Source organism: Falco biarmicus, chromosome 2 (genome assembly GCF_023638135.1).
Source record: "Falco biarmicus isolate bFalBia1 chromosome 2, bFalBia1.pri, whole genome shotgun sequence".
NCBI lineage: Eukaryota > Metazoa > Chordata > Aves > Falconiformes > Falconidae > Falco > Falco biarmicus.
Genome location: NC_079289.1, coordinates 93,355,928 through 93,420,468, shown reverse-complemented (window position 1 = coordinate 93,420,468; position 64,541 = coordinate 93,355,928). Strand labels below are relative to the sequence as shown.

At 40.4% G+C, this 64,541-nt stretch overlaps 1 protein-coding gene across 1 annotated transcript; it reads left to right on the top strand.

The window, feature by feature from the left end:
• The first annotated feature begins 34,842 nt into the window (after positions 1-34,842).
• BMX (BMX non-receptor tyrosine kinase) lies at positions 34,843-63,895 on the top strand. The gene is made up of 17 exons (XM_056329102.1): positions 34,843-34,980; positions 35,982-36,086; positions 38,356-38,437; positions 40,091-40,210; positions 43,695-43,756; positions 48,585-48,766; positions 51,829-51,888; positions 52,636-52,690; positions 54,476-54,555; positions 55,194-55,321; positions 55,737-55,811; positions 56,549-56,720; positions 57,642-57,858; positions 59,595-59,659; positions 60,592-60,710; positions 62,660-62,817; positions 63,821-63,895. The coding sequence occupies exons 1-17, from the start codon at positions 34,843-34,845 to the stop codon at positions 63,893-63,895; spliced, it is 1,893 nt and encodes a 630-aa protein (XP_056185077.1).
• Positions 63,896-64,541: the final 646 nt, after the last annotated feature.

Sequence of the window (64,541 nt, the reverse complement as noted above, 5' to 3'; positions counted from 1 at the left end):
TATCTGGACTCACTCATTAGCATCCAGGGGACTGTGGAGCAAGACAGAGACGGGCCATCTATAAAAGAACTTTGTGCAAAATCATGGTCTTATTCTCTATTTTATAATAAAATGCTATAGATGAAGTTGCATAGACCACAGCCACCCAAAAAGTAGGCAGATAAAGTGCTTTTCCTGAGTCAAAACAAATTATCTAGTAGATGGTGCAGGAGACAGCCCCTAAGTGTTCAACATACTGTAGCTGCACATGGGCACTGTGCCCTGATAAAAGGCTGAGACACAGAATTAAAAAAAAAAAAAAAGACTATAAAAGCAAAGATACAAGGCAAATGTAATGCAGCCAAATTCACATTACTTTGCAGCCTTGTCCACTGTTATTTCCTCACTTCTTTTACACCAAGGGATCTCTGACACAGAGCTCATGCTTTCTTTGTTATTTAGGGATTCAGGTTTGCACCAGTGACACTGGTTTTGAAGTGGTTTTTTGGGAGGTAAGCAGAAGTCTCAGTCACAGCAGAGAAAGTACCAACATTATCCAGCCACTGTCAAAACTGGAAATGTGCTGCCAGCTTGAACAAAAAGATCAAGAGGACTGAGCTGTTCCCACACCCAATGTGCCTTTCCCATAGATAAGGGGAAGTGTCACAGCTGTAAAACAATGAGAAGCTTGTGCTTAACCATCACACATAACAGAAGCCATGAAAAACTGACAAGTACCTGATTACAATGTTAGTAGTAGATACAGAAATTTTATTTCAATATGCATTCATCTTCTCTTTCTCTGGTAAGGGTTATTCTTAATAAAGATAATAAAACCGCAGAGCTGTATATCTCTGCAAAACAGATAAATGGGCAAAAAATTGAAACAGCTACATGTGACTGCCTTACATCATGCAGTAAGGGTGCCTGGAATGCACTTATGGCAGAGGTAATGCAATGTTCAATTTTAGGGAGTTATCAACTGGCGATGATTAGTTAATAAACATTAATTCAGTCCTTCCACTGAAACAACAGTCTAAATTACAATGGCCTTATCAGCTGCAATAAATGCGAAAGGCCATGTGCACTTCTATAAACTGAGTCAAAGCAATAATTATCCTCTGGCAAAGAAAGTCTCCCATGGTACTTTTACTGAAAATCTGGCTCCATTCTGTTGGTAACAAATAGTTGACTCTTATCTTGATTTGCTGAATTGTTTATAAGCTCCAGGACACATCTCTTTGGCCCCCAAAAATAGTGGCACAGCACTAAGAAGGCAGTGAGATTTTGTTTTGGAAGGACAAAACAGCATCAGAAGTTAGGCTTTAAATGAAAAATCAAGTAGCCTACACTCTCATGTTAAGTCTACAGGACATGGCAACACTGTCTGTATAAGGGAAGGAGCTGGAGAAGATTATGTTCTTCTCCTTGGTGACGAGGCTTTCTTTAAACTAATTTTTAGTGGCATCCAACAAATCCATGAAGGATGGGAGTTCCGAAGCTTCACCTGTTCATTTGTCCATCCTCATGATAAATATGTTTAATTATGTTCATAGCGGTGGCAAGAGCAGCTCCAGTTCTGTGTCTGGGGATGTGGAAGTGTGTGTGGAAACAGGTTTCCAGCCCTATCTCACACTCATCTGTGAAGGAGGCAGCAGCAGCACCAAGAGCCCCTCCAGGCCATGCACCATTCACCAGCACAGGAAAAGGCATTTGGGTAGCACCTTGAAGCGAGGTCTGTAATATATATATATAATATATATTTTTATATATATATATAAAAAATTAAAATAAAAACCCAAACCACCAACAGCTATACCTAATGTGGACAGTGACCTATAGAAAGCTATGTCTTGAGCATAAGAGAGCCTTCCTCTTCTAGCGTAGCACAGGATAAAACAGGCAACTAAAGAAAGCTCCTCCTCTCTAATAACATCAGGAAGCAGTTTCATTTGATCTAAAGCAGTTGTATAAAATGCATCTGCATCTAAGCTACTTCCTGAGGTCAACAGGCCTGATTCAGCTTGAGCTGAAGTGGAAATCTAAATTTTAAAAAAAATATCCTTGTCTTCTCCAGTGAGAGCCGAGAACTTTAAAATCAGGTGAAATAATTCCACTCTCCGCATTTCCAAAAAACCTGTCATACAGCATCAAGCCCAAAGTCCTCCTATTCAACATCATTCTGTAATCTTTGAAACTTCAGTTACAGCCTTTTCTTCCCCTTTCTGTAAACATATACTTGCTGCATCTGGCAAGTGGAACCATAAATCTCCCCTGACTCTACTTGCTATTCTGGCATATTTGCAGTAGTTCACACATACAGAGTGCATTTAGACAAATGACAGAAGGAAAACCCTTCTGCAAACATCTAAGTAGAAGCCTCGGCTATGAACAGTATTTCTACTGTATTACTGTGCGAGTTCCTGATGCTGCACATCTTGAACTCAGCTGCACCTTCTGTCTTTTGGCACTACGTTCATTGTTTCTTCATGACTGCTTTCTGTCTTGAAATACAAGATTAGTGGATTAAAAAACCACAGCAAATACCACCCTTGAATTATAGCAATCTGCCTTACAAAATCTCACTTGCAAAATTAATGTGAGCCAGCTAACATGAAAACAGTCATGGACTGAAAACTTCCATGAACATAAGCAAAGGGCAATGATAAATAACTAAGTACAGAGGTCACAGGAGACAGCTAATGGAAGATTTAGGGATCAGCGTAAATCTGGTTTTATTTAAAGCATGCATTTAGGAACAGGAAAAGTAAGGAGATACCACATAAATGTAGTTTTTAGATGTTACTAAACCAGGAGGAATGTCAACCACCAGTCAGAAGGGAGAAATCACGCAAAGAGACTTTGATCAAAAGCAGAGGGTGGGAGCCTGGTGAAACCATGCCTGGGAGAAATATACATCTGGGGGAAAGGAAGCCATCTGAAAAACTCATGCATACAAGAAGAAGGAGACACAGTAACAGTGGTGCTGAATGGCATAAACAGGTAATAGCAATAGCAAAGTGGAGAGACCTTCATATTACAGCAGGGCACCCAAGACAACCCAAGATGCAGTTTGGTGTTCTGTGAGAGGTCCCTCAGCACAGAGGACACACGCACGCACGCATACGCACACATGGTGTGCTCACTGGGACACCGCTGGGGCACCGAAGGGCTGGGAGAGGAAGGCAGGACAAGGAAATGATGGTTTCTCCAGGTTCTTTTCCCTCCACATCCATCAGCACCAACAGCGCTGTACACAATCTGTCTCTGGATGGGGCAGCAGCCACGAGGATTGATGGCCCCGCTGTAAGCATGTGGGTTCTACTGCCACAGACTGTCCTCACGCCTGGGCCTCAGGTTTCTAGTGCTGCCAATCAGAGCATTCGGGGGGAAAGAAGGTCTCTCAAAAAGCAGATTTGGGGAATGAAAGCAGGCTGTGCTGGGAGAAAGAGCATGGTCCTAAAACTGTTAAAGCTTTGTATAGGTAACATAGGAAGAAATACTAGTATTTTCTAGCAGGAGGTACACCATTTCAGTGTTAATTCTCATAGTATTTACTGCTTTTTCATGCTGCTCCAAGTTCTGAAATATAGTCACACAGCAATCTGTTGTAGTTGGGATTTTTTAAATACACTGTAACTTATATTAATATTTTTTTAATCTGCCTGAAGACATAGTTCGAAATTTCAGTTGATAATACTGTTATATATGTTTTTGAAACAGCTATAGCTACTGAAACTAACAGAATAAGATCACAAAAGAAAAGAAATTTTAAGTGTCTTGGGAAGGTGCCAAATAAAGCTATGCACCATTAAGGTTATCCAGTCAAGGACCTTTTTAATGGCAAAGGGGATAACACATAAGAGGGAAAGCAATAAACAAGAACACACAGAGATACAAACCTGGTAGACAAGGAACGACAGAGGCAATGCCAAAGACCTAAAGTCTTCAGTCACTAATTAATGGGCCATTAAGAAATGACAGGCCTAGGTTTGGAAAAGACCAAACTGGACTTTGTAACTGATAAGATGGAAGCAAGAGGAACATATGGATTTGGGATATTCCAAGGGGGTCAGTAGGACTATGCCTAACTTAAGGAATGTTTAGGGAAGGGGACTAGGGAGGAACAGAGTGACTAGGCAGAAAAGCATGTAAAAGGGGACAGTTGCATGCAATACATCGCTGGTCAGTATGCTTGTATGACTAAGCCCTGTGCCTGATCACCTCAGGCTGTCCTACCTGCTTATTAAATCCTTTCTTAACTGTCTCCCTGTGCAATCTTACCCTCTATCCTGGGTGAGCGCTGTAAGGACGAGGTGCCCGCAACCAGCATGGCAGGCAGGAGTGAATAGAGGGCCAGGTCCTGAATGCAGTCCAGGTGGAGGTCTCAGCTGCCAGCCCCCAAGCAGGAATGGTGCATGTCCAGAACACCAGAACATGGTGCTGGAAATTGGAAAGCAGCGGTTGTCTCCTTGGCCTGGAATGGAGACCCCTGGGTCTCAGGGCAGGGCTCTGACGGCTGGGCAGGAAGAATCCCCCAGCCTCAAATGTGCTGGAGCTGCAACTGCCTTTAATAACCCTTAACAGAAATCATGTGAAAATATTAGAATTACAGAATATCAGAAATTCCTTGACACATAAGGTATGCAAATAGAAGTGCTATATCCCATAATACTTGGGCTCATCAGCCTCCTGAGTCAAAACACTTTTTCATCTCTGACCTCCTGTTATAAGACACCAGTTGTGTGGACGCTGATGGGTCTATCATGGCCTTTCAAGACTTGGTCTTGTGGAAGATACAGGTCAAGAGCCATAATGGCTCGTGACTGAAATTTAAGGCCAGAGAACACCCCTAGAGCATTACTTAGCTCATGCTCCATGCTAGGATTTTAACTGCAACATGGCTGCACTTCAAGGTAAGCCTGGGACACTCAATTTATCCCTTGCTGTATCCAGCATCCCCGTTCTCTGCCCTGTGTAGGCGCTCTGGTGCTGAACCAACAGCTGAGAGGATAGATGGCAGTGAAAGCAAGATGAGCACACCCTGCAAGAAAAGACAACCCAGGAGTAGTGACGAGCTGTTGCAGATTGTTTCAACAACTTGCACAAAAACAGAAATTTAGGAACAAGCACCAGTAAGATCTTCACAGTAGGGGGAAGAGGGGATTACCCTACAGTGGCCGGGCTAGGAAAGAAGTCCTGGAGTAGATTCAGAAGAGAAGCCTGGCCAGGTAAACATAATTCAATACCTTGAGAAAAAGACAGATAGACAAGTAGAAAAGAACAGACAGGCAATAACTTTTGTTTTATATTTTCAGTAACCCAGGACAGATGAGGTCTAGTCTTAATCTGAAAAGTGAGCTGTGTAGGATGCTGTTAACTACCCCACACTCACAGAAGAAATGGAGGCAGAGACAGGTTGTGAGAGTCCACAGAAGTGGAGCCTGTTCAGTTTTGTGAACTCAGAGACTATGTTTCACAGGATTTTCAAAGCCATAAAAATGCATAAAGCCACCTGAAGAGTAAGCTCGTACCTGAGGCTTCTATCAGAAATCTTCAGTCTTAGAGATAAAATCAATTATTAAAGCCTTTTATGCTCCACGTTTAAATTGTTCTCATCACTATTTTCATTAGTGAGAAACTGCTTCATATAGCAGTTGGGGATCTGTGAAATAAATGAATGCATACAATCAATTATTTCTCAGGAATTTGTTACAAGTGGAGACAGAATAAAACAGAGGCCAAAGCAATTCAGACAGACGTGGGTTTTGCACTGCTCTAATCTTTGCATATGAGCTGAGCTCTGCTTTTTGGTTTGCTGTAACAGTGGTCTGGCAAAGAACAACATGCTAACAGGAACATCACACGCTGGGCATTACATACTGATATATAAATGCCCATGAAAGAAAAAGGACTCAGATCTTCTGCCTTGAACTGTTTCAGGGATCATTTTAAATAAAAGTATGTGAAAATGATACTATGCGTAGAGACACAGGAAAAAGGAATTATTAAATCAGTCAGTCCAGCATCTATTCAATTGGCCAGCATTTTTTGTACAAGTAGCAACAAGCATTAGGTACTTCAGAGAAAAAGTAAGAAATCCCACATCAGACAGATTAAGTGCCTTTCTTTTTTCAAACAGAGACTGTTTCAAATCTAGAAGGATGTGGTTTAATAACATTCAGATATTATTTTTTTTCAACCAACAACCACCACAACCCTGAGTGTTCTTATTAACCCTGTAATTCTGTCAAATGATTTATTAATCTTGTTATATTACCAGCATCAACAACCTCCTATGGCATGAGTTCCAAAGCCTGAAATACATTTTTGGTCAAAAAAGCATTAGCTTTCATCAGTCTTCCTTTTGCAAACTTCACATCTGCACCGAATGTCCCCTTCATGTCTCTTAACATCAGAAAAACAAGTGTTCCTGGATCTACTTAAGTGCCAGACTATTTTGAAAAACAAAATAGTTCTCACTATTAGTGCACTTCTAATAGTTCTGTATATTATTTGTTAATCCTTTCTATACAAAAATCTCCCAGAAAACATTTAATTTTTCACTAACCCCCTTCTGTTGAAATGGAATGGGACATTCACTACTAAACAACAACCAAAAGCTTTACCTGCATGATTCCCTTTACAAAAAATAATGTAACAATACAGTTAAAAATCATCATCAATTAATCTGTAATTTAAGCACAATGGTTTTTTTTCTGCCCCAAGCTACTGCCCTAAACAGAGATCATTCAGGGACATGCCCGGCAGCTGGGTTTTCTCTTTTGTCAGAAGAGAGGTTTTGGCAAGCAACCATTCGTTTGTCCAGCATTCTGGATGTAGCAATAGCCTCTCATCCTGTAATTTGTCCTTTCAGCTACCATTTGTCTAGTCTCACAGCTAACGAGGTGATCATTACATACTCACAACATCTTTGCTAGAAGACATTTAGCTACCTATATTTTTAAGTCTGGCTGTTGATTTTCTTCCTTTAAAGAGAGAAGAGGTCATGAAAAACCTTACTTTTTAAGCATGAAGCCAGCAACAACAAAACTTTTCTTGCAGAAAAGTACAGACGTGGATCGGAAGCACTTCTTGGGGGACTGTTAGTTCCTAAAATCCTGGTCCTTTCCAAATGTCTCTCTGTGTTTGAGTCTTCTGTGGTTAAAAGAATGCTAATTATCTACCAGTAACACAGATGATATCAAATACTTTCTCTAGCCAGCTTGCTTATTTCTAAAGGCATCATTTTTGCAAGAAATTCAATCACAGCATTTCATATGACTTGCGTATCTGCAGGCCTGAGACTTGTTATGCGCCCAGCTGAGGTTTTAAATTTAAGAGCCTTGTAACTCCAACCACCCTACTTAAACAATAAGGAAGAGGTACCTCGTAGTGTGAACAAGGCTGCACAGAATCTTGGAGGTGCCTATTTCTCTTTGTTGAGAAAGGCTATGATGAGTATGTGCATTGCTTAACAGAGGTAGTAAGGAACTAAAATTAGAATGAACCCAGGCCTATCTTTTATTTTATTACATTTTCAAAGAAACTCTCAAACCCTTTCACTTGAAAGTAATCTAGCATCCACTCCTATATTGCAACTCTTAAGACAGGCTTCTGCTGTTTTGGTGGCATAAACTTACCTCAAATTTATATTTGTTGTAACATCAGATTTGCAGCAGAGATGGGTCTATTTTCATTATCCCTACTACTTCTAAATATGCTGCGGGCAGGTAATTATTCTGTTTGGGATACAAGAAAAAAAAACTCAAACTTGGTGCAGTCTTGGTAAAACCTGGACATAATTTCCAAATGAAAGGTAAGTACCTTCATATCTAGCAATTTTTTTGTGCGTGGAGGAATTTCTGCAGAATAATGTGCATCTGTCCTGTAAGTACTTTTCTTAGGCAAATTCACTGAATGGTGTGAGCTCTGTGCTATGAAGTGATGCTCTATAATTTTGAGGTTTTGGTTTTAGTCATGGCACTTACATGTTGTTGATTTGGTACGAAACAACTGGACTTCAGGATAAAGGTGTGTGTTGGGATAGTGTCCAGTGGTGTTAGAAAGAGCTCTGCAGATCAAATATTAAAATACAGCAAGACTTTGTGAAAGATGACCCAGGAGACACCTCATTCATAGAATTAATGCCTCCAATGGGACTCCTAGCACTTCTTATAAGCTACTCCACAAAAATTCTTTCCACCATCCATAAGACTCTTGACATCCAGTGAAAAAAAGCTTGTGCATTTTCCCTTTTTTCCCCTCTGTTTCCCATGTTTCTTACTATGCTTCATCGACTGCTTGTAGGGGAAGAAATTTCCTGCCAAGCTATAGTTTGCAACAGAAAAATTGTATCCCCAGTATACTAGTTCATATCAGCCTATCAGAAACAAATTAGAACAGCCAAAAAAAGCTAAACGTTCCTGAAATGACTTATGCTTTTTCTCCTCTTAATTTGTCTGTCTGCAATTACAGATGGAACCCATTACCACCCACTTCCTCACTTAGGAAATTGTTCTTCTGTACACTTTGTACTGCTCCTCAGATGCTCTGGGTGCATTTATCCAGACAATTATGAGTGAAGTCTGTCCCCACTGCAGTAAGTCAAACGTAAGCCCACCATGGAGCAGACGTCTTATGGATCAAGTCATGGATACCAGAAACGAAACCCAGCGAAAGACAGATTACCTGAGCCTGAGCCTAGCACCAAGCAGCATAGCACAGCTCCACTGCTCCAGACCTGAACCAGCTCACAGGTCTTGCAGACAGAGAAGCCCACATTGGTCTGAAAACACTGTGTAGATGTGCCCCTCTATATCATTTGCTTGTAAGTGGAGACTTGCTGGGTAAGACAGTCATGGCACCCTGTTAATTACAGGTACACAGTTTATTTCTTTCAACACTGCATTATTGACATCCAGCCTAATGTTAGACTCCAAAAATCTACACGTCAGGCCTACATTTTTGTATAAAAGTTTTTGCTGCCTAACTTTCTGTAAAGGCAGCGAAGGAAGCGAAGCACCTGGACAGTTGGTTTATCTGGTCTGAAGAACATGTGTAAAATAGAGGATCTTCTTTTCCCATCAGTTACAGACAATCTCCAGATGTTCAGCTGATTTCTGTAGAGCCCTACATGCTTTGCAGGAAATGTACAAAACTGACAAGCTTTCTGACTGAAAAAAGTTATAGCCTGAATATATCATTTATGTGACTAATGCCTCTTATTTGTCCTCACTGAACTAGAGGCAGAACAGTAATGTACAGGCAGTTATTTAGGGCACCAAACGTTTCATCTTCATGAGTAGAAGGGGGAAAGCTAAAGGATTTATTAGAGGGTATGATTTGATGAGTACATTTCCTTGCACATGCTGTTTATTTTGAACAGATCCTGTCTTGAATCCTGTAGGCTCTCTGCTCTAAAGCTATTGCTTGAATAGGCACCCAGACTGACCTCTCCTTGGGTTGGGGACTGCCGAGTAGACGTGTACATCTGACAGAGACACTTGCACGCTCTTGACTTGCTACAGAGCTGGCTGTCAGGTTAAAAGGAGGGGATGAATGCAGAAATTCAGGCTTGAAGCTGAGAGCAAGGGAGTGGGCTAGCCAGTTCCCTGTGTGGGCACCTGGAAGCTGCCCTTCAAGTTTTGTTTTTCCTTCCCAGCTTTCTCTGGTGAAAACATCCTGCTGGATCACAGCAAAGATAAAAACTCTGTTTTCTTTCACAAGACAGATTCCTGTAGATTACAAAGACAGTCTTTCTTACCTAAACCTTGTATCTGGAGAAACTGACTCCCTCTTCCATCTGCTTCTAGAGCTGTGTGTAATCAAACACTAATAATATATTGCATTCTAATACCAAAATTATGAGTGAAAATAAGCAGCTTGACAGACAAAACCTCTCACCCTAAAGACAGGAAAGATTGAATTATTTGTTTTAATTTCTCAGAAACAGGAAGTAAAGCATGAAACAAAAACACTCTTCATTGTGCTTTCATTCCTTTGACACAAGGTACACTTTGCTACAAGAACATTACTAGGACAGGAAATTACATAAGCATGTGAACTTAAAAATCATCAATTTTTTGCCATTATTTAAAGTTTTCCATTTCATACTAAACTAGTATTCCACAGAAATTTTTCCAAGAGAAGTTCCTATTTGACCAGACATTTGGAAAAAAAAATATGGGGATTTTTTTTCCAGTTTTATCAAAAAACAAATAAGGTTGCTGTCTTTCTGATGTACATAATTTCCATTATTGTGAGCTACAATTGTGTATTAAGAAATAAAATCTCTCATAAGGCTCAGTGAAAGGGAATTTATATTTCTGAAATACATTGAATTTATCCATCTTAAATACACCACAGATCTTCTAATCTGGACCCTAATATGAATCTTTACATTGTCTATGAACAGCCTTTTTACTTTTTAAGGAAAGCAAAACCATGTAAAGAAACATGAAGTTTTATTTGACACCAGATGGTTGTGCTGCCATCCAGAGGGACATCCACAAGTGGGAGAAATGGGCTGACAGGAACCTCATGAAGTTCAACAAGGGGAAGTGCAAAGCCCTGCACCTGGGACAGGCAACCCCAGGCACCAGTATGTACTGGGAACCAAGCTGCTGAAAAGAAGCTTTCTACAAAAAGACTGGGGGTCTTAGTGGACAGCAAGCAGGCAACGAGCCAGCAATGTGCCCCCATGGCAACAAAAGCCAGAGTTATCCTGGGCTGCATTAAGAAAAGCATTGCCCGCAGGTTGAGGGAGGTGATCTTCCCCTCTACTCAGCACTGGTGAGACACATCCAGAGTGCCGGGTTCAATTCTGGGCTCACCAGTAAAAGAGAGACACAGACATGCTCAAATGAGTCCAACAAAAGTTGACAGAGATTATTAAGAGACTGGAGCACCCAACATAAGATAAGAGGCTGAGAGAGCTGGGATCATCTAGCTAGGAGAAGAGAAGGCTCAGGAGGGTTGTATCAACATGTGCAAATGCCTGATCAGAGCGTGTAAAAAAAGAGCCAAACTCTTTTTACTGGTATCCAGTGACAGGACAAGAAATGACGGGCACAAATTGAAATGCAAGAAATTTTGTTTAAACGTAAGAAAGAACCCTGTTTTACCCTAAAGGTGAAGCACACTGGGGCAGGTGTCCATCACTGGAGCTATTCAAAACTTGACTGGACATAACCCTAGCAGCCTGCTTTGTATGTCCCTGCTTCGAGCAGAGGCTTTGGTCTAAAACATCTCTTGTGGTGCCTTCCGACCTTAACCACTCTATCATTCTGTGTATCTGTAAGGGGCAGAGTACTGCTCCAATATTTATACCAAAATTATGAAGTCAAACACATCTGGATTTTGATTAGAGTGACAACTAGTCAGTTTTATCTTTACAAGCTGCAGGAACAGCTTGCTTATCAGAGAGAAAAAGATGCACGTATAAGATTGAAGGGATTAAGGACCATGTATCTTAAAGCAGATTAATTGTAATGCTTCTCTTTATGTAGCTACACCGGTTGACCAGAACATTCCTAACAGTCTGTACCGTCAGTTCTCACAGGTGAAAAAGGACTGAAAGGCTGTCATTCTGTACCCTTTTGCTTGGATTTTAGTGACAACGTAAAGGATAATTTAATGCAGAACCAGGCTTCTTTTTGCAGTCTTCTTACTACACTTCCCTGGTATTCTGCAACCAGTAGCATGCTGCTCCATGCCAGGAGAACACTACTGCACCAGGACAGGAAGAGCAGGCAAACATCCAGCTTTGCAGACCTGTTCTGATGCAGAGTCCCTATGGCACAGACGTTCTAGGATTGAAACTTCAGGGTGGAGAGTGAGTTTTCTAAGAACAAGAGCACCATAAAGCCTTTTTCACATCACCTACCTTGACTTGGTTGTTCTTACTACTTTTCCCCAAAACTGTTAGGCCCATCCCATAAAAAGCTATATTCACAGGACCCTTTTTCAGCAAGACTGGACCCCTCAACAGGATGAGTTGTTTCAAAGAAATCCTGCTATTTTTTTTTAAATACCTTTTTTTAAGGATCTGCAATCTGATGTTAACTAGCCCCTCTCAGACAAGTAGTCAGGGTGGATTCAAACTATTTGTGCAAGTCAGAGTTGTACAGACAAGCCCTGTGCAAAGAAACATTGATGCTATTCTTCCCCTAACAACATGTATACATAAGACTTTTTTTCATTCTGAGTGGAGAACCATGTCATAAATATGATTTATAGTGTATCATCTGAAGGAATGATTGTAGTAAAATGAGGCATTGCAAGAAATATTATCTTGCTAATTAGAAATTACAAGATGGAACATTTACTGCATAACTTCAACCCTCAAAATTTATTTACAAAATCCAGAGGATCTTTAGTCTTAAAGTATAAGGAAGCTGAAGGAAGTTTTGTTTAAACTTGTCTGCAGATGTATGATAAATAAAGCTCTATAGCACCAAATCACTTGCATAAACCTACCAGCTGCCCCAGTGCTCTGAAGAATTTACCTTTGCCCCCAGGATCTCTCCTGAAGTGATGGATGGGATTATGGCATTCTTGCAGGGGTTTGGAATTGCTTTGGTTTTGTTTCTTGATAGTAAGGCCTTACCATTTTCTCTGATTCGCTCAAATTGATTCACATTTTGAAGCCATGGGCTAGTTTTTCTGAGTAAGAGATCTCTGCATGAAGACCTGTCTGTCTCCTTCAGTAAAGCAGAAAAGGCTAACAGATGACAAACAGAAAACAGAAATTAGCCACTGAGTGTTAGAATACAGGCACATAGGAGGAGAGCAATGTCACAGAACATTTCACAACATAAGAAAGACCCACAGCAAAATACTAAAAGACAAAATACAGTGTGGTGACATAGATAGAAAACTCACAGTACTAAAGGCATCGTAAACATCCCAGACTCCTTCAACAGGAGGGACCATGTTGGAGGAAGCACAGATGGGAAAAATAAATACTAGAATAGCATTTTATGGGACATTTTATGGGACAAACTGATACGGCTGAGGCTTTCACCTGATTAGAAGGTAAGTTAGGGAAACAAACCCTTCATATCTATTATCTATTGATTTTTCTGTATTGAAATGGTGCATGGAAAAATACCACTAAGATGTTAATCAGCGTTAGCATATCAAGAAAGCATGACACTTCACTGCTGGTGGAGATTTAAGCAGCTAAAATCTAAAGATACTCAGTAAAGCATGGCATGTTGAGAATTCATCTGGAATGTAACCATTTTACCTTTGTGAGGGCAGAGTACAACACTTTGGCTGACTTCAACAGCTGGTTGCAACATACTGGAGAGATGTGGTAACAAACACATGCGATACTTTTATGCTGCGAAGTTTTCAGCAATTCACGTAAGAAAGCATATGGAGCCTCTTAAATATCCTTTCTGTCAAGATTCCCTCACCTGTAAATATCTTGGCTTCAGTTTAGTCACGTGCCCACAGAAATTTTCATAAACCATAAAACCTCTAATGGTTAAATTACCTTGAAGAACAAGGGATACAGATTAACTCAACAAGTGCTACATTCAAAATAATCACAGACCCAAATATTTTACACTAAAAATAGAAATACACACTCTAATAGAACAGTCAGTGGTATAGCAGAAATAGTTTATTCCACTGCAGCAAAGACCTTAAGTCAACATTTGTGGTTTCCATACCTGTTGTGAAAAATTATACTTTTTGGTTTTGTTCTCTCCGTCCCACTCCTTTCTTCATTTCTTCTTTTTTTATTAAGTCTTTCCACTTTTTCTTCCTTCTTCATTCTTACACCTTTGAACTTTCCTGGTTTATTTTTCTTCTTTCTTTATTTGTTTTGTTTTGTTTGTAGGACAGGAGATAGAGCAGAAGAAATAAACCTGCAGGCCTTAAACCTGCACACCACAGGTTTTTGTCACAATGGTACAATGTGACAAAACCCCACATTTTGCTTAGAGTGTCCTCAATAAGGGAAGTGGGACAGCACAAGCCATGATCAATTTTTCCTGCAACCACATGTTGAGGAAAGCACTGACAAGACATCTGTAGAGGAGTGTGCAGGTCTGGCTGTTCCTACACGCACATGATGCTCACTCTGAGGTTTTCAAAGAACTGCAAATTAAATCTGGGTGAACCAGCTGCTGAACTCCCTGGTTAGCTGGACTGTAACAGCTGAGGCAAGAAGGAATACCTTCCACTGGCCAAGCATCTCTGGGCCTCAGTGGGTTTCAGCTGCCAGCTGGGTGTGGGTTCACACAGTTCTCCACCTGCTTTTGTTCAGCTCAGATGAGCCCCAACATCTGAAACTAAAACATTGTCCTATGTCCTCTCTGGCTTAGCTTCACAAAAAGAAGTTATAGATGGAGCAAAACTTAGGTCAAACCAGTCACAGGTCTGGGACAATAGAGCCAAGATTTTAGAAAGGCCAGGAGTATAATTACATGGGAGAGGAGAGGATCAGAAGTCAAATATAAAGCAGCACATGTGGGCACCTAGAATAAACAGCCAATTAAACCAAATATGATCTCCCATGGAGGGACTGACGCAGGCAGCAATTATCAAAAAGCCTTTGTCCCCCGACTCCAAGTAAAGCTTCGGCACAGCTCATCCTAAACCACAAGTCAGGCCTCCAGAAATCACGCTGCTCTAATAAATATATATGTGTTTTTAGACTTTGCCTGCTGTGTCCATTTATTTTTCCAGGAAGCCTGCTAACTTCAGTATGTAAGTAAACAGTTCATCTTCAGCGCTCACTATAAAAGGGAAGCGGCAAATAACAGTTCCCTGCTCTCCATATGAGGGAAGCTCCATCTATCATATCCAAATCCCCCCACCGGGCAGAAGGGTATTTTAGGTGACCTCTCCTGTCACCTCCAGTCTCCCCTGCAATATTTCATGGGCTTTCTCATGCCCCCTCCCAGGCCATCTCCTTTGTCTGCTCAGTCTGTCTATGCGCTTCAGTACCCCATCTCTCTCCCACTGCATCCCAGTCCATCCAGGCCCTTCACATCTGCAGAACACAGATTCTCTTTTTGGCAGTTTGTTGTGGTTTTTGGATTTGGTTTTGTATTTGTTTATTATTATTATTATTATTATTAAATAAATTGCAAGTGTTTTTATGTAAGTAAATTAAGAAAATGGCAGCCAGTCTGCTCCACTCTGACTCCACTGAAAGTGGTGGTAATCTGCAGTTGTTTTAAATGAGGAAATAAAATCTCAGGAGATGGAAGACAGCAATAAGGAAATTGCATGTAAATTAGGGACATGTCACAGTATCGTGAGACTAGATTCACAGACACATTTCACAGAGAAGAACAGTGTTATGCTCACTTATGCCATGAGTGAATTTTGTCCAGAAGACTTTTTACATATTCATGAAGGTGACGAAAAGCTTTTGCAAAAAATTAAAGAACAGTTTTTGCAGGGTGTTTGCACAAATTACCACAACCTAAACAAAACCATCTGTATTATTTTGCAGCCATGGATTTCTTTACATGCTACAGTGAGGCAGTATTTTATACAGTTATGACTTTGTTTCAGCATTTGCATAAAAAGGTGCTGAAAATTAAATTTTAAGGACAGCTAATCCATCTCCAGAATTATACACACATTAATATTCTCTACTCAAATCATGTATGTGGTTATAATAAAACCCTCTCCCCTTTTCATCAAGGAGCTTCAACCTTAATTATTTCTAACATTTATCCTGGATACATAACAAGTTATTTCAATGTATAACTCAATTACAGGGGTACTGCTAACATTTTTAGCTCTCTAAAGTTAGACTTTTGTGGTTTATGGTGTTTGTAGTATATCAGGCATCGAGTGAAATGCAGTCTTTGCACGATTTATTATTTTACATACAATCTGGTAATTTTCATCTAATCCTTCTTCTGTTTTCAGTACATCCCCAGTCCTATCCCTTGAACTTCTGGAATTATATAGTAAGATCTACAATGATTTTTCAATATGAACTGTAATCTGTAGTATTACATCTTTATTCAGTGTCACCCTAGTAATCCAATAGCAGCGTTTCTCCACTGATTTTCCACCTTTTTGTAACTTTGGATCCCTTGTCTTGTCCACTCTATAAAAAAAATTATTTGCCCTTAAATTTACTGAGACATTTAGTTAATATATGCTTCTTGTGATGTTTGAGTGGTTTAATCATCAGTCGTGAACTAAAAACTGCATTTTATTGCTTACCTCAAGACACAAGAGGAGCTATTCTTTTAAAAAGAATAGTTAATTTACTACTACCACACTTAGTTTTATGCCCCTGAAACTTTGCAGTGAGAAAAAGTCAGCAGTGTTATACCACTAAAAAACTGATGTTGTATCAGATGTTTCACCCTTTCAATCTGTTATATTATGAAAAAGTCCAGAAAAGTGAAAGCTGCTTTAGACTTTGTTACAGCACCTTTACACAGCTTTTTTCTTTAAAAGACCTAGCTTGATTTTTTTCTAAACCTAACTATCAGCCTAGAGATAATTGTGCATAAATTCAAAAGAAAGAACTTCCAGGTGTCTGAGCTATGGGAACAGGTACTACAGTTACCCTTGGACCACCTCTTTAAGGCAAGTTTCAGGAAGCTGCCACTGGCAGAGAAGCTGCTCATTCAGGTGTGAATGCTATCAGAAGCCCAGAAAAGCAAAGTCTCATGCCTCTGTACAGGTGACTTTGGATATGTTGCAAATGAAATACTGCTGAAATAAAACAGTGGAGAAGACAATCAACAGTAAGAAGCAAACATTGCCTCTGCTTTGCAGAGCCTTCAGAACTTTTTCCAAGGAGGAAGACATGCACTCACTGCTCCTCCACAATTACTAACTTCACAGCAGGGTTACTGCTGGCTGTGCTCAGGCAGTTTAAAATGCAATGCACAGCTAGAACAATTTACAGATGCATTAATCACCACTTACTCTTGTTAGCAAAGGATGTGGGAAACATCTTCCAACTTTAAGGCAAGTGCCATATAAAGGTCATCACATAGAGGCAGTTCTTCACCCAGAAGTGCTTAGTTTTAATTATAGCATTTACTGCAATGAATGAGAGTTTAATCTCCAAAGGGAGACTACCATTCATGAAATAGTTGAAGAAAGTTTTACACACAAATCCTGTTTCATAATAGCCAAATGAGACACACACATAGGATAACAGTGTCCCAGCAACAAAAAGTCCTCTGCCCACAACAACATTTGTAGATTTAATCAGATCATAATTTTCTGTCTAGGAGATTCTGCCAGATTAAAAAAGGTGGAGAAAGGGGAATAAAAACCACTTTAATAGTAACTAAAGAATGAAGAGTGCTTTTGCCAGTGGAACATATTTGTCTGGGGCAGTGTCAAGAAAAAAAAAGAAACCCTGAGTCTTTTAACATAATTTGAAACCAGATTCTCCTCAGAGGAATGGAAAGAGGGGGAAAAAAAGTTGCCCTGAGGCTAGGGATGAAGGCATACTGCAATATTTCTAACTAAAGGTTGCCACCTCAGTGTCTGTCCTCTTACAGGCACATATTGTTGCACTGAAACAACACAAGATTCAGGGTAAAAATGAAGTGAGACTACTTTTTTTAGATTTATTTTTATGTAGGAGAACCCAATTGATGTGTCCTTTGGCAGTATTTCCTTTTAGAAAGCATGTCAGGGAGGTGGAGGCAAAGAGCAGGAGCCAGCAGGATCAGAGAGAGCTCTGATGGGTAACAACAGGGAGGCCCTACCATCACGATGGGGTTTTGAGCAGGGGAAAGAGGTGAACGTGAAGCTCAATGGAAAAAGTTGTACTGACATAAATGCTTTCAGGGAAATATTTTAACAAAATTGCTGATTCAAAATAATCAAAATCTTCGCTGAGAAGAGTGAGTTGAGTCAGCAATTGAACCAGGGCAATGAAGTTGGCTGGCACCTGGCAGAGATGGTTTTCTATCGGCCCAGCATCTCAGTTCCCTGCTTCCTCACCCCATCAGTCCATATGGTCCTTTTAACAAACAGGCAAAAGGCAGGCAAGCAGGCAGCCGCTAGCTAGACAGTTGCATTTTAGTTCCCTCTGAAAGTGTTTTCTTTCTCTGTAAATGTTTGGTGGGTGTAATTGCATTAACTGCTTTCCTTAGAGGCACTTGTCCCTTCTCAATTCCTTATTCCTAACCCTGCATCACAATTCCCAGTTGTCATCATGAAAATGTACTTTTTTCTTAGCACATAGCAATAAGTTTATGGCAAAGACCACAAACAGTTATGATAGTACAACTGAGAGGGTTGCAGGACTAAGAAAGAGCAGCCAGGAGATGAGAAAAGGCAAGGACTTCTTGTCTCCAAAGAAAACACACTGCAGAGCACCCTCCTGAGAGCTCGGCCGGCTTCAGCCAGGCTCCTGGCTCTCCAGAGCTACTCCCCAGGCCTTGGCCCAGCACATCTGCTCCCTCTGAGCATCAACTGCATTTGCCATAGTAATGTGAATTTCACAATACTAGCTGTTTTCTGGTAGCCCTTCTGCTCTGGAATCAATAAAAAAAATCACTGACATTAAAAAAAAAAAAACCAAACCAAAAAAAGCATTTGTGGTTTAAAAGACGAGTTTGATAATGTTGATCCCAATGATTCAACACATCTAAGAAAAAATAAAATTAGTAATATGTTGATGGTTTGATTTCATGACTTTGTGGACTGACTTATGAGCATAAGGATCAACACCTGCAACACTCCCATCTGCTTTTGACTATGTAGGACACAGTGTTGTTTTCTCTGTTTGTTCATGGTTTCTCCCTTAAAAAATCAACTTCCCCATATCTATATAATAAGAATGCAACTCCAAACAGAGGTGTTTTTCTCTCTATATGCACACGCCTACAATAAAGAAAAATATTACAAAATTAAGAGGGAGGCCATTGGCTTTATCCACTCCCAGATGAAATAAACAGATCAATCACATCAATGAAGTTTGAGAATACTTGCTCTTCTTTGCCATGCTCTGCCACCAGCACTATGGCAGAAGCAGTTTCATGACGAGTGGTGAACTAACTGCCATAAGAGCTTGCTTTCGCCAGCTGCACGCTCCCTGTTGCCTTGGTTGTGCCAGCTTTTATGTTGCTCATCATAGTTCTTCATGAGCCAGCGTAACTTATGCAATGCACAGAAACAGCCTGGCAAAAAATGAAGACACTTCTGCTGTTCTAATAAGTCAAATCGGTTCAGTGGAAGGTGAGCTGCTAACCAGCAGCCTTTGCCAAAGAGAAAGCAGTCTGAGTCACCTTGCATAGATCATTTTCTCCTTTACCTCAGCTTCCTTTTTGTAAATGAGGCTCATGCTGAAAAAGGCACACTGTTAGAAACAATGTTTTTCTTCTGAGTGTTTGTGAACTTGGTAGAGTTGTTTTGGCCAGACTTGTTTCTGTTTTCCCAAGTTTTGAGTTTCCTATAGTCAACCAGGAGCCAGTTACTGGGTAACTGGAGGTTAAACAGAAAGAGGTAAGCACTCTCTTCCTATCGGTGTGCTCACTGTCCACAACTAGCAATGAGCTACTCCAGTATGCAAGGCTTTAGCTTACCCACCTGCTCTGAAGGCGTACCAGCCTCTGCACAACTGGCTGCAGTTCTTCCAGCACAGAGCTACTTCTCTCCTGTGTAAATTTGCAAAAGGTTTAGGCACAGCATTGCTTAAGGAGACGAGAGGCTGAGAACTAGCTCAGCATTCCTGGTCAGGTGAAATTCAACACCTTGATTGAGATTTTAAATGCAAATAAATTTTACTTACAGGTCTCAGACAGATGATGCTTCCAGAACCAGCACTTTTATAAAGACAAATTTAAACCAAAATTCCTGTCTTCGGAGATGGGGTAGGTCCGGGAGAAGAATGGGAATCCAGCTTCTGGCCTTGCACTCAGCACCTTTCTTAAAGTCCCCTGGCTTAAATTGGAAGCCTGACACACTAAGAAAATCCCCATTTGAAACCATAATTTCCTAAAGAACATGAAACCTTTCAGATTCTAGGAAGTATTCTAAAAGTCCTTAGTAGCTACAATCAGGGCTGTTTCCTCCCTCCATCTATGCTATGCATGTTCTCAGGAGGCATATGCATCAGGAAGCGTTTAGGTCAGTCAATAATAAAGGCTTCTCTCTCCATAGATTCTGGTTTTCATCTCCTCAATGAAAAATTTTCTTTTAAGTGAAATCTGTAAACTTCAGGTACAGAAGTATCAGACAGCTAATATTTTTGTCCTGTAAGAACTGCAATGTGAACACTCATCGGTAAGTTTTTCTTATGATGAGAAGCGATCGCAAAATAGTTAAAAATAAACCTGAGCAACCCTTTCTAGGTTTTTTCTTGCTATTATCTCTGAATCTTGAGATTTAACATTCAGCATTACTGCAGCCCTTCACATAAACCCAACATGTCTGAATAGCAAAGGTTCTCTCAGATATGAGGAACGCATGGCTTTATAGACTAGCAATTGGCCCCTTGCTCACAGTTTCACTACTCTGAGTCATCAAGGCTCAGAATTGATTCAGAAAAGGTTTAAAGGTCATTATTATCTTAAGAACTAACTACATGTATTTCACCAGTTTGGCTGGAACATCTGCAAAACAGAATATGCCAGACAAATGCGAACATTTTGGTTTGAGAAAGCCATTACGCAATTTAGTCTCAACTCACAAACACAATTCAGTTTCAAACAAGCCAGCTACTGGGGATGTTGCACTTTCTTTCAAACTTCATCAACAACAATGTGCAGCACCATGTAGTGTTCATTTGCATGACATTCAGCACATTTTCTTGTCTCAACTTTATGTGGGTTTTTACCTAATGAACCTTATTTAGAGTTTGAGCTTAACTGCAGAATTGATTCCTAAATTTGCTGCACAGGTCATGAAAGTTGAAATATATTATACAAACACATGACTCATGAAGACTCATGAAACCATCGACACCAACAAATAAACAAGAAGGCAGAATTAAATCTATTCTTTAAAAACATTTATAATCCTCTGTGAAATATTTGGCAGCCTTTTAGAGAAAGGACATTGACATAGTCCAAAGAGAGTCAACAAGAATGATAAAATTTGATTGTTAACATGCACAGAAAGTCTGGAAAAACATGAATACCACAAAGTGAAATCTAAGCTTTTAAAATCTTCAAATGGTGTTTCATAAAGGAATAAAGCAAAACCAGCAGCAGCACTCTGGGAACAAGACAGTGTCTTTTGCAGAGCAATAACAGAGCAATAATGGAGTTCCTTGCTTGTGGTTTTAGGAGTAAGAGCTCTGTTTGCCTACCTCTTTGGTCATACACTGCTTAACACTAAGGAACCCCGAGACCAACTCTGAGCTCTTTGGTTATTTTTACTTGGAAGTCAGCATTCCCTCGTTTATACAGATGACATCAGTATCCCAACCTCACTAAACTCAGATCTAAAGGTTCAATTCAGCAAACAGGGAGAACATCCAAGCCCCTTCAATTACTTTGTCATTTCACATGTTTTAAAGTTCAAGAAACCACAGGTAAGTGAAAGGAGAGATCAAGTGTTTTTCTTCCTCCAGAAAGTGCTGCTATTGTGTACGTGCACTGCCATCCTTACACAAAGGTGAAAGGATGGACACACATACCACAGGAAGAGTGTATGTATCCACAGTGAGTGTGTTTCCTGTGTACTGCTTTACATTTCTGAGGATATATCCTATTTTCCCTCCTTCCCCTTTTCTGTCCTCACTCTGAACCTTATTCAATGGCATTATTTTTACATTAAAGGGAATTTAGATTGAAAATAACCATATGTTACTCTGCACGACCCTTTGCTATGGCTGGATTCTGGTGTCAGAGCTCTGACATTATCAGGCTGACAACAAACAATCCTCCCAAAATTCCAACGCTCCCAGGGCAAAGAGGTCCCTACTTCAGTACATGGCTGGAAGTGACCTGACAGACACTACGCGCCTGATGAAGCTAGATTGAAATGTTCTGTCCTTCTCCATTTGGCCTTCATTTCTGGCCACTAGACAACCTCTGCTGCTGTAAATTTCCACCAACTCATTTAACTGACTCAATTTTGAAGCCCCACCTTATCTGATAAATTCAGTAAGTGCTAAACATTAAGAGGAACAGGAGCAGTAAGGTTTTTTTCAAAGTGAAAGCTTGAGCAAAACATAAGGAAGGCATTAAGACGACTGAGGGCACCCTTACCCTGTGCAGTGAAGTATGGCACAGAGATCCTCAAACTATTACGCAATAAATGAGCTCCAGAACAAGGAGCAATTTAATTACATCAGAACCATAGTGTTTGTGGGTTAATTAGCCTTGCTGAGAAGCACCACATTAATGCAGTTACAGTGTTTCCAAGACTCAAGATCCCTGGTTTTGTGGCTAAATCAAAACAAACATTCACTTCTGTTAATGCAAAACTTCAAAAAATAGTGATTTTGGCAAAAATAACTTTTAAAAAAACCCAACTAATTATTTTAAGCTAGCAATTCTGGGTATTTTTTATAACATACAAGACTAAACTCATAAGGACAGAGACACAGCCCCAAAATCCCTCTAATGTCCTTCATAGCACAGCCCTGGCACCTTTACAGAAGAGTGCAGTTCATTCTTTTTGTCTGCCTCACTGTGAGTCAAAGTTCAAACTAAAGCTTTGCCTCCTACTCTAACCAAAGGTGAAGATGCATTACATTCATCCTTTTCCACTAGTTCCAGTACTCAGACAACTACTGGCCACAGAGAAAGAGACTGACACTGTGATGGTGATTAACAAATTCTTTGGAGAGGTTTTGGTTTCAGCTCATAATCCAGTACATATTTCAGAGGAGCAGTTTCAAAGACCAGAAGAAACCACCCTAAATCCCCTGCAGCCTACAGCAAAACAAGCTCAACAGGAAACAAAGGACCACATTTCAAATTCCTCTCCCAAACCCAGCAAAGAAATGACTTAAGGGAAGGTGCTCTTTTTCCTCCCACTCTTCAAAATGAATACTCTGATCACTGTATTACAAGGGTGGGCTTCCAGGCCTAGCCCTAAATCCTTTGAATATTGTTTCTGAATTTATTTTAGACAAGTTTCATCAAATTCACCCCACTACCACCATTAGTCAAATGCTGCTTCTAACAGCTGTTTTTCCCCTTCAAACATGTGTACAAAGACATTGCTACTTCATCACACTAAACACCTTCAAACCGCTCAGTCTGGACCTGCACCTTTGTCCTGTAGTTAGGAGCAATGGCGTTTCAATACTGTAAAGTCCAGTACTAAGAAGATAATCAAGCTTTCACTCCAAGCACTCAGCTAAAATTTCTAAACTGACAGTAATCACAAAGCCTTCAGGTGCAAGTAGTCATCAGCTTATAAAACCCATTTATATTACATGTCTGCTCATTTCCGTGAGCTCCTCCCTGAGATTAAGGTAATGCATACATACAAGCTGGCAAGAGACAAAGAAAACCTTCCAGCTGCAACATTCACTTGTGCCAGATGTACCTGAACAGGGTACATTGTAATTACTCACATTTTCATCCCTATTTGTTTACCAAGGCAAATATTACTTAACCCAAAGTCTTTTGCATCAACAGAAATAGTTTACCCTGTTACATTCGTTTTGATATATTCATGGCTTGTATCAAAGTATGGTAACACCAACAGCACAATAAATGAACAATAAAATTAGATAGAGCCTAATCACCTCTAACAACCATTTCTGTTCACATGAGGACAAACACAGAGTGCAGCCTGCTCCCTGCCTCTGTGTTTCCCAAGGACTCCCCAGACACTCACCAGGAATGAGATACGGGCTAAACTGGTAAGCAGCAAGGTCTCAAATGCCTTCTCTCATTAGAGTCCCATGTCCTGGTCTTGTTGATGACTGGCGGTGCACCCTTCTGAGGACCAGCCTGTAATGTCTCGGCTGTGTTGGAGGGCCCATGTCTTTCAGTCGCTCAACAGGCTCACATGCGTACACGAGGTCATGAGGCTGCCTACCTGTAAGGCACATATAAGGTGTTCCTTAACATGTCAAACGGCTTTCCTGTCAGAAAGGAAAAGCTGGGAAATATCATCATTAATCTAGGGGGCAAACCCTGTGCCAGGAAGGTCTATCAGAATAGTGTAGTGTCACCTGGCTTGGGCACACAGACATATAACACACCTTAATACAAAACTGACCACAAAAGAAACTCTTTTTTTTTAAACGATGCTGCATATTCCTCTCTGAAGTAGAAGTGGTCCTTAGTAAGCCCTTTTTTTCTGGATCAGCGTGGGTTTTTTAGCATTTATTCCCGTACGAAGCACACCTTCCCGCGGCTGGCAGGTTTGTACTGCTGTTGAACCGTGCCATCTGCTGGCTGGCCTCAGAGGGACAGGCTGGTGAGAGCCCCGCTCCGCGCGGAGCTCCCGGGGTCAGAAGGGACCTCCGGAGAGCCTTCTGCCCAAATTCCTGTGGGAAAAGATGGCCCTGCATATGGCAGGCTGAGTCTCGAGTATTTCCAGCAAAGGAAGTTCCACCATGGCTCCAGGCAACTTATTCCAATATTAACTCTTCTCACAATTAAGTATTTTTTCCTTATATCCAGACAGAATTGCCTGAGGCAACTTGTCTGTTTGCTCTTGCCCTGCTATTGTGTATCTTTGTGAAGAGGGCCTCCATCTTCTCTAGATATACCTTTTAATACTTGATATTTAATATTTTATTACTTTAATATTTGAATGTAACTGATTTCCCCCAAACTTTCCTCTCGTCTCCTCTCCTCTCGTTTCCTCTTGTCTCGTCTCCTCTCCTCTCCTGTCCTCCCCTCCTCCCTTCCCTTCCCTTCCCTTCCCTTCCCTTCCCTTCCCTTCCCTTCCCTTCCCTTCCCTTCCCTTCCCTTCCCTTCCCTTCCCTTCCCTTCCCTTCCCTTCCCTTCCCTTCCCTTCCCTTCCCTTCCCTTCCCTTCCCTTCCCTTCCCTTCCCTTCTCCTCTTCTCTTCATTGTTTGTCAAATTCTTCACCACACTAACCATCCTGATGGCCACTGCCAATTTTTCAGTGCCTCTATTATAAATGTAGAAACCGCTACGGGGCAGAGTATACCAGGTGTGGCCTATAAGTGCTCCATAGCACAGGAAAATCTCACACCTTCATTTCCTCGCTATGTTCTTGCTGATGCAGTCCAGCATGCTGTAGACTGTCTTTGCTTCCAGAGCCCGCTGCTGGGTCACGTTCATTGCTGCCTACCAGAAACCTCGGGGCCTTGGCCATGGAGCTGTCACCCACAGCCAGCTCCCAGGCTGTAGGACTGCCTGGGCTTAGTCCAACCCACATACAGCTCTCTACAGGTCTCGATGGCCCTGAGGTCTGATGAAGTCTGTGTGCAGTGGCTCTCCTTTCCTGTGTACCTACCTCTCCTCCTGGCTTGGTATACTCCACAAGCTCCATGAAAGCACATTCAGTCTCATCACCTGGACTGTCACATGCGTATACACCACATGAATACTATCAGACCCGGCATCAACCCCTACGAACTCCACATGTGACCAGGTCACTTAGTTCAACTTTGAGCCATTAACCATTACACTTTTAGCTTTGTTTAGCCGGTTTCCTATGAAATTTGTGGCCTATCTGCCCAGTCAATATCTTACCAGTTTGTCAACAAGGTTGTCAAGGTAGGCTATGTCAAACATCTTCTGAACTATCAAGGTTTGACACCCACAGTTCTCCCTGCAGCCACTAAGCACATTGTTCCATCTCAGGAGGTAATGAGGTTCATTATGCACTGTTTACTCTTGGTAAATCTGACTTGGCTTGTCCCAGCCACCTTCTTGCCTTTCACATGTAAGCAAACAGCTTGTAGGAGGACATTACATACCATTCCCAAACCTCTCTGCAGTTTCCTGGTTCTTTCTTTTCACAGATGGGAATAATATTTGTCCTCTTCCTGTTGTACAGGATCTTTCTCTGGTTTCCATGAGCTTTCAAAAATGGTAGAGTGACTTTGCAATGACATCAGCAAGCCCTTAGCACCCTCAAATACATCCCGACAGGTCCCACAATCCTTTTTTATATGTTTATCTCCAATTTGTACAGACAGTCCCCAGTTAATCTGATATTACTATTGGTGGTGTGCCTTTTCAGCCTTGCTCTTTGGGACAGAGCCAGTGCTGGTGGCTACACACATACATAGGTTCATCATGAATGCCTTGTTTAAAACCTGGGTAGAATAATGCCAAAGCACCTTGTGGTTTGCTTAAATCTTCAGCTACTGAAATCAGACATGTATGTGAAAATAATCAGTTCTCATTGATAATAAAACTAGCTTCCAAGTTCGTATAAAAAGATTTGAAGTGATCTGAAGGTGATCAAAAAAAGCCTTTTAAAATTATTTTTGTTTTTACTCTCATGGTCATTTGATACCTGGCTGATACTTTTATTGCTTGGCAATAATATGAAGATATTATTTCATTCCTGATACATATATTTACAAATGCATATAATTTATATTGTTAGCTTTACTTGTCTAGGTAAGTGATCACTGATTAAGAAATACTGCAAAACCTGCAGCAATTTAAGGACACATTATCAGGATAACAGACTGTGCATTTTACATATATAAAGTCCATAATGCTTTCAGACCAAGCTCAGGTCACAAATATAAGATGACTAGACTACTTCCTTTAAGGAACATGGCCCCACTTAATGCCTGCAAGGCAGGTCTGGCCCTCAGCTGCAGCTTTGTGCCACCAAGTGGAGGGCTGATGGGACTTTTGAACAAGAAAGTAGGTTTTCACCTATTCCTGCAAGATACACGGAGTAATGTTAGCAACAATCAAAAGCAGACACAGAATAGTTCAGTTTGAAAGAGACCTTCAGGGGGTCATTGAATTCAACCTCCTACTCAAGGCACAGGTCCAGCTATGGGCAACTGCATCACAATGTGAGCAAGTAGGTATGCAATTTGTCACCCTATGGAATAATATCCCATTTCAAATAAAAGTCAACTGGTACATTACTGTCCTGGTTTCAACTGGGATAAAGTTAATTTTCTTCTTTAGTAGCTGGTGCGATGCTGTGTTTTGGATTTGGTGTGAGAACAATGTTGATAGGACACTGATGGTTTTAGTTGTTGCTGGGTTTGCTTTGCTTTGCTTGCGTGCATGGCTTTTGCTTTACCTATTAAATTGTTCTTATCTCAACCCCTGAGTTTTACATTCCTTTCGGATTTTCCTCCCCATCCCTCTGGGTGAGGGGGAGTGAGCGAGCAGCTGCATGGTACTTGGTTGCTGGCTGGGGTTAAACCACAACAATTAGAAACAAATTACTAATCCTAAACCAGAGTAAATGAAATACATGTTTAAAGATGCTTCAGTAATAATATTTTAAGGGACTTGAGGCTAGATCCCGCTAAATATCCCCTTTGTAAACAATTAATTATTGTGGCATGCCCCAAAAAAGTAGCTTTGATTTTATATCCTGCATACAAAAAATTTTGACCTTCAGTAAATTTTAATTGCACAGAAAAAACCTGAGGGAACAGGAGAGCTTCTGGGAGGGAAAGATATGTCTCCTGTATGTAGCAAAACTAGACTGCCACTTAACACACAAAACACTAACTACAATATTGCGAAGATTTCACATGTCTTGTAATGTGAGGAAAAATACACAATATCACATAGATAATTTTCACTGAAAAGTGAGGGATGAAATGCAGGATAATTTTAACTACCATTTTAAATTAATTTTAAAATTAGAAGACAGAAAAGCTTTAGACAATTAGGACTATTTTCCATATGTACTTGATTTGTCTCCTTCACTGGATTTCATTACACCTAGATCAGAAAACAGTTCCATCCCTTAGCCTAAACGTGACTTGCTAAAGTGAATACCAGGAGGAAGCATCATAAATATCTGTATTTAAATAACATGATTTAATGGAAATGTATTCAACTTTTTTATGTTTAAATTTTTATATTAAAATTAATTACTTGCCTCATTTCCGATAGCTTTTTATTCACTGATTGTGTTGAAGACACCTTAATCATAAATTTTAAATACCAAGGTAGTGCTTTACAACTGGTTTAATCAACTAAAATCTATTTCAACTATGGTGGACTGGAAAAAGGTCAGTTTATCAAAACTTTCAAACTTAAAAATTTTATGGTTCACTAGCAAGGCTAATATAATTTGTAAGTAACTAGAGATGAGTGTTTCTGCACGTCTACACACACACTGAAAGTTTTATAATTAGTAGCTTTCACCCTCTACATATACTTTATTTGGAAGAAGAAAGAAAATTTGTATTATTATAAATCCTGGATTGTTTCGGAGCTCTGAATGAATAGCTCACTGAGCTGAAATAGTTCACCTGAAATGAAGGAAAAAGCTCTCTCTGAACCTGTGGGAGAGAACACCTGTAAAAGGTGCAGGATTTCTAAGAAATGAAGTGGTGTTTGGCCATCTTTTGTACAGGGAATGCCAGCAAAGCCTGCTGTGGTGTCCTCACACCAATAGGCATGCCCCTGGGACAGGGGTGGAGGGAGATGATGGCATCTTTCTTCAAAGATGGTCCATGTAGCAGAATGGGAGTAATCTAGTTCTGCAACAGCTTATCCTGACTGTCATGTGCCCACCACCCTGAGGCTGACACCTCTCTTGCCTACCTAGACCCCATTTTCTGCCCTGCACGTTGCCCAGACCATGACCCTACTACTTTCCCCACCAACCACCCACACCCTTACCCGTGGCCATACAACACTTCCTCTTCCCTGCCCCACCTCAAGCCTCTGCCTGCTGCCCCACTAGCTGTCCCTGCTTTGCCTTCTAACCGGTGACCATATCAGCTGCCCAGGTCCACGCCTGCTGTCCCCAGCCAGCTGCTGGGCCACCCTCCCCTGTCTGACACCTTGCTTGCACACCCACCAAGCCCCTGCCTGCCACCACACCAGACGCCCCAGACCATACCTTCTACCCCAGTAACTACTTTCTGCCCCAACAGCCTCACAGAACCCTGCCAGCTACCTCACCCACTGCCCAGGACCATGTTACCTTCCCCACCAGATTTCCAAGTCTTTGCTTAGGGCTGCACAAGGCCCTGCCTTTGCCCCCACAGAGCCTGTGCCTGCTGCAGGCAGATACTCCTGTAGCTACCTGTTCTTCTGTCCCATTTCCCCAACTCTACCCCGCTCCCTGCTGTCCTGCCTTCTCCACCAGACCCATCACTATCCTTGATCTCTTCCAGCCCACCCACCCCACCCCACCATCCTGTCCTGGTCCCCCTACATCAACCCTCACCACTCCCAGCCTACGCCTCTGGGTCATGTTATTGAGAATATGGAGCCAAGCCATAGTGGCAAGCACTTCCCAACAAGTTTGCTTACTTCATCTGGGCAGAGGACGTGTTTCTGCTTGGTTGGGTGTCAGGCGCTCCTCCTTGCCATCATTTCTGAGGTGGGAGACATGCTTCCACCATGTTTCCCCAGCCACCATAGCTTAGTCAGGTTCTTCTCCAAGCTTGTTCTGTCACAACTGCTGTCCCTTTCCCTCTCAGTTTTCCAGGTGCTCACTCTTCTGAAGATAAAGGTTACCAAGAGGGAAGGAGCCAGGTATTCTGGCTTGCATGCTGCATTACAGCCTACCATTAGAAAATGCTTATCAGTGACCACCACATCCAAACCACTTTGCCAGAGAAGTAAACAGGAGCAGCAGTTAATGCTAGAGGAAGTACCTCTAGCCTCCAGGAGGTCCTTTGCTTGTGCCTTGCTGAGTATTGTTCTGATAAACTGTCTCACAACAGTCCTCTTTCTGAAAGACAGGGTGGTTACTTTAAAGATCTGTCAGGGTAACGAGCCTTTAATATTTGTCTCTGCGTTACGGAAAGCAAAAAAAATGCAAATATTCTCAGTACAAGCACAACTGTTCGGGACATAAGACACAAATTTCAAGCGTGGAAAAATAATCAAAGATCCCCAGATCCTTCATGTCTCTTCAAATCATATGGAACAAATGTTTACAGTAAGCTAATTCCATATGGCTTTTTATTTACTTCCAGGGAGAAATTAGATTTCACAGTTGAAGGAATTGAGGTCTGTTCAGCAAAGAGGGAGGATACCATATCTTGCAATTCTCTAGGTAGGCAGAAATCTGTGCACAGCACAGGCCACTCTCTGTACTTTCTGCACTGAAGGATCATTCCTTCAGCACAACTGAGTGGTTAGTGCAAGCACATTCTGACTCGGCACAAAAGAGTCTGCTCACAGAGGAAGGGCAGCCTGGCCAGTGAAAAGGCAGTGCAACTGCAACTGTAACCTCGGGTTTTGCTTTTGGTTTTTTTTTAAAAAAAAAAAAAAAAAAAAAAGTTGAACATTTCACTTGGCATAATTTCAACTGTTCTCATTTCTTTTCCATGAACGGGGAAAAAAGAACACTGTGCAGTGGATCTGGACAGGATGTAGTTTTGCTGTCAAGGCTTTTTTTAGGATTTGAAATTGGTTTCTATCTCAAATAGTAATGAGAAGTCAAAATCTGGAAAACATTTTTTTAAACTTGAGTCAGAGCACTCCAGTAATGAAGTGGCTGCAGTGGAGGCAGCTGCTCCCTCAAAGGCTGAATACACAGTATTCTGTTTCAGAGAAACCAAGGGATGCAATAATTTTATAGGCTTTTTTGAGTCTTATAAGCATTTCTCAGCCTATACCTTTAACCTTTATACCTTCTGTTACATCCTTAGAATTAGGCTATGTGTTTGCTTGGTTCTTGCACAGGTCCACAGACAACAAGGCAGAACGCATGTTACTAGATCACAAGGTGATCCAGTATGTCATTTACTATGCAAGGACATAACCAGAGACATCAAGTTCCTAAATTTAACAGAATATTGCTTTTAGCTAAATACTTCAGAAAGAAGAGTATGTGTTTTTTCCCATATCCAGAAAACAAAGGTGTAACAATTATAATTTTGTAATCTTGTAGAAGTTTACTATTTATTTCATAATTTGTGTTTTGTATTTTTAATATCTCTTTCTGTATTTTTAGTACTGTTTATTAACAAGTAGGTGTTGCAAGGTACAGTTTATAGAATAAAATGTTTTATTGTTTAATTGAAATTACATATTGTGATAAACCCTTTTGTCTCTACTAATTTCTTGGTGTGCTTTCATGGCACAACTTTGTTAAACCCAGAGGCTGTTTTGTTAGCATTTCTACAAGGAGTAATGGTGGTACTTCACCTTTTTTCCAAGCCACAGTAAGTGCAGACTGTAGTCATTCTGTGTGGCTTCAGCTGATATTCTCTGGGCTCTCAGTGGCCGCAGCATTAGAGCAGTTGTGGATTAGAAACCTAGTCTCACTTGAGCAATGTTATCAGTCCTGGCAGTTCAGGTAATTGCTCAGAGTCATTCAAGCAGCAGTGAGTTAAGAAATTTTGTAAAGGTCACACAGTGATGACCCCAGAAAGATGACCTGAAAATAATGCTTTAAAATAAAGTAGCTGAAATTCCGTCTCACCCATCTTTTTTTCTGGCCTTCAGTACCTCCATGAGCTCCATGAACTTCAGTGGGTTGTAGCAGAAGATTGGATGTTTCCTCGTTTAAGGAAACAAAGCCACATGCTGTTACAAAAAGCAGGAGTTCTTACTTCTCCATTGTGGGAATGACAAGCTTTTTACATTTTCTATCAAACCTAATATTTTAGTTCCAAGGACAGCTTCTCTAAGCTATGTTGAACTAACTCCTAACTTCATGCTAGTTACTCCTACAGTCAGTCAGGGCAAGTGCCTACCCTATAATGCCTGAAAAGTTTCCTAATGTGGGGTGGACACTCATCCTTTCCCCTACATCAGAGCAGACATCTCAATAGAAAGATTTCAGTCCCGACTCCTACTTCATCTACCCCAAGCTCATATCTCCTTCATATGTCGTGTGTCACAGCAAGATTACCTTTAAGCTCACTCACCAGTGGCACTAACACTGGTCTGTCCAAAAGTGAGTTGGTGGAAAGTGTAAGTAGGCATCCTGTCCACGGGAAGGGTGGCCAGATGCCTATGGTGGAGTAATGGCTAGTAAAAACCCCCTTTTCCTCTTCAGACTATTTCTACTAGGTATGTGTTACTTTCTGGGTTCAGGTAGGATTCAGTGGATAGATGAAGTGGGTGTGATGAGTGTCATGCAAATTTTCTTTATCCGCAGTGAACAGGAACATAACAAAGTGGGCTGCTTAGCACAACACTTCCCTTTGGAGTTCCAGAACATACAAGGCAAAGGACGTGATCTATTTTCTTCACGTTTGGGTAAGATAACCTGAAACCACTCTAAACTTGTAGAAATATGATGGATCTCATCCTTTGAATTTTGTGTCTTTTGATCATGGGTTGGTTTACATGGCAGTGGGCCTGCTGGCAACAGAGGATACATCTGTCTCAAAGGGGGAAAAGGATCTTCGCACAGGAGTTAGCAGGGCTCATTGAAAGAGCTTCAAACTAGATTTGAAGGGGGAAAGGGATAAAACCAGGCTTGCTAGACGCAAGCCTGGGGTCAGCACAATGCTTGAGGAATGGTGTGCTAGCAAGGTGCTTTGGTCTGCCGTCTCAGTGGAGGTAGGGGATGGAGGTCCATGCAAGAGCAAAGACGCAAGGGTTGTCGATGTCTTAGAAGCCATGGAAGTGCCTGAGAATGGTCACATAGCAATTAGGGCTTCTCCCCCCAAAAAGGTGGCAGGATGAGTACCTCAACTTAAGTGCATCTACACCAATGCAGGCAGCGTGGGCAGAAACAGGAGCTGGAAGCCATTCTGCAGCAGGAAAACTGTGATACGGTTGCCAACATGGAAACATGGTGGGATGACTCGCTCAGCTGGGGTGCTGCAGTGGATGGCTGTGAACTCTTCTGAAGGGGTAGGAGAGGAAGCAGAGGCGGTGGGGTAGCTCTGTGAGGGAGTGTTTTAATTGTCTAGAGCTCAATGTGGTGATGGTAAGGTTGAGTGTTTATGGGTAAGAATCGGGGGAAGGCCAACAAGGCAGCTGTCCTGGTGGGAGTCTGTTATAGACCACCCAGCCAGGATGAAGAGGCAGGTGAAATATTCTATTAGAAGCTGGGAGAAGTCTCACAATTGCTAGCCCTTGTTCCTGTTGTGGACTTCAACTTACCAGATGTCTGCTAGAAATACAGTACAGCAGAGAAGTGACAGTCCAGGAGGTTCCTGGAGTATGTGGAAGTGACCTTCCTGGCAGAGCTGGTGAGGGATCCAACTGGGGAAGGTGCCCTGCTGGACCTGTTGTTTGTGCAAGGACTTGTGGGTGATGTGATGGTTGGAGGTCATCTTGCCCATAGCAATCACAAAACGATGCAGTTTTCAGTTCTCAGGGAAGTGAGGAGGGGGGTCGGCAGCACTGCTGCTACGTTGGCGTTCCCAAGGGCCGACTTCGGTCTGTGTAGGGCCTGGCTGACAGAGTCCCCGGGGAGGCAGTCCCCGGGGGCAAGGAGGCCAGGAAGGCTGGACATTCTGCAAGAAGGAAATCTTAAAGATGCAGGAGCAGGCCATCCCATGAGCTGAAAGGTGAACTGGCGGGAATGAAAACTGGCCTGGATGAAGAGAGCTTTGGCTGAAACTCAGAAAGAAAAGCAGAGTTTATGGCCTTTGGAAGAAGGGTCAGGCCACTTGGGAGGACTTCAAGGCTGTTGTGAGGCTATGCAGGGAGAAAATCAGAAAGGCCAAAGCCCCACATTAAGCCAGAACTTAATGTGGCTAGTGCCTTAAAAGACAATTAAAAAAGTTTCTATAAATACATTAGCAACAAAAGGAGGGCTAAGGAGAACCTCCGTCCTTTACTGGATGCAGGAAGAAAAAGCAATAAAGGGTGAGGAAAAGGCTGAGGTACTCAGTGCCTTCTTTGCCTTAGCCTTTAACAGTAAGACCAGTTGTTCTCTGGGCACCCAGCTCCCAGAGCTGGAAGACAGGGATGGGGAGCAGAATGAAGCCCCCATAATCCATGGGGAAATGGTCAGCGACCTGCTGCACCACTTAGACAGGCACAAGTCTATGGGGCTGGATGGTATCCACCCAAGGGTGCTGAGGGAGCTGGCAGAAGTGCTCAGTGCTCACCGAGCCACTTTCAATCATTTAGCAGCAGTCCTGGCTAACTGGGGGGTTTCCACTGACTGGAGGTTAGTAGATATGGTATGTAGGGACACGGTTTAGTGGTGGCCTCGGCATTATTAGGTAAATGATTGGACTCAGTCTTAAAGCTCTTTTCCAACCTAACTGCTACTGTGATTCTGTGATTGTGTGATTGCTGTCATTTACTGCTGTATGATTATCAAAGCTAAGAAAAAATAAATAGATAAATATATATGTACATATATGCCATACAAGAACATTTTTTACTTTTAGATTTTTTCTCCCTGTCATTGTTCCATAAAAGTGCGTTTGTTTCTGTTGGAAGAAAGAAATGGGAAATTTACAGTTCAGGGAACACACCTGTCAGCACTGGGTATGTTTTTCTGGTCTGTAAATAGAAGGGTTTTCTCTTTTGTTGTTGGTCTTTTCCCTGCTGTAATGAGTTCCATGTTATGCTGCAGATGTAATGCATTTGTGCATAGAGCAGACTGCTCTTTGCCAGAAAGGGTGCATGACTTTAAAAGGAGAGATCCTCAGATGATAAAGGATAACAGAGACACCTTGTTTAGAACTATGCTATATCCGTAGCTTAATTTTTGTATACTATGATTGTTTTTACTGAGTGAATAAGCTAAACTACCTCATTTGTTTAAGCAATATTAAACACATGCTTTTTTAATGTTTATTACTGTAAAATTGTATGAAACAGAGGAGAATGACTCAATATATTCATTATTACAATTCTATATTTATTAATAGTAGTAATAAAAATAATTATGATGTTCTTTTAGGGAAATATAATGGAGAAGAAAACAGTTCTAGAAGAACTTCTTTTAAAGAAGTCACAACAGAAGAAAAAGATATCACCAATTAATTACAAGAAAAGGTTGTTTGTTCTGACGAAAGCAAACCTTTCTTATTATGAATATAACAAAGGGGTAAGAAGTATTTTTTTTAAGTAAACTGTTTTAAGATTTTCCAGTGTCACCTTATTCCTCTAGTTGTCTTCTCTTTAACTTCACCAGACATTATGTGTTAGAACAACAGGTGTACTTCGTTTTGAGTAGAATTATAGGATATCATATCCTAGTTTCAGTTCATGAAAACACTTAGCTGCAGGCATAGGACTGTCTCTGTTCAGAACAAGTCTTACAGTTGTGCTTACCATTGAGCATCTGTTTGTGTCCTTCCAAGGAGAACTTAAGCAAGTAATTAACATCGGCATATGTTTACACATTGTCTTGAACAGCAATGTTTTCCTTGTCCAGGCTTACCTTTGAACTGATGTAAATAACTGGCTTCAGAAGTTACTTCTATAAGGCATAATTGGTTCAGAATCTCATCCCTCAGCTGCCCAAAGCAGATGGTTAAACTATCTTTGTTTCATAAGGAGTGACTGTGTAGCACAAAAGGATGGCTTTCCACTCAGATCTCCCATCAGGAATGCAAATATATGTCCAAGACAACTTATTTTTAAGTTTTTGCTCCAATCTGTAGATTTGGACTCCTGCTGTGAGTTACATCCCATTAAAAAACTGCAGGGAAGCTCAGAGAGAACAAGCTGCATTACCTTAGCAAAATTATGAATGCCACAGTTTGGCTTCTGGTTTGCACTTAAGGTGTTTTCCTCTTAATTCCTCCTCCATTTTTTCCTTCTAGTCTTCTCTTCTTCCCTGTACTCCTGCAGTTGCAGCAGATGCTTTCTCAGATGTAGGGCTGTGTCCTGTAATTAATGTAACTGATTTATAAAGGAATTTGATTGATATGTTAGATGCAGGTAGGGTACCAAGGAGGTTTTTAACCACTTTTCTTTTAAAGTTCAACAGACCTGAAGCTATGGCTTATACAGCTTAAACCATGAAACTGTACAAAACAGTAAAACTATAATATTTATTGTGTTAAGATTAGTTTACCATCTGCTATGTTTGTTCTCTCTTAGAAAAAAGGAAGCAAAAGGGGATCCATTGAGATTGAGAAAATCCGATGTGTTGAGACAGTGAATCTTGAGGAAACAACACCTCCTGCAAGACAATATCCTTTTCAGGTTAGCCATGGACTGTGTTTCATTTACATATCAAAATGGTTGGACTTGATGATCTTGAAGGTCTCTTCCAAACAAAATGATACTGTGATTCTATGAAATATGACAGTCATCCTAAAGTTACACTTACTAATCCTGTCCTGAGTGGTGATACCTAATACTGTTGAGTGCTGCTGATAATTACAACAAATAGAAAATCAGTCTCTATCATTGAAGGTGTGACTTGCTGAAATATTTTTTAATTGACTGTGATATCTTTTAGATCAAGTTTTGTTTCTTTTATGTTCAAAGGTCTATCAGACATTTGCTTTAATATTATCTGGAAGATACAGATCACTACACTGATTATCACTTGTTTTAAGGCACAATTAAGCACTTAAAAATTCTTATTTTAATTCTCACTGCCTCTTTCAACTTAGTTTTTTTTGGCCTACAATACTAAGTGCAAGATTTGACTCCTGACTGCCCGATTACCATTCAAATATGCCATAGTCAGAAAATCCAAGGCTACATACACCTTTTATCAGAAGATGAAGCTGCACAAAGCTCTACACACGTTTAAGAATTAAATGTGATGAGAAAGCCATAACTTCAAATTTGCTGCCTTTCATCCGTTTCAGTTGCCCAGCTTGGGTTCCTTCTAGACCCCCCATCAATCTCGATTCTATGGGCAATGGGACACGCAGATGTGAGAAGTGGCCGCAGGTTCCCTTCAGGAGTGCCACTGCCAAACAGTGCAACTGCAAGCAGCAGGCTGCTAGAGTGAATAGCAGGGTCACTGAATAGTGCGTTAATTCGTGACCCTGTAATAATTGCCATGCCCAAGGGCAACCTCATGAGAGAAACTTCATATTTCACTGCCTGGTTGATCCTAGGTGTCATTCCAGTCTTCCTTTCCCTTCTCCCTCTCCCAGTTTTATGGCACTGAATGACACATTTATGTTAAATTAGTGTATTTATGTCAGGAGTGCATAATTCAATTAAGTGGGGGGAAAAGTGTATGCTATAGTTTATACAGGGTGGGTGAGTCTGTTCTGGGAAGGAGGATCTCTAAAGATTACTTTAGGATCATGATAGCTAAACATAAATTCCCAGTGTGATACTGTGGCCAAAGGAGCTAATGGCATCCTTGGCCATGGAAGCAGGCAATATTGAGTGAAAGCACTCAATGTATTTTGACACTACTGTGATCACCAGGAGAATATTGTGTCTAGTTCTGGTGACTATAATTGAAGAAAGATGTTGTAAACTGAAGAGAGGTCAGAGGAGAGACTTGACAATGACTAATAGATCGGATGAATAACATATTAAAGATAAAAGCTCACAGGGCTCCACCATTTAACTAAAGGAGACAGGAAACAAATTGATCAGTTGTATATACTTACCAGTGGGAGTACACATTTAATAACAACAGTTCTTCAGTCTAACAAACAAAAGCAACAAAGTGGCATTTGAAATTCAGTGCAGATGACTAAAAAGCAATGTACACGAGGGAAATGAAACTCTGACCTAACACAGACACACGCACAGACAGACAGTACTAAACATGATCCAAAAAGCAAAGCAGATGTTAGCAATTATTAGGTAGGCATCAAACAAAGCTAGCAGAAGGTAGGCTGAAAACAAGCAAAAGAAGCTGACCGTTGACATTGTGTAGCTGAGATGTAGGATTACTAACTGCAGGATGTTGTAGATACTAGTTATTTGCTTAAAAAGGCAATTGAGTGAATTCTCAGAAGAAAAACACCTCTCAAAGGCCATTAATTATAAATGCATTGGATCAGGATTCTGATTACTGTGCAGCTGCCCTAAGCATGTACTTTGCCTCAGCATTTGTTACTGGACACTGTCAGAGACAGGTTCCTGGCTTCGGTGAGCCTTTGGTCTGGCCTTGTGTAACACAAGCCAGAAGCTGGAAGATGAATGTGGAAAAACTGAAGTGCAAAGAAAGAGTTTGCATGTGGGCTGTAAGGTCTTCTGTACATAGAAGATGGCAATATCCAGAAATATTCGGTACTGTTTTTTGTTTCTGCAACTGTGCTTTCGGGCATGAACCACTTTGGTTAAGGCAGTACATATTTATATTTATATGAAATATGAAGTATTTATATGAAATGGCAATAATATGTGACCTCTGAGAAACATTACTAAGTTGCTGGAGTTTGATGTGGGTCCACAAAGCCTATTTTTTGGGTTCCCATCCCCTTTTCCTCTCCCCTCCTGCTTTCAGGCGGTACAGTCTCACCATGCTGGCTTTCCCAACCTGTTCCAGGTTGTGTACAAGGGTGGACTTCTCTATGTCTATGCCGCTAATGAAGAGAGCCGGGAGCGGTGGCTTGCAGCTTTGCATAAAGGTAACAGTATTCTTTTGTGTAGCAAAATATTCAAATAACATGAGGAGAGATAGGAAAATGCTCCTGCCTCATCATGTTGTGCCCTTCTTTGTAATTTATTTTTAGTCTCTCTCACACTTCAGCACTGACTGGTTAAAATGCATGGTACTTTCAAGAAGGGATTAGAAATTTTAAAGGTTGAAGGTTTCAGTGAGAAATAAAGCAAAATAAAGTGCTTTTTAAATTACTTTTAATGGGCATTTTTTAATCTTCATCATATGTTCAGCCTTTGCTGATGCAGATTAATAGAGCACAACCATTCCTGATGTGTCTAGTATAGTGCTTACCTGCATAAATGCCATTTTGATAACCAATACTATTAGTGTTTTTTCCTTTGTATTTTCCTCTTTTTTTTTTTCAAGGAAATTTCTATTGTTTTCAATGAAGCAAAATCACAGTAATGCAAACGTAAGTTATAAGCAGAAAACTGTGTCCCTGCGTAACTCCAGTGAAGGCAAAAGCCTCACATCGAATAGGGCATCTCTCAGGCATGCCAGCCATTGTAGGAACAGAACAGGCTGTCTGAACAAAAATAGGCTGTGAACAAATATTCTCCTCAATTTTACTAGTAAGGCTGTGTATGAGCTACCTCTCTGTGACTCACTTTGCACACACAGAAGTGAGGATATGTCAATTAATTTAGCAAAGTTACGAAGCATGTGGACCAGAAGCATTCAACAAACTACACCAAGCCTTCTAGAAACCAAGTTTTATAGTAATATTTTTGGTGAAAAGTAAGGTTGTGTAAGTGATATATTTTGTAATGCTCATGAGACAAATAGCACAAATATTCAAATGCCTACAAGCCTTTTAAAAAGTGTATGAAAAGCACTTGTCATAAAGGGGTGTCCTGATCCTTTTGCAGAACTCTTGCATGTTCAGAAATCTTGGGTTTACACTGGCTCACTGCAGCACAACTGAAAACCTGTCCTGACACAACCAGTTTTTAAAGTCTTACTCTATGGCTTCAACATTTCTTCTAGATACCTTCTGAATCCAAAACTGCTATTACAGCTTACAGAACTAATGAATCACTAGCACAGTGATACTACTGGTGCTATTATTCTAAAGTAATGCAGTCCTTCAGATATGAAATAAATATTTCTGTGATGCTGTTCCCTTTTGATGTGCTTAAATAAGAACTGTATTTTAACAGATAAAAGTTAGTTTGATTTGCCATATAGTGTGTTAAGTATCAGTGAATATAATTTTCTTACAGTAGATAGTTCTAGGAAAATACTCGGCATATTTTGATATATGAAAATGTTTTCCTTTAATTACTTTTATTATTGATAGTGAAATCTTTATGAGATCCATGATTTTGAATCATAGCTGTTGGATCCTGTTTTGGCTTTGGGTGTTTCACTGGATTGTATTGTATCTCCTTCTTTACGCTCAGTTTCTTTCTCAGAGAGACAGGTAGCTGGGGGTTATGGATTTCAGGTTTGAGTTTGCATAGAGGAACATGGTATAGAGATAAGAATGGTATGTCTACAGCTAGTAGTTGGTAAGCACTCTGGGGTCCCATGGTTGGGTGAAGCAGACTATTGATCATAAGGAACTTTCCCATTTTGCAGCCAGTCATGTTCTCTTTGGTTTCTTTGTGCTTTCCAGAAATTAAAGACAATTCTGATTTACTAAACAAGTACCACAAAGGATTCTTCATCAATGGGAAGTTTCTCTGTTGCAACCAGACATGTAAAGCAGCCCCTGGATGTACAATTTGGGAGAAATGTAATGTGTTCTATTATTTGTTTGATTACTCATTGATGTTTTTAACAATACTGTCAAATCACATGGACATTTAAGGCAGTGTAATGATTATAAAAGCTATCTACTTAACCTTTTCGTGTATATGCTAAGCTCCTTTCATCATCGTAGCAGCTATACATTGTAGCTTATTGTATACCGGGGGGAAATAATACACTAAATTATATCTGCTGTTTGGTCAGAAAATTAGTCATATTTTTACTCAAAAAATAAACTAGATGGGATTATTTTTGTCCCTATTCTTCAGATTCTACCTATATTGTAGTATTATGCTGTAAGGCTCTTCTAGTAATGAGGTCTTGTAAGCTGGATGGTTAGGAGGAATAGAAGCTCAGCGCGAGATGTGTACAGATGAGTGTAAAACAATACAGTTTCATAAATAAATAGAAGTAAAACTCTTATATAAATATATAATATTTATATGATGTTTTATAAACAGTGTGATTTAATTTGCAGCACTTTTTTATTTTAATATGCTTTTCTAAACTATTTTTTGTAGAACTTAGTTGCAATTATTTAGGAGTTTTAGGGGTTTTATGTAAAGTTTAGGTTTTATATGTAAAGACTGAAAGAGGAAAATCTGTAAATTTGTGACCTTCACAGACTTCACATTTTCAGAAGTGAAATATCTCATGTTTGTGTACGTGCTTAACAAAAGGCCACTTTTGGGAGAGGATACTGAAGTTTATGAGTATTTGGGCTTCAGCCTTTTAAAGCTTGTTTATTTGGCATTGTAGAACACTGGTAGATCCACTGATTTCAGTCATGATTTAATCTTGGTTGTAAGCATTTTCAGTCACAATAAATTAAAAGTTAAATCCAAAAATGTAGGTGGAAACAGTTAGGAACCTCATTTAGTTCTGTGAGACTGTCTGTAACAGTCATTTGCTTTTGAAAATTGAAATTAATGATACAGGTTTATCTGCAATTACTACAGGCTTCATCATTATGGAACACTAAATAATGTGAAGAGTTGTGAGCTGATTTGTAATGGTAGTTTGAATAGCTTCATCTAGCTTCAAACCCACCTGTTATAAAAGTAAGTAAGGCCATGAAAGCCCTGATCAGTGGCAAGGGCAAGGAAATACTTCATTACCAGTCACGTATGGCTTAACCAAGAGAAGAATTAAAAAGAGAATTTTTGTATACTGAATGCTTTGTATATGTCTCAGATAATAATGCATGCAGGATAATGTGCTGTATCTACTCTAAATTTCTTCCTAAATAAGTTCCTGAGGCTGCTAACAGAGATTGCGGAGTACACCTTGTGTATGTAAGGATGGTTCCAGACAGTGTAAGTGTTGTAACCACTGGGTAATTGAAAGCAATATATCTTAATCACGGCATCATAGACCAGAAATGTCAGTGAAACAATTTCAAAAATAAAGCATACATGTGTTTCCCTCTGTATGCAGTCAAATTGATCACAAAATGATGCAGTTTTCAGTTCTCAGGGAAGTGAGGAGGGGGGTCGGCAGCACTGCTGCTACGTTGGCGTTCCCAAGGGCTGACTTCGGTCTGTGTAGGGCCTGGCTGACAGAGTCCCCGGGGAGGCAGTCCCCGGGGGCAAGGAGGCCAGGAAGGCTGGACATTCTGCAAGAAGGAAATCTTAAAGATGCAGGAGCAGGCCATCCCATGAGCTGAAAGGTGAACCGAGGGAGCTGGCAGAAGTGCTCAGTGCTCACCGAGCCACTTCCCACCATTTATCAGCAGTCCTGGCTAACCGGGGAGGTTCCACTGACTGGAGGTTAGAAAAGGGGCGCCCATCTACAAGAAGGTCCAGAAGGAGGTTACTACAGGAACTACAGGCCTGTCAGCCTGGCCTCAGTGATAGGGAAGGTTATGGACCAGATCATCCTGAGTGCCATGACACGGCATGTACCGGACAGGCAGGTGATCAGGCCCACTCAGCATGGGTTTGTGAAAGGCAGGTCCTGCCTGACTGTCCTGATCTCCTTCTATGACAAGGTGACGCACTTAGCGGATGGATAAGAGAAAGGCTGTGGATGTTGTCTGCTAAGACTTTAGTAAAACCTTTGACACCATTTCCCACAGCATTCTACTGGAGAAAGTGGCTGCACATAGCTTGGATGGGTGTACTCTTCACTGGGTAAAAAACTGGGTGGACGGCTGGGCCCAAAGCGTGATGGCGAATGGAGTTAAATCAAGATGGCGGCCGGTCACAAGTGGTGTTCCCCAGGGCTCAGTATTGGGGCTGGTTGTGTTTAATGTCTTTATCAATGATTTGGATGAGGGAATCAAGTGCACCCTCAGTAAGTTTGCAGACAGCACCAAATTGGGTGGAAGTGTTGATTTGTTTGAGGGTAGGAAGGCTCTGCAGAGGGATCTGCACAGGCTGGACTGATGGACGGAGACCAGTTGTGTGAGGTTCAACATGGCTCAATGCCGAGTCCTGCACCTGGGTCGCAACAACCCCAAGCAACACTACAGCCTTGGGTAAGAGTGGCTGGAAAGCTGCCTGATGAAAAAGGACCTGGAGGTGCTGGTCAACAGCCAGCTGAATACAGGCTGGCAGTGTGCCCGGGTGGCCAAGAAGGCCAACAGCATCTTGGCTTGTATCAGAGATAGTGTGGCCAGCAGGACTAGGGAAGTGATCGTCTCCCTGTACTTGGAACTGGTGAGGCTGCACTTCGAATACTGTTTTGAGTTTTGGGCCCCTCACTGCAAGAAAGACATTGAGGTGCTGGAGTGTGTCCAAAGAAAGGCAATGGAGCTGGTGAAGGGTCTAGAGTACAAGTCTTCTGAGGAGCAGCTGAATGAGCTGGGGTTGTTTAGCCTGGAGAAAAGGAGGCTCAGGGAAGACCTTTTCACTCTCTACAGCTACCTGAAAGGAGGTAGACAGCTGGGGGTAGGTCTCTTCCAAGTCACAGGCAACAGGATGAGAGGAAACAGCCTTAAGTTGCACCAGAGGAGGTTTATATTGGATATGAGGAAACATTTCTTCATCAAAAGGTTGTTAAGCATTGGAACAGGCTGCCCAGGGAAGTAGTGGAGCCACTATCCCTGGAGATATTTAAAAGATGTGTAGATGTGGCACTTAGGGACATGGTTTAGTGGTGGACTTGGCAGTGCCAGGTTAACAGTTGGACTTGATCTTAAGGGTCTTTTCCAACAAACTAATCTATGATTCTAAATAAGCTAACAGAACTAGGAAAACCACAGTGCTAAATACAACCACAAATTTCCCTGAATTCATATTTTGACATAGATGAAAACATGGTTGATGGGTTTTTTTTTAAATATTGGGAGGGTGTTTGAAGTAAAAGATTAGAAAATACAGAGCTAAAGCACATCAATACCTCAGAGAAGTGAAATATCAGCTGCCATGATGCTGTTGCTACTAGTGCATAGATCTGCAAGTGAGAAAGCCTCAAGAGATACATTCTAATTAAATTCATGTTTTTTCCTTTAATTCTCCCTCTTGTAGATGTCACTCTGTGTTGTACAACTGAGTCTGTGAAACCACTGCCTCCAGGTCCTGAAAAGCTGGTATGTAAAAACATTTGAGTAACTATTTATATACTATCTGTAGTATCTAGTAGAACATAGACACTGTAAAAAAGGGAAAGACCCTTTCCCTACAGAAAAAGGCCCTAGGGCAGTAGGGAGCGCTGTGGGATGGGGTGGAGAATTGCAAACAGCCACTCACTAGAAGCTGGTATAGACCTCTAATTTGCAGTGCGGCTTCAGCATCCTTGTATCCACCAGCGTGTCAGAAGGACAGATTCATCTCCCTCCTCCATGTGGCAAACCAGGAAAGCCTCAGCCAGGTTCAGTTCACTTTAAGATGCTGGTGGCAGTACTGGCTACAGCCCTTGCAGGGATGTCTTTTACTTTATATACTTATTTCCAGTGGGATCAGGAATTGCCATCAAAATTAGCTCTCTAGTGTGTAGGAGGTCCCAATGCTAGAGATGCCAAAATCTCCCCTCCATCAGCCTCACTAGTGAAAATGGTGCTCATAGTACTTGGAGAAAATATTGTAACTAAAGATGTGAACAAATATACCTGCTCTGCATAAGTGAAAAATGGTGGGTGAACTGCACTTATCTCAAGCAAACCCCAAATTGCTCTTTTCTGCAGTTGGGTCAGGAGTACAGATGCATGTTTAGGAATGTCTGTTTAGCCCAACTTTACAGAGGCAGCCTCTATATTAATGAACTGGGAAGTACATCTGATCTCTTAATGTGCTCCTTCCTGTATCTTCACTTTATATCAGACAGAAGAAACCCAGGAAGGTGGTGTCCCACCAGCACCCACTGGACACTGTCCATCTGAGAAAGGCAAGCTTTCACAGTCCCAAAGAGACAAACAGGACACCAGGATACCAAAAAGTACTACTTGTTCTTGAGTCAGCCTGAGTCCTCTAGAAACACAGTTGCTTTTGAAGGTCAACTGTTGGCAGGGTTAAGAATAAGAGTAAACTAGAAGATTTGCTTCTCTGCTTACCTTCTCATCTATCTCCTGTACAAACACAAAGGCAATAGTGGTACCTTTGACTTTAGTTTTACTGCCCAGCTTAATTATTGACATTTGTAGGTGGGAAGGAGGTAACAATTACATAAGAATAGAAGAGACCAACGTGGATTAAGTTATTATGTTTTTATCTCTTAAAAAAAGGACTAACAATATAGTCTGATATAGCCTCCTCCAAATTAAACCAGATTGGGTTTCAAAGCATGGGATTTTAATATCTCTGTTTCCTGCTTTATTTTGATTTGTATTCTGTTCTGTATCTTTAGAACTGGGTCTATTTCTTAGCTTCCTACTCTTAATCAAAAAGTAACTTAAAGAAAAAAGAAAAAAAAAGCTGGAACTTTTATGTATACAGTTGATGCCAACAGCCAGGGCTTTAAGAAACATGTAGATTATCAAGAGACAGAAGATAAAATCACAAGAGCTGTAAAATGGATTTTCAAGAAAAAGAATAATAAAGCCACGAAAGGAAGCTATGAACAAAGAACCTTTTGACATTGTTTCTGATAATGAGATTTGAAAGTCATAGCATTGTGAACATGCAACAGTGTAACTTGTTTTGCATACCACAGTCTGTTTTGCCTGGCTTTCATGAGGAGATGCTTTGTCTATCCAGAGAGATCATCAGTCATGCAAATCCACTGCTGAACATGATGGCTTCTTCTAGGCCTTTATGATTTATTTTTATTGTCTGCTTGAGTTCAAATAAGATGTTTTGAAAGGCAAATTTAGAAAGCAAAGACATGAGTTTTCAGATGGGTACTTCTAAATCAGGTTCAGCAAATGCAAATATAACTACCACATCTGGTTAGAACAACTTGACTTCATTTTCCCAATCCACATAATATAATCAGGTTAAGAAAACTAACACTGCCTTCTCATGGTGAGGAATACTATACATTTAGCCACAGAGCTATTTCTATAAGCTGTCAGTGCATTTTTATTTTGCCCTTTCATCTACTCAATTTGGTCATCAGAGGTATCACCATACCCCCAGCCTTCCTTCCGCCTACTTCTCATTTCATGTCCCCCACCTCTCCAGCCTCTGCAAGTCTTGCTCCCTTGCTTTCTTCCCAGCTGACCAGAGGCATTACTTTTGCGTGTAGGCAAAACTGACCAGAGGTGTTACATTTTGCATGAGGCATTACTTTTGCATGCGACAACCTGCACCTTTGGTGCCTCTGTCCCTTTCATCAGTTCAGCATTATGCCTCTAGTCTCCCACAGAGGAACTGGTTCCTAAAGAGTGATGCCATTACAAAGAATAGCGGGCACAAAGGTCCCTTCATGGGAATCACTGGGCACTTCCCCTGTGCTTTGGTAACAGCAGGAAGTAGGAGCTTCTTGCCTAAGAAACACTTTCACCTCTGCTGGTGGCTGGCATCCACTCTTTGCAATGGAAAATGATAGGTCAGACCAATACTGCAGTAGAACAGACGGAAGTCCACTGAGTGCACATATCTTCTCATGATTATGTATTGGACAAGTTTTATAGAGGCTAAAGTGAGCCAGCCCATGCTTCCAGCTCTATGGCAGGGGTTTAGTTCTGCAGACAGAAACCATTCCCCTTATGCACATCACAGCTGAATCTCAGACAGTCACCTTTGTTTCTCTCTAGATAACAGCGGCACAGTCATCAATATGAAAACCACAATAATATCACAGCCAGAAATAATAATAATAACCATTCAGTTACTATTAGGAAATGCTCCAGGGCTTTCTGCCAGTGCTGGAAATGGAAACCTGTATATATGGACACAAATCAGGACATTAATCTGTACCAGGTTACCAATGAAGTCCATCCAGAATATTGCAACTGACAAGTACACATCCAGCAGTGAAACCCAAAGGGATACAAATCTGATGTGCTCATCTTTGGCTGGTTCTTTTTTCTGGCAGGATGGACAAAGCAAAACTCATTTCAGTGATAATCACAGTCTCATAGAATGGTTTGTGTTAGAAGGGACCTTTAGAGGTCATCTAGTCCAACCTCCAGTGATAATTCTTTATACCATTTGCTTTAGCCAATGCTTTGCTATTTCTTCTGTTCACACAAAAAGATGAGAACTCCCTCAGAGAACACTCTAAACATTCCACAAACAAAACACAAGAAATGAAGAAAGGAAGAAAGAACAATTAGATCTCCAAACATTACCAAGGCCACATCAAGGTGCACATCAGCTCATAAACACGTTTACTGAATATCAGCTTGCTCTAACATCACTAGATGCTTTAAAGAGAAAACAGCTTAATCTCTGTATTACAATTTTCTCTATCATTCTGACAAATTCAGGCAACTCTAACTTTTTCACTATTCCACAAAGCAAATGGGCAGTCTAAGACTTGAATCCTGCCTAACACAGGGCCTCAAGCTATAAGCTCCTTTCCACCCAAGTCAGGTGTGACCAACAAGAACCACCCTTATTGGATTGAAGTAGTAGTACTTGATGAGTAATACACCTACTTCTAGTCAAATGATGATGACTCTGCTGTGAGTGATACCTCTTTCAAGAATGAGTATCTCCACTGGAGCTTTAGTGAGATCAGATTGACACTTGGTGTGTTTGCAGGAAAAGATCATGTGTGTCTTCTGGCTCAGTGGAATCAATCAGGCATTCAGGTGGCTCTTTGGTTTCTCCTTGTTTAAATTAAGTAAAGAAATGTCAATAAAGAGAAAAGAAGCAAACATACAATCACACGGTCAGTTGGACTTGATCTAAAGGAATCACAGCTTGCTTCAGGACAGTTGACATTCTTCCCTGGCATTGTATTACAGTGGTTCTCAATCATAAATAGGTGACATTTGGAGCCTTTTCTCCTAAGCTTGTCTTATTTTCCCTCATTCTTTGCTGTCAGTGTTTCAAGTTTTCCCTGCTCTTAAAGAATTGTGATTTCTAGATTTCCTCAGTTATGACACTCCTCCTATTTCAGTGCCTTAATTTTGGATGCTTTTTTGCCCATGATTTCATTGACTTTAATGTCAGGCTTCTCATCCAAGTAATTTGTGTAGACCTCCTCAAGAATCAGTGGTGAGAGGTAGATACTTCTGTAAGATGACATATTTCACAGTAAAACATGGGTCAAAGCTGGGTAAGGTGAATCTCACGGTTACATACCTACGCTTGTTTAACTCTGCTCAGGGAAAGTTAGGCACCAAGGAGTGAGATTCCTTATATTCAATATACTTAGCAGAGGAACATCAATAAAACATAGTAAGGAAAGGGAATGATTTAGACTTACAATAGTGTTTTGCTTTCAGTGATCAGTAGTAACAATTGACTAATGCTTGTTGTGCTTCATGGTAATGTTACTGCTTATCAAAAGCCATTAAAAAAACCTAAAGTTGTTTTATAGTGCTGTGATGGGGTCTTTTGATACAAAGGACATCATCGCACTTATAGTAAAGCACAATTTGGTCATGCAGTGTCCAAAGCACACAAATTGCAACGGTTCATTAAGTAGTATCAGCTTCAAATAGGTAGCGGGTTTTTGATACAAGTCAAGTGTATCAAGTAATTCTGGTAATGAGAGTTTCCTATTACAGCAGTGTCAGCTTCCACTGAGAGTTAATTGCTTCTGGTGTCATTATCACAGAACCTGGTTCTGTTCTCACCTGTCTCACAAATGTGGAAAACAGTATCTGAACTGGGCTTCTAAATGGATAAGGAAAAGCTGCTCGTCTGTGCCCATCATCTTAGCTTTGATTAATTTGTAAATATCATTATGCATGTTGAAGATAGAAGTGATCGTGTACATGTCACATGTTATTTCTCACTGTTCTTAACCTCTTACCATTACCAATGGTAATCTCCTTACCATTTTATTTCCTCTGTCTTCAAAAGTGGAAACATAGAAGCCTGCCTCAGGTGTTATCACCAGACAAGTCAGTCCTGAATATGGCTGTGGCCCAATGCAACTGGGAGGAAACTGAAGGAAATTCAGCTTTCCGGCTTGTCAGAAGCAATAAATACTATGTATTGCAAGAGGAAGATTCTGGCTGGTGGCAAGTAAGGGATTTGGAAGGGTAAGTATGCCCTGCAGAATACTTTTGTTCCATGACCATGGTCTTCCACGTATCTCATCTTCATAGACAATGCTGCAGGCAGTCCTGGTATCTTTCAGCATCTGTGCGATAATTACCTAAGTAGCTTTTAAACATTGCTCTAGAAGCCTCATTGTCTTCTGTACAACTCCATTTTCATTACCATCTTTGGCTGCCAGGTTGAGTAAGATTTAGAACACTCACTGCCTAGTATACTAGCCAAGATAGTGTTCAGTGGCCTGATTTTTGATATGTGCCTGAAGAAGGCCTTGTGTTCAAAGAAGCTGTCAAATTTTTTTTCCAATCATTTAGTTTACATGAATGAAAAGATAAAATCTCACCTTACAAGTGTTGCCTCTCTTGTATGCACAAACCATCTTTAGACCAACACCACTACTATTGCAATAGCAGTGACAGCACAGAAAACAGTGAGAACGGCCGAGGCACAAATCACTTACCACTTCGGTCTCTCACCAGCTTTAGCAATACTTTTCCACAAAGACAGTGCACCCCCATCTTGCACAGCATTTAATTATTCTCTTTGAGGATCAGAAGTGGAGGAATCCCCTTCAGCAATTTAAAACAAGGTATTTTTCATTAATATCCAGCTGAGGCAGAAAAGAGATTCTCTTCCCAAGTTGTTAAAAGAGAAACAGCTTTAGGCGTACACTGGAGACAAAGGCACTGCAACAAACAGGAGCTGCCTGGAAAAGATAAAATTCCTTGTCTGTTCCATGATGGATACTAACTGAGTTTGATTTTATGTACTTGATAGAAATGTGGAAGGGAACAATTTTGGAGCTAGGGGATACCCAAACTGGTTTGAAACAGAATGAAATTGCTTGAACCACTGGTTACTTGAATTCACCGATTAAGTTTACAATGTAAGAAAACCAACAAATAAAGCAACCTTAACTTAAAGTATCTGCACTTTATAACTCACAAGATTGGCGTACTGTTCTGGGTGAAGAAACCAGCACACAACCCCGGTAACTCAAAGACAACAATAAATTAATAATCTGAGATATGCTCTTAAATGCCTTCACTGGACTGTTTACGGCCATGTAAAAGCATATGGTACAGGCAGCTCTGCTTATTGAGCTTGAGTAGAGGGCTCCAAGGTGAATGAAGGAGCAGAGAGACATCAAGAGAAAGGGGGGCATTTACAGCTTTTTCTCTAGCTTGAGAAACTGAGACTTTTGCAGTATTGATTCTGCAAGGACAAGTCACATATACATCGTAACAAAACTCTTAAGTTCTGCTTGAAAAAAAACGTAAATCTTGTTTTCTTGGATGTAGTAGGAACAAACATCAGGAGTTACCTGCTTCACCTGTTTCCATGCACCCTCAGTCTTCTTCTCACTCTACGAAGATCTATGTTAAAAAAACTCTTCCTTTCTATGTCCATCCATATTCAAACATACAATTTATTCCTCCCATTTATTTTTCTGACGGGCACAGCATACAGCCCACCCCCTTACAATTATAGATGTCTGTTGGCCACCATAATATAGGTCCATCATGCCATTCTGTCAGCTGCTTTTAAGTGATAGCTCAGCTGTCCATATTCACTTAGTTTAGCTTCTCAATTGCATCTGGCTTTGTGTTGGGAAGAGTGCTGAGCCTACCCATTGACTTTCTGCATTCAACCTTGGATACTCTGCTGGCACCTGTTAGTCACTGGCATCCTTCATCACAGCAACTGAGATGGCACGTAATGATATTGTTGAATGTCTGCTCCAATCTTCCATATGATGAAACCAATCATGGAGGAGGAAGCCATTTCAATGACTAGCAAAAAGAGTACTTCCTTGAAATGTAATTTTCTAAAATAAATTACTTCTGTATTTTTCTACATGGTAAGTAAAAGCAGAAATGTTTTAACCATGAGCATTTCTGTTAGTGGCATTCTAAAATGTGGCTCTGATTAATCCCTTTTCCTATGTTAAGTGACCAAATTTAAGATGCAATTTATGATAGCTAAACTGTGAACTGTTTATTTTGCAGGAATGAAGGTTTTGTACCGAGCACTTACTTGAGAAAATTATCTCTGAATGATGATGAGCCAAGGTGAGTCAATATGCAGCCATCCACTGCTTAAATGTTTTCCTCACCACTCTAGTAAAGATTAGGCAATATTTCTGGAATATTTTTCTTCTTAAATAACTTTCTGAGTACTAAGCATAAGTTTCCTGAAAGGTACAGAATCAGATACAATTTGTCTTCTCGACTCATACATTAATGCAAAAAACATCAGTTGAAAATCCTGGTTTCATTTAAATCAATAGAGTTTCACCACTGACTTGAATGATGCTTGGATTTCAATCTTTTTACTCTTATTTCAGCATTAAATCAGCCTTGCTGGCACTCTTGTGCCTTTATGTGTATGTGAGTAGTTCAGTACAGGATAAAAGGAGCCCCGGTCTGTCAAACTGATACATCAGATCCAACTTTTCCTTTTTAGTAAGATGACACAACATTGTAAGCATTAAAGTTGTGCCTAAATATTTGACTGAAAATCTCACAGAAACATAATAGATTGCCTCACAGTACACCATACTGAACAAGATTCAGAGGTTTCCCCTACTCTTACAGTATCCTATAAAAGGCAGCATAAATAAGAATCATTATTATTTCTGTACAAAAGGGTATTTTAGAAGCCTCTTTTTCTGCCACATGAGTTCCTGTTGTCTTGGAAAGTCTAGGTTTGTGAATTTTGGAAATCTTCCATGAAATTTTGAAAGGGTAGATGCATTCTCTTCATAAGGTCACTAAAGGGATATGCAGTTTCATTGCCTGTTACAGCATGCACAGAGAATATTTGACTTTCCAACACATTGCACAGTGGAGGAGAAAGGCTGTTCAAGTGTTTACCAAGTCATAAAAAAATCCAGACAATTAAATATGTCTCAACTTTTTGAAATATTCACCTTATACCATGGCATAACTACTCAAAAAATATATGTAGTATGACTTTTAACCCAAGGAAGGTTTTTTTCATAACTAGTTTTTCACAATTTCAGCATGTTGTTTTGTCTTCACAGGGAAAACTCCGGTGTCAGTGAACAGACATTGGCAGAAGAGCAGAGTATTGCTAAGCATGAGTGAGTATATAGAATATGTCTTTATAAGAACCTAAAGATTCTTTTGGCAAAGATTGCCTTTCCACTTTACATGTCCACTATACCTAGAGCAATGGTATCCTATGTGTGGCTGTCATAATAGTGATAATAATTATATTGTTATCAGCAACATCACTTTCCACAGACTTCCAAAGGCATGAATGTATTTGCTTTCAGACAAAAAAGTAATTTAGACAAATCAGTCTTTTACACTAAATGGATGCTTCATAAAAGTGAACTGCTATTAAGAAGGCTGCATTGGAGCTCCCTGAAGTGATCTGGCATAGCATGTTTGGCTTGTTTCCTCCATTTGGTTAATATTATGACAACAAGAAGGTTCAAAGTTAGAGGAGAATTATGCACCTCCCAGCTTTTAGGACAGCTGTGTCTGCAGAAGGCACAATAAACTACTTCTAGTAGAGCTCCTGGCATAACTTTAGAGCAGCAGGATCCTCATGTAAGGATTTACTGTAAAAAGTCAGTCACAGGGTGAGCCCAGATATTTCAGGGCAAGGAGAGCCACTGGATGACAGGAAGCAGATGGGAACTAGTGGTTTCCCTTTTATCTCATGGCCCAAAATCACACATGCAGGACAAGTCCCAGGTCTACCCTCTGGCTTTCAAAAGCAGTTTTAGAAATATTTATGATGTCTGGCATTTTTTATATGTCTGATGTGCCTTATTCAGAAATCAGCCTGTGAATAGTTAGCCAAATATTTCTCTTTGCAGTTGGTATGCTGGTTATGTCTCCCGTGTGCAGTGTGAACAGCTGCTCCATCAGAAGGTCCTACATATCCTTTATCACTTGTATATGAACAACCATAGATATGTTTCTGTGTCTGTTGTCTTTGCTATACTGTGTAGCTAGAGGATGCTGATGCTCTTCAAACAGCTGTAGTATTACAGTGCTAGAAATTCTCATGCTAACTTGATATTGATAAACAGATCTCTAAAAATGCCTCTTCTACATAAATGAACAAATTACATACCTCTGAAATAGGCTTGGAACAAAGCCACACTGAGTGCATTTCCCCTCAAAGCTCTGTTTTTCGGTTTTACCTCTAGGCCTGTGTTGTTTGACTCAGTGTGGCTTTTTCTACCAGTCACTCTAGAGCAGGGGTCCTCAAACTATGGCCCATGGGCCAGATACAGCCCCCCAGGGTCCTCAATCCAGCCCTCGGTGTTTATAGAACCACACCACACACACACACACCCCGCCGGGGGTTGGGGGGGGAAACCAAGCAGCCGCAGATGACGGCCTGCCACTGCATCCGCGCGCCGGCACCCTGGTTGAAAAGTCTGAGGACCTCTGGTCTAGAGGAATCCTCTGTGATGGTTTTACAATATACACATGTGGAGTAAAAGCTCATCCGCAGACAACTCTGAGCAAACTGAGTGCTGTGCCTGCTGACAGTTGGTTTAATGCAGCTGACTAGGAGCAAGGACGGATAGCACCATAGGACTAGTCAGCTGTACAAGTCTTTACAGCAGACAACCACAGAAACCCTTGTTCATGTAACTTTCTGGAGGAGTCTCAGCCTCAGCCATGCTTTGCTCTTGGATGCACTGTGTAAACAAGTTTTCCTCTTGTGGCTTGCTGCTTTCTCACAGCCAGTCATATTGGTACTCAGCCACTAACAGCTTTGATATAACCTGACCCTTTGGGAGCCTTGGCTCCATGTCCTTTCCTTTATACCTGCACCACTGCATCGTAGGTTCAGGAATTAAATTCAGGTTTGGCAAATCACTGGAGAAAGGCAGTTAGGTCCCAGTACCAAAAGGTGTTGGATACTCCTGACTTCAGTTAACTTTAAGGGGACATTAAATTTATTTTGAACCTCACAGCAATGAAACTTGGCCTTTATGTAAGATTTTAGATGTCTTCTTTCCTCCCTGCAATAGCCATTCCTAGCACATTAGAGGTGTAGCTGTTAAAACAACTCTGAAAACCAGCATTTTGAGCCCAGTATGGAAATCATTAATAGAAGTAAAACTGGATAGTGAAAGTTAGGACTGGAGTACCACATAAAGACAAAAAATAGTCTCAGTATAATAAAATGCAGTGAATACTGCTTATTCAGTAATTCAGAAATACTTTGGCAACAGAAAATACATCAGTCTAAAACATTATGTAAAGGAACTGTGTGGTGGATTGAGCTTTTATTTAGATGGGACATATGTGGCAGCATTTGGGTCCTATAATGTGTACTGCCTCTGGATGGGACATGAGACAGGAGATGGGGGTTAACAATTCCTCATCTCCCCAATTATAAATCTGTATCTATGCACCAAAACAACACTGCAAACTAACTGCTTCATGTCTGGGCTGGGTACAACTCATCTAATTTTAAACATTTACAGTGGGACACCAAAACCAGTTACGTAGACCCTCTTTTTAGTGGAAATAAATAAATATTTCTCATGCATAATTCATCTTGTCCATAAAGGAAGTCAGATGAGTCTCATCTTTTTCTCTCCTTTGTGGACATTATGGTGTAAAAGCCTGAAGTTCAATGACATGAATCTCAACCTCATTGTTCCTTGTAACTTTTTGGGTTTTTTTCATTAGGGAAAAGAAGGTGCTTTTATGGTTTGGAAATCTAGCCAAGCAGGAATGTATATTGTGTCTGTATTCAGCAAGCTTCCTGAGTGAGTATCCAAAGACTGTGTACTATTTCTATGAGCATGCTATGGGTGCGCTGTGTGATATGTGTGACTGGTCAACAACAAAATCTCTACATTGCGTTGAAGGTGAACCTTGGGTATATTCGGGCCATATAGTTATTTGAATTCATGCATGACAGTGGCTTCATGAACAGGGAAAAGGAGGTCCAGAATCGTCCCATCTAAGCATGGACATGTAACAGGCACATAAACTAGGAGAACAGCAGAGTTTCAAGAATGAGAGAGAAGGAAAGGAAGGGCAAAGGCAAGAGCAAGGGGAAAGGAAAGTGTTCAAAATTAGATGTAGAACCATTGCAAGGGCAGTATGTGAGTCATTTGCTCTAGATGTAACTGTTGGGAGACAAGCACTAACCATCAGACTACATTAGAGTATGCAGCAGAAGTCTCCAATGTGCTAGGAGCCTGTACTACATGACCAGCAGATGTTAAAGGGGAAACTGAGGCAAATGTAACAGTCTTCCTGGTGACATCTACTACATATTTTGTTATTTGGCCAGTTGGAGTGTTGCAGTTCATTCAACAACTAACTAATCTATTAATACATGGGCTAGAAGGTACTTTGCAAGGCTTTGACATGCACTGCATTTTGTGATGTTTTTCAGAAGTAGAAAAGGAACAGTCAAACATTACCATGTGCATAAAACCCCTCAGAACAAGTATTACCTCACTGAAAACTACTGTTTTGGATCAATTCCCAAGCTTATACACTACCATCAGCTCAACTCAGCTGGTAATCCTATATGCTCTTTCTACTTGATTGATTTCGGCTTAGGCTTCTGGACTTCTCAGCATTATAGTGAATCTATTCCAATATTGAAAACTCTAAATACTGAAACATCTTTTGGGAGAGTTTGGGTGGAACTTGATCTAACTTATTCACAACAAATACAGTTGCTTTCCTTTGCTGTACAGTGCTTTTTTATGTTGCACCACCTCTTCTTGCAATACCTCTGATGCTCTAGCCCTTAAGCACAGAAAATTTTCAGTCTTGTGTCATGATGCAGCAGCTGCTGAATATTGAATATCTCTCATCACCTGAGTGGTTGTAATATGGCAGGCAGAGGAAGGTATTAATTTCCCTGTATTTTCTTTGATTTCAGAAGACTCATGCATATATTGTGACTTTTAACAGGTTTTCTTTGTAGGTATGGTGACAAGGCTCCGGCATGCAGTGTCTACACAAGTAAATAAAGTCCCAACCACAGCTTCATTAGGAAATGGTATGAAGATAACCTTCCTTTTTGAAACTGGTATCAGTCTTGGCTGTCGAGAAAAGAATAACCAGACAATTATGACTCTTACTGCCTTCACGCTTGCAGGAGGTTACAGAATTTTTGTTTGGTGGCCATTTCCACTTGTCCATGCAGGAAGCAATGTGAGAATTTGGGAAGGAAGGTCTTTCAGTCATTAGCTTCTTCCATAGTTTCCTCTTGTTCTTTACAGTTCTATGTAGTAGGGTATCCCTCCCTACAAGTGCACCTAGTCTACATCCAGGGCAAGGTGAATGCAAAGGTATTTTATACCAACTTCCATGTTGTACCCGTTTTAAGGCATTTTAAGTCAGGTCTTATATCAACTGTGCAAGACTTTGCATGTTTCCTTCCCCAGCATATCTGAGTCATGGCCATTCTCTCCCTTTGCCACATTACCTGGCACAGTAATTCTTGTCCTCCAATCTCCTATATAAAAATGTATCATCATTTAATGCATAAAGCTTTCTCGTATCTATTTATAAGGCTTAAACCTCAGCAGTAGCAAACAACACTTGTAGGAAGTGTGGTCTCCTTCCATAACTCAAACACAAAGCCAAGAGACAGGTAAGTTGCTTCAGTGCTGCATGGTTCTGCAACCTTCCTGAGAAAATAACAGCATTGCCTATGGGGCATACCACACCTGCATTTGTCTTTTTTTTTTCTTTTTTTTTTTTTTTCTGACAGAATTGTTTTTGTCCCACTAGGAATTTGGGAGCTGAAACGAGAAGAAATTGTCCTGATGAGAGAGCTAGGAAGTGGTCAATTTGGAGTGGTGCATCTGGGAAAGTGGAAGGGAAAATATGATGTGGCCATAAAGATGATTAAAGAGGGAGCAATGTCAGAAGATAAATTCATAGAAGAAGCTCAGACCATGATGTAAGCTATGGCACTGCTTAATTATTTGGAAATAATGATCTCTCCAAACATTAATCAGTAATGTATAGCACATACGGGAAAGAGAATTTCCTCTTAAAAATAGCATTAATAATGGTTAGTACATTAGGCACAGGCTAAATAGGTAGACACATAGGGTAGTTGAAGTATTACCAAAAAAACTTCACAAAGATTAATAGGGTCATTTACAAAGTTTTCAATTAACATCTCTTCCACAACTTCAGAGGTTCCACATATGTCACTTAAAACTATGCTTCATTAGCATTTACACAGAAACAGTTAGAAAGCTGTTCTTGCCATCCTGCAGATAGGAATGAGAAACATAAATAACTAGGAAATGCCAGAAACATGAACATGAGACTTAAGTTTTAGACTCTGACTATGAAGAGGTAAAGATGTTAGAATTTCCAGTGAAATTCCATGAGATGATAATTGAAGCACACAAATTCGATAATATTTTAGATATCTCATATCCTGAAGGAATGCATGACATTCCTGTCAGTTAACTAGCTGATATGACCAGGATTCTGAATCTGAAAATTTTGTAGCACCGTTTTAGTAGAAAACCTTAAGATCTAAGGTCCACCCCACCAACTCAGATCCATTTTCTCCCAACATTAAGGCTGCACATCTGCGCTGCTAAATCCTATTTCAGGTTTTGACTATAACATTGCCGTTTCATCAATACTGAGTCGTCTTTTGATTGTCATCATTACCGACTTTCAAAGTAATGAGGAGAAGGACACTCAGTCCTTGAAAAGGAATATTTGAAGTCTAAGATGGGACAGTATCCAGTTTCAGTAATTTCTTTCAGTACGTTGTATTGACATTTGAAGAACATAACACAGAAATGCACAATAATCTCCATTTATTCTTACATTAATTTTTTTTTCTCTATTTCAGGAAATTTAATTATCCCAAACTTGTTAGACTGTACGGTGTATGCTCAAAATTGTATCCCATCTATCTAGTGACAGAATACATGGCTAATGGCTGTTTGCTTAGCTACCTAAGGAGTCATGGGAAGGAACTACAACCCCTTCAGCTTCTGGAAATATGTTATGATGTTTGTGATGCTATGGCATTTCTGGAGAGCTGTCAGTTCATACACAGAGATTTGGTAAGCTATGCCACAGGAGAAGTAGAACAGGGAAGGTGGGAAGATGACCTAACGCTAGGCAGTCCTGCCCTCAGGATCAGCCACAGCTCCCCTGGCTCTGTTGGCACTCACCCTAAAAAACATTGTGGTCTGCTGAACAGACTCTTAGCTGGCTCAGTACAAGGCAGGTCTGGATGAGCAGCACTAACGCCACAAGAAAAACAGCACTGACCATAGGCTAGTTTGCTTTGCCTCAGAGCTGAGCTGACAGGTCTACAGCACCGCATGCAGTGCTGCCTGCACGTATGGGCTCTAGCCTCAAGGATTTGTGGACCACCTGGCAGCACAGACGTGCAATTGTAAAATCAGTCCACTGAAGTAAAGAGTTCTGTCCAATGATGCTGTAGTCCTCCAGAAGAAAGAGATGTAACATTAAGGATCTGGGTCACTTATAGATCATTTTTAATGAGTTAAGGATTTATCTAATTGGGACTATTTCTCTTTAAAACAAGTGTAGACCCTGCTAGGATAAACTGGAATGTATTTGGGTGTATTATTAGCAGGAACAGAACTTGAAAGTCTAGTCTGCAGCTGCCCAGCCCTTTTAAATACATTTATCTGCCAGTTTTCAAGCAAGTATTTCAAGCTGCTTTTGATGAGGGGACCAGTCCTTTCAAGGACTTGTACCTAAGGTTTATACAAAATTTAGCTTTCAAGACTGCTGGCATTCTTTGGAGAAATAAGCTGTTATTTCATTGGCATATTAAAAATTAAGCTGGCCAAATTTCTGGTGCACTGTGCTTCAGAATCAGTAGCAGTATTTTGCTTTGTAACTGTAGACAAAAAAATGTTGGAAGGTTTGTGACAATTTCTGTTACAGACTTGCTTTATTTTCCAATAGAGGTGCAGTGTCCTCAGGTAGCATTTTAAATGTCTTCTTGATGACATTATTTGACAATTCAAAGAATTGTCTTTATGTGTAAACAAAGTTGTTAAATCCATACCTCAGCAATTTTCACACCCTGATTCAAAAATCAGGAATATCAGACAACTTAAGTAGCAGAAATTGAGTTGTAAATGTAAAGTCAGTTTCCTGAAAACTGGATGTGCACCATGGGAAAACAGAAATAAAAGCTGAGCCTGATTTCAAGTTGAAAACTGTAAATGCAAACTGTATCACAAAAATGAATAAGCATGCAGGCAGAGAATACAGCCTTAGATAAATGTTCTCAAGTGATCACTGGCAGAACTAGGTTTATATTGAACTTTTCATAAATCAAGCTATTTAAATCACCTTTCATTGCTCCACTTTGTTTATAGTGCATTGGGAATAATCCAATCAATGTTTTTCACTTTTTGATGCCTCCGTAAATTCTGAGACTACTGAAAAGGACCCTAGAGTAGAACACCATTTGAAAGACAGGGTTTAGTTTCTGGCTCTGTTGCTGTTTTTGTAAGGGAATGTGGGTTTCTCAATTCTGTTTCCTCATCGCTCAATGCCCTTCTTTGTAAAGCTAGAATAATGGTAAAAAATGTTTTTCAGTCAATAGTAAAAAAAAAAAAAAACCACAAACAAATAAGAAAGCTACTTACTGTTCCCTTACAGTTCCAAACGTAATTTCTTCAATCAAAGAATGTCATTATTCATTGAAATGTTAGAGGACAGAAATTATTATTAGCAAATTACCAAGACATGATGTTATTTGCTCCTCTTTGCATTTTTTCTACTCATGTCTTTTCTCATTTCTCTACTGAAGGCTGCTAGGAACTGTTTGGTTGACAGCAATCTTACTGTGAAAGTATCTGACTTTGGGATGACCAGGTAAGCAAAAGAATGGGGTGCCTTGTGACGCTATGATGTTAGTGTACATATAGTTTACTGGCATTGATCATCTAGCATTTGGCTCTTAGGAAAGATAAGCCACACGGTGTGATGTAGCTCTTTGTGTCTCCTGTCCATTAATGATCATAAGCCATTATGGGGTTGGAATAAATTCATTCTGCTGCCTCAAAAAAATAAGGATTAAAGGCCAATCACAGCTGAGAGATTTCACTAGTCGTGTTTGTTAAAGAAACCTCAGTGTTTACCTTGGGTGCAAGATTTTCACCTAATTTGAGGGCCAAACGTCTTAATCAGCAGCCTCAATGGAGAGAAGTTGGAGAGGATGAGGAGCCTAGAGAACATGTCCTCTGAGAAGAGGCTGAGGGAGCAGGCTGCTTAATCTGGTGAAGAGGAGGCTAAGAGGAGATCTACAAACTGCCTATAGCTACTTACAGCTACAAAGCTGATGGAGACACATAAGTCTTATCAGTGCCAGATGATATAACAGTAGATATCGGCCACATACCGTAGCTCGGGAAGTTCCAGCTGGACAGTAACAGAAGGTGGCTTTTTCCCCAGGAAGGCGGTGGAACAGCAAAACATGCCAGTCAGGCAGACTATGAGATTGCAACCTTTGGAGGCTTCTAAGACTTGGCTACAGAGAGCTGTGGCTGACGTGTTGGGAGTAATTCTATTTGAGCTGGAGGCTGGGCTAGATGGCCTTACAACAGGCATTTCTATGATTCTGCATTATTTCTCTAAGCTGATAGCAATGATCTATTCTGTAGATTAGAGCTAATGCCTCTATCGGGCATCCTTTGGGAATCTGGGATTCTGCCAAGGCTTTTCTTAGGAACTTTGTGATGTACAAGGAAGAAACAGTAAATAGTATTTCACTGTAACTCGGTCACAACCAAGTTCTTGCCTTGTAGGTATGTTCTGGATGACCTGTATGTAAGTTCACTAGGAACCAAGTTTCTGGTGAAGTGGTCAGCACCAGAAGTTTTTCATTATGCGAAATTTAGCAGCAAGTCAGATGTATGGGCCTTTGGTATGTATGGAATTTGACATATAAATATGCATGCATATATGCCTTTACGTTTGGATTACCTCAGCTTACTAAACAGAAATGCTAGAGATTTACACACTGAAGGAATGTAAAAAGGAGTTATAGCTTGCGTTCTTATCTAGTGTTTTTATGCATCCAAACCCTATCCTCTCTGAATTATTTTAGCCCTACAGTTTTCCTTTTAGGTACATAGAAACTCTGCCTGCTCCCCATTTGCTATGTATATGTTTAATATGGAAAATTAAACTGTTGGCAGTGGAGATCAGATGGTATCTTTGGCGTATCTAGACCATAAATCAGCGCTGCCCAGGTCAAAAGAGCTTTTCAGTTAGTCGTGGAGGTCAGAGTAGACTCTATGCATAAGCCACTTGTGGAAGAGAGTCAGTGTGAGCTGGAACTGGTATCTCAGCAAGAATAAGATGTGCTTGCAGATCACTTTCTACCCAGGAATTTCAAACATTTGAACTTCTCCTTCCGTGGTTTTCAAGATATGATTTACAAATCCACGGAGTGTGTTCAGTGTTTCTAAAAGTCTGCAAAAGGTGTCAAAGGAAAGCAAGCCTTTTGTGAACAGGCTTAAATTCCACGTACATGGGTTTGCTCCTCCAGTAGGAAAATTTTGGCAGCTGTCAAGATGATGAAAGATTGGCAACGCACTGCTCTTGACATTGAACAGTGGTGAATAAAGCAGACGGAAGTGTTTCCAGTTGCTGGGCTTCTTATCTTTAACTTCAGCTAGTCTCCCAATATTAACGACTCTGCCAGAGAGCAGCTAATTTATGCCCTTTACAAGTTGTTCATAACATATATGATTAAATCAGAAGTTGGATTTTCTAGTGATACATTTTCTTTTTGCTCTTATTGATGAAATTCTGGCTCCAGGCTTTATTGTTGTTAACTTCAATATTGGCATTAACTTCAGTGAGGAACATTATTTTTCCTTAGAAGTTCTTTTCTCATTTTAACACTATCCATTGATGTAGTGGAAGCAAGGGAAGAGTGGGATCCATCAGTTCTTGTTTGGTTGTTTTTAACTGATGAGTCTTTAAAGGGTTAAAGAACTGAACTGATGTATTCCTATCCCAAAAGCAGAAGTCAGAGAAAAAATAATCTTGTTTTTTAATGTTCTCATCGGGGAAAGCTGGGATTCAGGTACCATTTTATTCTGATCCCGCTGTGATGCTACAATGCTCCAGTCTTCAAGCTGGAGGGAAGTCAAAGATACAATTAATTTCTTTCTCAAAACCAACCACTACTGCCAGAATTATGTATTATTGTGAAATAAATATTTCACAGTATTTTTTTTTACTTTATGGTTGGCATGATTATCACATATGTTCAGTTACAACAAAAATTGTTTCTTGCAAAGCTATCATGATGAATTAATGATTATGATATTATCCAGTGTTTCTGTTGCTTCAGTATAACCCAGTCTTTATAGGTATGTGTAGATGACACTATAAACTGTTCAGAAATCTTTCTGACACCAGAGGAGTATATGTCCCACTCACTTAAAAAAAACAGTAAAAATCTTATTATTCTCTAAAAACGTAGATACCTATAACCGTCATTTTGTTTTTCCTTCCCTCTCTCACACATACTTATATAAGGGGATGTCTGTATATATTTCGTGAAAAAAAATCAGTCCATGGATAGCTATGTCTTGGACTTTCTCCATCATTGTCCACATTAAATATATTTATAACTAACTTTATCATCAGAATTTCCCTTCTTCTGCAGTAGGTGTTGGTTTACATTTGGGTACAGAATGACGCTTGTCAGTCATCTCTGTGCTTCCCTTTGGACAATATTCTCTGTAAGGAGTTTGATAGGTTATATGTTGCATATATGTCTTATTCCAGGAAAAAAGGTTTATCTTGCATGTATTGAGTTTCATTTCTTGTCTTCTATTGTTGCAAATATTTCTGCAGGTATCTTAATGTGGGAAGTGTTCACTTTGGGAAAGCAGCCCTATGAGCTTTATGATGACATGCAGGTGATTGAGAAAGTTTCTCAAGGATACAGACTTTATAGACCACAACTAGTTTCAGACATCATCTACCAGATAATGTACAACTGCTGGCATGAGGTATTTATATCTGCACACACAAACTGGAAAAAGAAAAAACCAGGAGTCGCTACGAGTCCCTGTTGATAGCTGTATTAGTGCTCATAGTGGAAAATATCCCTTATAAAAGCCATTGCTTGTATGTAGTACATTCTATACAGCAGTCTAGTTCAGGACATTGTTAGTACAGGAAACAGGGCATAAAGGAAGGTTGGCTCCCTTCTTTTCAGAACCATGTATTTAAGCAAATAACCGTAAAATACCCTTCAACAAATTGACAAAATATACAGGATGAGATTCTTCCCACCTAATATTTATGGTTTCAAATTTGGGTGCTGAACTAAACTAATTGTCTAAATTTCTTCCATGATGACAGGACCATTACTGGTACCTCTCCATTGTCATTCATCCTTTTTATGTCAGTCACCACAGAATAAAAGATATCTGCTTTCCTATACAGAGATCTTAAACAGCAAACATGGATGAGACCTCTACCTTTTTAGCTAGCAAAAGTTGTGTGAAATAATCCCACCTTTAGAATGAGAGGGATGTGTTACCCTATCTGTGAGTCTTCTAGGAATTATAAGTCAAATGCTGATGATGCTCATTTTATCTTGAGAGAACTGCATCTTCTGTGCCAAGAATTATCCTGATTTATTGTTCCTCTTCATCTAAAATTTAGTAACCTGTCTGTGGAGCATGACTTGTTTCTCACCAACAACAAAGAACTGTTGGATATATTATTGGTGATACCATGAAATGACAGTTATGTTTGGGGGTTTATTTTAATATAATTGTCAGAGAAAAATAACTTGTATTTGAGGACATGTTAATGCAAAGAAAGAAGATCAAACTATCATATGATAAGATAGATAGAAAAAGTAACTTTAATTTTCTTTGCCTCACAATCATCACTGCCTCTACTAATTTCTGCATGCTAAATACAAAAAAAAATAATGCAAATTACAGTTCCTGAATGACTTCAAACTTAAATAACCATACCCATCATCTTTGCTTCATTTAGCTACCAGAAAAGCGCCCTGCCTTTTATCAGCTCTTATCATTTTTTGAGGCACTGAGAGAAGATAACAGAGCTTGAAAAGGAAGATTCAGAAACAGATGACTGTGCACACTGGTTCCATATCACCTGTCTTCTGCACAAGAGCTAAATCTGAAACCTGCCTGACATTAGACACCCCTATTATTCTGTATATATTCGTGTTCTTCTCATTTAATCAGGGAGTTGACCAAGAAGCATGTGGAGAAAGCCTTTGTGACACTCTGTGGGTGACAGAATTTTGAAGGATACTGTGGAAGAATATAATTAATTTTGTTAGCATTGTCTCAAAAGACTTCTCAGACACTGAGATATGTATACCAATTGTGTACCACAGTACTTCCAAGCTGTCATTATTTAGCCTTAAATGGAAATGTAAAGAGGGAAATGTATGCTTGTTAGGTTTTCTGGTTATCATAATTTATCTGAACATGTTTTTCTTTGTAATCACTTGAAGCTGATGCCTGCAGCCAAATTTAGAACTGCTACAAGTGACAGTAGCACAAATAGTTATAGTCTTGCTTTCAATTACCTTGAAATTACTACTGGTAAAATATTACATCAGTTTGCTTACCAGTACTATTGACTTTAGTTTTGGCCCTAAGGGTATAGATTTGATTTGGAATTTTTTCTAAGCTAAATATCTAAGATATTTGCAACTTAGCAATGTATGAGGTGTTAACTAAAG

Bases quoted from the DNA above. Each gene is read 5' to 3' on its own strand.
- BMX (XM_056329102.1), top strand. From the start codon at position 34,843: ATGGAGAAGAAAACAGTTCTAGAAGAACTTCTTTTAAAGAAGTCACAA. The intron at 36,087-38,355 runs GTTAGCCATGGA...AACCTGTTCCAG, and splicing joins CAAGACAATATCCTTTTCAG to GTTGTGTACAAGGGTGGACT. The intron at 52,691-54,475 runs GTCCTACATATC...TTTTTTCATTAG, and splicing joins AACAGCTGCTCCATCAGAAG to GGAAAAGAAGGTGCTTTTAT.